Here is a 72,089-nt window from a genome sequence, read left to right on the forward strand (position 1 = left end):
TGTAGTGCACACATGTAATGGCGTCCCCGCACTCACAAAGTCCCAGGAATTGGCCCTGAACTATGTGGGGGCACCTTTGCTAGTGCATGTGTGCCCTCACACTTAGTAACTTTGCACCTAGCCTTCATTAAATGGAGGTTAGACATATAGGTGACTAATAAGTTACTTAAGTGCAGGGAAAATGGCTGTGAAATAATGTTTGCACTATTTCACGCAGGCTGCAGTGGCAGTCCTGTGAAAGGGTTTTTCTGAGCTCCTTATGGGGGCAAAAGAAATGCTGCAGCCAATAAGGATCTCCTGGAACCCCAATGCCCTGGGTACCTAGGTACCATATACTAGGGACTTATAAGGGGAGTCAAGTGTGCCAATTGAATTGGTAAATGAAGTCACTAGCCTATAGTGACACATTTAAATGCAGAGAGAACATAAGCACTGTGGTTTTGGTTAGCAGAGCCTCAGTGACACAGTTAAGAACTACTGACAACACACACAGGCCACAAACTATGAGCACAGGGTCCTGACCAGCAGGATCCCAGTGAGACAGGCTAAATACACTTTGATATATGGTTTTCACTATGATCACTGGGGTCCTGGCTAGCAGGATCCTAGTGACACAGTAAAAACACACTGACACACACCACAAACAGGCCATAAGTGGGGGTAACCATGCTAGAAAGAGGCTATCTTCTCACAGAGGGCCCCAAATGTGCCCTTCAAAGCATACCAGTGGATTGGGGAGGCTACCCCTCCCATGTTATATAACACCTAGTTCCAAGGAGAGAGGGTGTTGCCACCCTCTCCCAAAGGAAATCTTTTGTTCTGCCTTCCTGGGCCTAAGCTGTTCAAGCAGCAGGAGGGCAGAAACCTGTCTTTAGGATGGCAGCAGCGCGGACTGCCCGGGCAAACCGTACAAACTGGTAGGAGATAGCTGGGGGTTCTCTAAGGAGCTACCAGAGTGCATGGAATCATACAACCAATACTGGCAACAGTTTTGGGGTATGATTCTGACATGTTTGATACCAAACATGTCTAGATTCGGAGTTACCATTATGTAGCTGGACATAGGTAGTGACCTATGTCCAGTACATGGGTAAAATGGCTTTCCAGCACTCACAAAGTCCAACAAAATGCAGCTGGAGTCGCACACAGGCACTTGCACCCTGCCATCTGAACTAGGAGGGCCTGCCATAGGGGTGACCTGTAGTGAAAAGGAGCATGCACCTTTTCATGCAGGCTGCAATGGCAGGCCTGCAGACACATTTTGCATGGGCTCCCATGGGTGGCATAATACATGCTGCAGTCCATGGGGAAACCCTGGTGCCCCAAAGCCCTGGGTACATAGGTACTATATACTAGTGACTTACATGGGGGCACCAGTATGCCAATTATAGGGTGCAGAAAGTCAGGGACAACCAAATTTAGAGGGAGAGAGCAGTCATTGGGATCCTGGTTAGCAGGATCCCAGTGAACACAGTCAAAAACATACTGATAGCAGGCAAAAAGTGGGGGTAACTGTGCCAAAAAGAGGGTACTTTCCTACACCCCCTTAATTACTTAAGCGACCGATTTTGACATTCTGTTGTACATGCTATTGATGACTATCTAATCAATTTTAGTGTTCTTGGTAAGTCAGTGACACTTCCAAGTCACGATAAGCCTGATATTGTGTTGGGTCCTGGATGTGTGCATCAATCAATCTATAATCAGTCCTTGTAAAGCGCAACTACTCACCCGTTAGGGTCTCAAGATATTGGGTGGGGGAGGAGTAGCATATACCAGTGAGGTGGTTATTAGAAAAGCCATGACTTCAGTTCCTTCGTGAAGCTGAGGAGGGAGGTGGTTTGTCTGATGTGGAGAGGAAGGGTGTTCCCGGTGGTGGCTGCGATGTAGGAAAAGGATCGTCCTCCTGTTCTGGTTCTCCTGATGCAGTACTTCTGCAAGAGAGAGCTGGGCTGAGCGTAGGGCCCTGTGGGGTACGTGGAGGTTGAGTCGCTGGTTCGGGTATGCTGGTCCGGTGTTGTGGAGGCCTTTGTGAGCGTGGGTGAGGATCTTGAAGGTGATTCTTTTTTCTATGGGAAGCCAGTGCATTGTATGCAGGTGTTGCGAGATGTGGCAGTGTTGAGGTAGGTCGAGGATCAGTTTGGCAGGGGCATTCTGGATGTTTTGTAGCTTGCTGAGTTTCTTGTTGATTCCGGAGTAGAGTGTGTTACCGTAGTTCAGTCTGCTAGTGATCAGGGCATGTGTGACCATCTTTCTATGTTTGAGGGGGATCCACTTAAACCACTTGCGTAGGAGGTGGAGGGTGCGGAAGCAGGTGGAGGTGACTGAGTTGATTTGCGGGTTCATGCTGAGGTTGGAGTCCAGTATGATTCCGAGGTTGCAGGCTTGGCTGCTGGGGGTGGGTGGGTTTCTGAGCGTGGGTGGCCACCAGGACTCATTCCGCGCGTTGGGTTGAGGGCCCATGATGAGTACTTCTGTCTTGTAAGTGTTGAGTTGAAGGCAGTTGTTTCTCATCCAGTTGGCGACTGCTTCCATGCCTTCGTGAAAGTTGTGTCCAGCTTTGTTGGGTTCATTGGAGAGGGAGAGGATGAGTTGGGTGTCGTCAGCGTAGGAGATGATGTTGATTCCGTAGCTTGTGATGGGGGTGGCTAGCGGGGCCAGTGTGTGTATGTATGAAAATGCTTTCTGTTTGCATGTGCATGATCAAACTCCATTCATAAGTAAAAAATGTCAAAGGCACATGCATCATGCTTTTCCCTCCACTAGAGACTTATTCAGCAGCATTGTAGGAGGAGAGGGTCGTGCCCCTGTAGTCACAGATTTGTCAAGGCTGCAACGCTGGCAGTTTACCTAATTCAGCCTCGCCCCTGCCAGATCCACCAAGCAAGGGTTTTTTCTTTAACAGCAGGACAATATATCTGTTTTTCGCATAATTTATGTATTGAATGTTTTGTCTGTTGTCTGTCCAGAAAAGTTGACATAGGGGTATGGAAGATCTGGGGCACGTTTTTGCACTGATGAAAGCCAAAGGAACCTTAGTAGCCACAATTCAAGAGCTGAAAAATGTAAACACTTGAATAGGGTAAAAGGGCCATTATTCCCCATTCTTACCCACCTAATAGTTTTTTAACCATACCTGAGCAACCACCAGTAAAAGGGGGTACCTGGGTTGCTTAAGGTATTGGGTTGCTGATTATTATTTAGAGAGCCCCCTGGAATATAGTTGAACCCATCCTGGCTTTTAGTGACCAGGATGAGACCAGATGATGAAGCATGCCACTCCTATTTCTGGAGGAGACGGTGACCAGTCCAATAGGCCTAACATAAGATAGTGGATAAGCATACCCTTTTTTATAGATATTTGACATTGTTGGGAGAATGTATCCTTTCCACTTAAAAAATTATCTTACCCTTCCTGTGGGAAACCCAGGATTTGGTCTCCCTTTGTTTGTGTGGGGCTCTGTAAATTATAACTTTCTCAATCGGCTACACCATTTGTAATGAACAGATTCAATAAATATGGGATCCAAAACTTACATATCACAGAATGAGGAATAACCCTTTATGACTCAATCTTGAGAAACCTACAGAAAACAGCTGCTCTCTATTCAATCTGACGGCGGTAACCTATATTACAGAGACCTAGGAAGACTGTGAGCAGCATTTCGGGCACCTCTAAAACAACTTGTTACCCTCTACTGAAGAAGGACAACAATCCTGAAACATGTTTCTACAGATACACAGCACTGGCTGCCGCAACAACAGATAAAACTAAAGATTTCTTATTGGAATGTTACTGTGCACTGCATCAACCATAACAAATCTGAACGAACTGAGTGCTGTGGTGGGAAGCAGTGTGCCCTCTTCCTCCTTTGTTTGATAAGGCTTCCTTGAGCTGTTAATGCACCTGCGTTCAGTGAGTGATACAAAGACTTGAGAAGACCGTGAGCAGCATTTTCAACATCTCTAAAACAATTTGTTATTCGCTACTTAAGAACAACAATCCTGCACCAACAATGTTGAAAACTAAAGACCTTTACTGAAGTAAGCGTTACAACGCACTGCATTTACCATAATGCATACGAGCGAACTAAGTGCTGGGGTATGAGGCAGTGTGCTCCCTTCCTCCGAAGTCATTATAGCACATCTTTCCAATAATGGGTAGTGTTTCAGGCTACATGACTGTCCAAGCATTGAGGACCAAAAACATTTTTAAATGTTGGATGATGAAATACCACAGAAAACAAGTCGAACAGGAGAGCTGGGAAATGAGCCAGTCTTCCCCTGACAGCAAGAGCCTTCTTTATTCTACTTATGTCTTGTTCTGCAAATAATATGACAGTATTGGACGCTGGTAAACAGGATACAAACAGAAGAATAACTAAGGAAATATGCTTAAACCATATTATTTGCAACCAGTTTTCCAAGATGTCTTTTGAAGGCTTGAGGAAAGGCTGCTCAAATATCTTATAACTTCATTTGCTATGCTTACATCCTATTCTGAAAACAGCATGAACGTGTTGTGTGCTGCTAAATATAGTATGAAAAGAAAAAAGACAAATAACTGAAGAAATGTGCATCTAGTGCATGATTTGCTACCAAGTTTCCTAAACTTCCTTTAAGGGATGTGCTCAAATATCTTGTCAAAGTTACCTTTTCCCCTCATTTTAGGTTGTTGTAAGTAGTCCAGCTTGTATAGAATGTACAGGTTTCCACAGATTTTCCTGTAAATTGAAACACAGCTTTCCACATTGTACTACGTTTTGTGGCTCAATGTGTATAAAAACCGAGCATTTTCCATTTAATGTGCTAAAATTCCTTAAGGGAGAACTTCAAAACCCATGTAACTGATATTAAGTCATGTCATTCTGAGATCTGTTTTACAGTTTGCTTTTAAGTCCACTGTTCTCCACATATGGGCCATAAGAATGGCTTCCCAGGTTATGCATTGCACCAAAAATGTGAAGGTAGCCCATACGCTAGTTATCGTTCATTTACCCATGATGACGTCTTCTCACCTACTGTCATGAGTGTTAGCCACCATCCCTCAGAAGTTTGGGTTTATTTGCACCCCTGGTCCTACTAATGATAGAGACTATTCAAATGTCAGCAGGAGACCCTTTCCCAGGTGGAGTGGGAAAAGGCAGGTGCCCCTGCAATCTATTACCAACTGCTGCCAAACATCTGTCTCACTATAGACTGGTGAAAAATGCAGTGGCCAGCCTTGACTGAGTGGTGAATTTCCAGTTGAGTATAGTCTACAACTGTGCAAGTGGCAACATTCACAGGCTACATATGGACTAGAGCAGTGGTTATTATCCTGTGGTCTGAGGACCCTTGGGATTCTGTGAGGCCCACTCAGTGGGCCTATGGCAGTTTTACAAAATTAAATAATATTAAAAGAAGTATGTTAAAATTAATAAGCTAAATACAAATAAAGAGGCAAAATTGAAAATGTGAAAACTTTTTCTATATCTGATTGTGATTTAAACAAAATATTTCAATATTTGAGCATTTGTTTAGTGTGTATTTGTTTCTGTATTTTTGTGCATTGCTTTGAGGTTCAAGCGATGGAAAGTGCTTAGTCCGCTGTCCACGGCTTCAATAATGACTCAGTGGGGGTCTCCGGTTTCCAGTAATGATTCAGTGGGGTTCTACTCAAGTAGACTAGAGAACCAAGCCTACTATTTATTAATGATGGTAGGTCAGAAAGAAGGAACAAAAAGGTATCAGAGACAGCACAGTTCACAGGGTCATGTGGCACTTTTGGTTCAATATCCCTCACGGTGTCAGCACAAAACACTATAAGATGCAGAGTGTAAGTATATAGGAACGAACTCTGATCCTATAGCACAGGCACTAGGGAATGCTAATTATTGGTCTTCAAGAGAAGGCCCCAAAGGTATTAGATCATTGGGCACTAGAGGGCAAAGTATGGATGTGCTGTAGAATGCTGTCTGTGTGAGTTCAGGCTTCTAGACGGTGCACTGAAAGGGTCTACATGAGAGGCCCCTCTGGAACTTTTAGCACAGGGCAAAGGATGTTTACAGGATTATAGTTATGGTGGAGAGGATCGCCTGAGAGTGTAAACTCAGGATACCAGAGGATGCAGAGTATGAGGTTGCAAGAGGGGATTCCTTGGGGTGTGTAAGGTTGACACAAGAATGTGCAGCTGGTGAGTGTTCAGTAGTGGACAGTGCACTAGAATGTGGGACAATATGAGAGGGCATTGTGATATCAAGCGCCCAACCAGTAACCCTTCTGCCTTCTCTTCCCAGTGTTTAGCTCCTGTCACAATTACACATGCCTCGGAAAAATACAGCAACAGTTTGGACCACCTGCTGCAGGAGAAGATGAACGGGTGAGAGAGCCTTGATCGGCTGTCTGACAGCTTTTCAGTTAAGGCAGTATTTTATTCAGAACACCGGGCCTCTTGATAGCTTGAAAGCCAGGCAATACATTGGATGTGCTCTGAACTCCTCCCTCTGTTCTTTTTCTTTACTTAACCACTGAAGAAAATGAGTACTTGCTCCGGAAACAACGTAAGAATCATGTCTTTAAGCAGCATGTGATGCACCTGTAAGTCTTTATTTCTACATCCCGTCCCCATATGTTCCTCCATGGAATTCAAAGTGAAGCCTGTTTGTAGCTCTGAGACTCTTTCCTGGAGCATGTAAAATTAAGTCTTTGGGCATGGTTACATTTACATTTCAGTTGTGTACTTTTCATTGCCTAGCATGAAACAGTATCTCCTGTAAAAGAAAAACAATATTCAGCCCATGCGCCTCTTGTGGATTTAGTAAAATTTAATATACAAGCGAACAAGAAGTGCATTTATTGCTTTTATCATTATTGTACCTAAATAAAGTAAGCCCGTTTTGTATATCCTTTGGTATAAAGATGGGCCCTGTGTTTTGTACTAAGGACCCTGTCAGAGTTGCAATGACAAAAGAGAACAAATGGTCAAATTACACACAGGAAGAAACAGATTCGGACGTCTACAGCATTAGAGTCAACATCTCAGATTGTATTAACTCAAACAACGGTAGACATTCTGACTACTCAGGTTCAAGTGTTAACTTCTGAAAATGATGCTCAAAAATCCTTTTTGGAGCTCCTGCTGCAAGGCTGTTTGGATCCTGCATTTGATAGTGCTCCTAAAAGATGTAAATAATTGTTTTGCTCTTGTACTCCTTTGGTGACTGAAGTAGGTACTTTATTGGATAATTTTTCACCTTTCCTTATGACTTTTCTGGCAACGTTTGATTGTCATGATCAGAAATATAGGGCCTCGTGGCCGCACTCCCGCGGTGCCTATTTGGACATCCCCGCTGGGCCGCAACATGGGAGCCGGCTCCAAATGGAGCCGGCGGTGTTGCGGCCGTGCGACGGGTGCAGTTGCACCCGTCGCGCTTTTCACTGTCTGCACAGAAGACAGTGAAAAGCCGCATGGGGCCCTGTCAGGGGGCCACATTACTCCCCGTAGGGCCAGCCTTTTCCTGGCGGTTCAGACCGCCAGAAAAAGGCTGGTGGTCGGGGACTCGTAATCCCCTGGGCAGCGCTGACCTGGCGGATTACAACCGCCGCGGCCATTGTGGCAGAAAACCGCCGGCCCCGGCGGTGCGACCGCGGCTCAAAATACGCCGGGAGGCACCGCCAGCCTGTTGGCAGTGCTCCCGTTGTTTTGGCCCTGGCGTTGTAATACACCATAGTGTTCAAGATGAACTTTGGAAATCTAACAAGGCTCTATCGATTTGTTGTCTTACATAAATATGTCATGCCACGGTTCGCAGAACTACTCATGGCTCACTCCACTGCCTCTCTGGTGTCCTGCATTATATAGTGGGATGCCCTAAATACTTACTTGGCCCTGGGGAGTCCTGTAAGGAGCTAAGGAGGACCATTCCTATGCCTTGCTTGTCTGGTGGGCTGGAAGAATTCCTCTCTTTGGGGCCATATTCTTCCTCTCTGTAGTATATTCTTCCCAGAAATCCTGAGGGAGAGTTTTTACTTAACCTAGCCATTATGGAGGCTCTATCATGTATTTCTGCTATCATTGTCCAATTCATCATGGTGGACTCACTTCTTCCTCAATGCCACTTCCTGTTTTTGGGTATATAACGAGAAGAATTGTCTTCTCCTTTGCCTTGCAACACCCATTGCTCCTGCTGGTAGTTCCTCGCTCCTGCTGGTGTTTCCTCACTCCTGCTGGTGTATCATCGCTCCTTCTGGTGATTTTTCCTCCTGTTGCTTCACTTCTGAACCTTTCTATTCTAAGGGTACTGGCAATTCCACAAACGTATCTGCGCCTTTTGAGCCTTGCTGTAGCCATGGTCTTCTACCAGCAGTACGGGTCCTCATCAGCCTTCTAGGAGTCTCAGATCACCATCAGAGATTTTTTTTCCATCTGTGGTTTTTCCTTTTGGGGGCTTTTTCTGGAGGGCACTATCTGGTTAGACGTTCCATTTTATGCAGCATTGTGGCTACAAGAAGGGGTCAGCCTACCTTTAGCAGACAAGGACTTGCTGATTTTCCCATCACTCCAAGGCTGCAAATAGAAGACCTTCCGCTGAGGAACCTGACAGATTGCAATGCCCAATTTCCATTAAGGACAGTGAAAGCTTCACAAGAATTACCTCAGGCTGAGCTGGTGGATCCTGCAAAAGCTTTGGTTCAGACAAACAAGCTCAAGAAGTGCAACAACTGTGAAATGAAAACTTGGCCCAACATCAAGCGCTTATTGCCAGAGCATGCAACATGCCATTCATTTCTCCAGCGAATCTTCCTTTTTCTGGAGACCCAAACTAATCAAAATAATTTCTATACTCCCTGACAGTATTGTTTGCCTTTCGTCCAGGCCAGTTTACTCTCGATAGAGCCTAAGTAGGGTATATGGTCAACACCATATCAGGCCTGGCATTAGCATGGGCGGCCCCTTTGGTAGCCACAGAAGACCCAAGCCTTTCTGACTATGCAACCTTTTTCGCAGCCTCTAACCAGATGTTAACCAGACATTTGAAAGATCTGGTTTAGAGACTTCAGTTGAAAAAGGTGTTTGTGACAATCATCAGGGTAATCAAGATATTTTGCAATACATCACTGGCTACAGCCAGTTATCAGCTGCTACCAAATGGGTGGAATGGACTCTGGTTACTCTCTTCTACCAGGGCCTTTGTGATGAAATAAAAGATGAACTGGTACATTCGCCCAATTCAGAAACAATGGCAGCGTTAATGGATCAGGCCCTGTCCATTGAACATCATCTCAATGAACGCAGATATGAAAGGTGCAGGGCCCGAGTTCTGCAAACCTCTGGAACAACATTTCTCAGTGTTCAAAAGATTGACACTCCTGTTCCTGAGAATCCTTCATCTTCAGGATAGAAATCTATGTAGATCAGGCTAGCTCACAGAGCCTTGTCTGAAGCAGAAAGGGAATATCGAAGAAAGCAAGGATTTTGTATGTACGTCAGCTTTTCCTGTCATGTAGTCCACAACTGTCCCACATGTCCATAGATCACATCCTCTGCAAGAGGACAAGAAAGTTAGGAAACCCTTCTTTTTGTTCCTCCAGAGAGTTGATTACTCCCCTATTCCTCTTGCCCATGCTTCTGAAACTTCCTAATGGACAGAATGAAAAGGTGTTGGCCTTATTGGACAATGGGCAAGCGGGTTGTACCTGGATGAAAACTGGGCAGAAGAAAAGCAAATAACCCCAGTCCCTAAGAAATCCCCTGAACAGATCCATACAGTAGACAGCACATCATTGCTCTCTTGACTGGTTCCAATGATGATTCAGTGAGGGTCCCTGGGTTCCTGTAATGATAAAGTGGGGGTCTACAGAAGTCAAAAGTTTGGGAACCACCAGGCCAGAACAATACCTTCATTGTACCTTCATTGTCCTTGTAACGCAACTCAAAGTGACTGGACTACTTTTGTGCCTTTGGCTGAATTTTCTTATAAAAATGCAGTTCATAGCACCTTAAAAACCCTTCTTTTGTTTATCAAGACTTTACCTGAGTTTCGGCAGCTGCTTCTTTTAGCCAAAACCTTCGAAAGGTAAGGCAAAAATCTTCCTTAATCTAAGGGAGTCATAGCAGAGAATCAGGGCCTCTGACGCTCTCCAGAGACAATCTCAGTCCTATCAAGTGGGTATCAAGGTTTGGTTATATTCTAAATACTTGCTTCACCAGCTCTCACTAAACAAATTGACACCATAATTTTATGGGCCCTTGAAGATAGTGCACATCAGTGACCTTCCGACTTCAGTTGCCACGTTCATGGAAGGTACATCCTGTCTTTCATACCTCTCAATTGAAGCCCTACATTACTGATTCCTACCACTGTGTTTTCTCTCAGCCTTCACCAGTCTTGGTGGCCGATGTTTCTGAATATGAGGTACAGGACATTTGTGACTCTTGGTTCTTTCAAAACCATTTACATTTTTTGATTCATTGGAAAGGGCATCCTCCTAGTGAGAGATCTTAGGAAGTGCTGGCTTTGTTCATGCTCCTATCCTGGTTTGCCATTTTTTTTGGCAATTCCTGATAAGACCTGGGCCTCAGTAGTGGGGCACACTGATATGCCATGGGTCGTAGCACGACCTGTGGCTCACTTCCCTGCCTTCCTGGCGTCCTACCTTATATAGCGGGATGCCCTAAGCACTTACCTACACCCTGTGGAAGACTAAGAGGCCAAGGAGGGCCATTCTTTGCCTCACTTGTTAGGTGGGCTGGAGGCATTACTCTCATTGGGGGCCATATTTGTGCACACTGTAGTTTCTTCTTCCCAAAATTCCTGTGGGAGGTTTGTTTTCTTAACCTATCCATCATGGAGGCTCTATCTCATATTCCTGCCACCATTTCTCAATCCATCATTGCGGCCCTACTTCTACTATGACAGTTCCTGCTTTGGGTTATATAATGAGCAGAACTGTCTTCTTTTCGTTGCAACACTCCTCACTCCTGCTGGTGTATCGTTGCTCTTTCTGGTATATCCTCACTCCTGCTGGTGTATTCTCACTCCTGCTGGTGTCTCCTTGCTCCTACTGGTGTTTGTTGCTCCTATTGCTGCCCTTTTGAAGCTTTCTATTCTACAGGTTCTCACAATTCTACTAGCCTTATCTGCGCCTTCCGAGCCTTGCTGTAGTTTTAGTCTCCTACCATCAGTACTCATCTTCATCAGCCTTCCAGGAGTCTCTCATCGCTATCAGAGATTTTTTCCCTTCTGGATTTTTCCTCTTGGGGACTCCTTCTGGAAGCAACTATCTGCTTAAATGTTCCATTGTCAGTGACATTGTGGCTACCAGAAGGGGTCAGCCCTACCTTTGGCAGACAGGGGCAGTTGAAACCTGGACCCACTCATTTTTCTAATGCTCCAAGGCTGGAAATAGAAGTCAGTCTGGTGAGGAATCTATTAAATCTGTTTGCGCTGGATTTGCGCCATTTTTTTTGGCACAAATCCGGTGCAAACTTAACTCCATATTTATACTTTGGCGCTAGACCTGTCTAGCGCCAAAAATATGGGGGTAGAGTCATTTTTTGGATGCGGGAAACTACCTTGCGCTAATGAGATGCAAGGTAGGCGTTCCCGTCCCAAAAAATGACTCAATCACCCGTGCGCCATATTTATCCATCTGGGTGAAAATGGCGCGAGGGAGGGGGAAACCTGTTTAGAGTCATTTTTTAACGCCTGGGTCAGGGCAGGCATTAAGGCACCTGTGGGCTCACTTCCATGGTTGGAGACCATGGAAGAGGCGACAGGTGCCCTCCCCTGACCCCAGGGATACCCCCTGCCACCCTCACCCGTCCCTTGAGGACACCCAAGGATGGAGGGACCCAGCGACAGCAAGCAGAGGTAAGTATTTTTTTCTAAATATTTTAAAGTGGCATAGGGAGCCTAACTTGGGCCCCCCTACATGCCACTGTGCCCAATGGCCATGCCCAGGAGACATCTGTCCCCTGGGCATGGCCATTGGGCACGGGAGCATGACTCCTGTCTTTGCTAAGACAGGAGTCATGTCCAAGTGCTTGTGCACCAAAAAGATGGCGCATGTTGGGTTAGAGTCATATTTTTTACTCTAATCTGACTTGCTCCATTCTTTGGCGCACAACCCATATTCTTCCCTACACCTCCGCTGCCTGGTTAGCGTCATTTATTTTGACGCTAACCAGGCCGCTGGCCGGCTACCGCCATTCCTTAAATAAGGCGCCCGGCCGGCGCGTAGGAATGGCGGTAGCCAGCATTATACTTTTTACCGCAATAAATATGGGCCTATATTTTCAGATCTGATACTTCACACTATGGTGTTTTAACTATATTATATCTTAGTTTTCTCCAAGACTCCTGTTCAACATGAAATTGGCATAAAAGAAGTGTTAAAGAGGTTAAAAGAGAATCATCTTCAAGGCAAACCTGAAATATGTTTGTTTGATTAAGTCTCAGTTAAATAACTGGACTTTCAAATCTCAGCAGATGACATTGCTATGGATGCAAAGAAAGTCAAGATAATCCTAGACTGGGAAGAGCCTAAGTCAATCAAGGAAACTCAAAGCCTTGCAAATTATTAAAGAAAAATTATCAACAAAGTTTTTTAAAATAATAAATCCAATCACAGATTTTTGTTTTTGTTTAAAGAAACCTTTTTTATGGAACCAGAAAGCTTCAAAGCTTGTTTTGAACTAAAGAAAAGGTTAACAGAAGCTCTTCCCATCCAGACATACACAAAATATTTATTTATGAAAGTTGATTCCTCAAACAGTGCTAAAAGAGCTGACTAACAGAACTTAAGAACCAGGCAGAACATCCTATTTCCCAAAATTCAGAGACAAATGAATTGCTTTTAGAAAAGGAAATATTAGCAACGTAATCTGCTTTCAAAGAAGGGAGACAGTTTCTTCTTGGTGCAGTTCTTCCAGTAATAGTCAGAACAGACCATTACTTGTTTTACAACAAGCTGAGTGTCCACACAGTTGACAAGCTGTGCGGTCCTATTTGTTTCAACAATGTGGCTTTATAATGATCTATATTCCAGGTTGCTGACTGTATATCTAGGAAGTTCCTAGAAATTGAAGAAACATCTTCCCAGATTTGTATTCTTCTGCTTTGAGAAATAATTTGTGTTACTACTGTGATCAGTACTTTTCTTGGAACAAGTGAGGAAGCAAATTAGGAAAAGTCACCTTTATTCCTGGACAGGCATTAAGAAACATTTTTGTAAGCATGGTCTCTTGTTTGTAAATGTCATGCTACTTGTGTCTGCTTAAGAGCTACATAAAATTATCGCCCTGATTTATCTGGATTCCAAATATGCTTGACGTAGAGGTTGATGAAACACTACTGAACTCATCTCAGAAGGTTTTGGTGGCCAACTTTAGGAAAATATGTCAAGGACTTCTCAAGTTTGTGCCTAAGCTAAAGATTTGGCTTTAGCCAAATCTGTTTTTCTTCAAGACCTTAAAATACCCACTCAACTTCAGGAATTTGTTTGAACACATGCCATTATTGACTTTCTTAAATCCAATGGGAATATAGTTAATGTGGTTACTATTGATTACTTTACAGCAATTTTTTGATACTGTTAGACTTCATGTTCTACCTAAGAAAAGAATATCTGATGGAGCTGTAGGAAAGTACCCTCTTTTTGTCATTGTTACCCCCACTTTATGCCTGCTAGCAGTATGCTTAGTTTTTACTGTGATCCTGCTAACCAGGACCTCAGTGACTGTGCTCTCTCCCCATAACATTTGGTTGTCTAGGACTTTGCACACCCCACAATTGGCATACTGGGTCCCCCTTATAAGTCTTTAATATATGGTACTTAGGTACCCTGGGCACTGGAGCACCAAGGGTTCCCCATGGGCTGCAGGTGTATTGTGCCACCCACGGGAGCCCATGCAAAATGTGTCTGTAGGCCTGCCATTGCAGCCTGCCTGAAAAGGTGCATGCACCCTTTCTCCACAGGTCACGGCACCAGGTCACTGTAAGTCACCCTTGTGGTAGGCCCTCCTAGCCCAGAGGGCAGGGTGCAGGTCACTGTGTGTGAGGGCACTTCTGCATGAACAGAGGGGCCCCTAAGAACTCCAGTTCCATTTCACTGGACTTCGTAAGAGCCGGGAAGCCATTTTACCCATGTACAGGCCATCACCACTCGAAGAGTGGCACCCAGAGCTCCTCCAGGTGGCCACTTGATTCTGCCATCTTGAAACCAAGATGTGTAGAGGCACTTGGGAGCATCTGAGTGGCCAGGTCAGGCAGATTATGTCACAGACCCCTCCTAATAGGTAGTCACCTTACTGGGTGACCAAACCCCCTTTTATGACTATTTAGGGACTCCCTTGAGGGTGGGTCCCCAAATTCGACGTGCAAGATTCCACCAGATCTCCTCTGCTCCGACACAGCTGCACCTCCGATGACGACTTCGCTTTGCAACATTGTTCCTCTGGCTCCTTCCAGCAACTGCAACATTTCCCCAGCTGTGCATCCCCTGAGGTCGGCGAGACTTCAGTCTGCACCAAGAAGCAAGAAGGAATCTCCCTTGGAGTGAAGGAGTTACCCCCCTACATCTCCAGGCACCACCTGCAACAATGTCTGGTTGCGTGGATCTGCTCTCCTCTGGAACTGCGTGGATCCTGCATCACAGGTGATGGTCTGGAATAGTCCCCTTGGTCCTCTCCGTCCGCTGTCCAACCTGGGAGACAGTAAGCCCTTGCCTCGCAGGACAGTACCTCTACGCACAGCGACCCTTGCAGCTACCAATGCTTGTTTGCCCCTGCTCCATGGGATCTTCAGCTCTGAGTAGCCCCTGTCCCCAGCACTTTTTCCTGCAAAGCACAGTCTCTTCTCTTCTGCTCCAGTGACGTGGAACTCCTCTTCAAGTGTGCTGACTGGGCCTCACTGCAACTTATTGTACCTCCTGCCAGTGGGTTGCTGTGGGGGCTGCAACTGCTTCTGTTGACTCTCCTGACTGCTGAGGATCACCTCGGACTCCCTTCCAATGGTCAAGTCCCATGGGCTTTGCTGGTCCTCTTCAGCCTTGCAACTCTTCTTTTGCTCCTCTTTCATTTGCCAAGGGTTGTTGGTGGTTCTCCTGCACCACTGACCATTTGCGACCTGACAACCAACATGGGACATCATCTGCACCTCTCCAAGGATTACTCTTCAGCTCATGTGCTGCACTGCTGGTCTTCTTCCTATCCTGTCGACCTGGTTCTGCATCCACAGAAGGGTGGGTAGTGGCTCCTGTCACGAATGGATACTTCATCACGAACTGGAGACTGTCCCCTTCTCTTGCAGGTCCTCTTTTGCCAGAATCCACTTTTGGTTTCTTCCAGTCTGGTCTGGGTTTTGCAGATTCCCTTTTCTAACTCCTCCGGCTAGTCCTTGGGGAAATTAGGAACTCACCTCTGCTCTCCTGTTCGATGGGGGTCACCCAGATACTCACCTCTTGGGGTCACTAGTTCTTCCAGCTCCCCTCTAATAACTCCACATCCTTGGTGGGGAACTGTATCTCGCATTCTACTTTCTTAGTAAATGGTTTGACCCTCTCCTAGGGCTCTCACTATTTTCACTGACTATTGCCAATGCTTGTTGTTTCTATGCTAATTTCTGATTGCTATTGTGTATATAATTAATGTGTACTTACCTCCAGTTAAGGGGAACTACCTATAGGTATTCTTGTGTTGTGTTACTATAATAAAGTACCTTTATTTTTGTAACGCTGTGTGATTCTTTCATGTGTGATAAGTTGATTGTGTGACTATAGTGGTATTGCATAAGCTTTGCAAGTCACCTAGATAGGATTGTGGCTGCTCATGCACAACTACCTCTAGAGAGCCCTGGCGTCCTAGACAATGCCTACACTTCACTAATAGGGGATACCTGGCATAAGGTGATAACACCATAGGTGTCCACCACACACCAGGTCAGCTTCCTACAAGAGGTATATAATTTGTGTCCACATTTTGGACACATCCTTGCAAATCGTTGGGTATCCAAGGAGTCCATAGAGCTCTCTCTCTGGTTTTCATCCAGTTAATGGACACATGGAAAGATCAAACAAAATATTAGAAAATCAACTACAATGTTTTGTGAATGCTCCCCAATCTAATTGGACGACTTATGTGCCATGCCATGAATGGAATTTGCATTCAATAATGCTGAACATTTGTCAACTGGATTTGGTCTATTTTTTGCCTACTGTGGATACCATCCTAGAAGTATTCGAGCAGAATTAGAATCACCTGTTCCTGCAGTCCAAGTATGAACCAAAAAAGTGAAGAGAATACATATTGTTCCTTCAAAGAATTTGAAGAGTGGCAAGTCAATAAGGCAAACAAATATTGAACAACATCACAATATAAAATTGGAGATGGGGTTTGGTTGTCCTCAGCAAACTTAGCCACTAGACTTGAAATATCTATGTAGTCTCAACCATATTTCGGAGCCTTTAGAATAACTCGTCTCTTAGGTACTGTTACTGTCCATTTAAAGTTACCACGTTCTTGGCGAGGTTATCTTTCCTTTCATGTCTCTTTGTTAAAGCCTACCTTCTTTCCCAACTACGTAAAGTTTGTTCTCCTTATCCTATTTTTGTAAAGGGACATGAGAATTATATAGTTAAAGGAATTTGTGATTCTAGATTTTATAGAGGCCATTTTCAGTATGTGATAGATTGCAAAGCATATCTTCCTTCTGAAAGGGTTTGGAAACTAGCAGACTCGGTGTGTGATTCTAGATTAATAACAGTGTTCCATTGGCTTTTTCCTGGCATATAAGGACATTCAGAGGGGTCTAAAGTATTGTGCCGCTAACCAGCTTTTTGTCCCCAACTGCCTCTTCTTTATCTTGGTGGGAGTTTTTTTCCTCTGCTCTGTGCAATGCGGCCATGCTTAATATGGGCAGGACTTGGTCGGGTCACGTTGAAGTTTGCCATGTTGCTGTTGTGTGTTTGTAGATGGTGTGTTACAGATTCTTACCATTTAAATGTATGTTAATCCAGGCCTGGTTTTCTTTTATGGGGAAGTAACTTTACTTCTCTTTTTAGGGGTCTAGTTTACTAGTCCATCATGGGGGAAGTACTTCTGCAGCACCTTGTGATCATTGGCTATAAATGACTGCCTGAATCTTGGATCATAGCTTTGCAACATTACCTTGTGTTGTTTGCATTGTTCCAGTTTGGCTGCTATTTTTCCCTGCATATTGGAAGGGCCTTCTGTATCTTGTTACCTTGACTTGCGTGCAGTGGAATTTTTTTTTTCTGCCACTGCATTGTTTTCCTCTGTTTTTTTTTGCTGCTTTCTTCTAAGCTGTCTGAGTTCCAGTTAATTTAATCCTGGACCCAAAGCAACAAAGCACATGTTGTTGGCCATTTTCGAGAGAAAAGAAAGAGAAGGTACTACCAGTACTACAGAGACCTGCTCATGACATGAGACAGTAAAATGTAGAAATTCCTTTTACTGAATTGGGCTTTCTCCTTGGATTGTATGCCCTCTCGGTCTTGTGGCAGTGAAGACTCCTAACTCTTTAACAATTCTACTAAACCACTTTTCCATCCTATTAAAGCGTCAATGCCATGTTAATCAGCAAAATCTCCCTCACTTACCTCCTCTGTATCATCCATCTCTTGCTGTGTCCCCAAAGACCCACATATTCCTCACACCTTAACATCTTAGTCATGCCCATGCCCTGCGTTTTCTGCTCCCATGGTCATCTTTTTTCATTACATAACAAAGTACAACTTTGCTTCCAACTAAACAGTTGCAAAGTCAGCAGCACAACATTTCAGCAATGTTGAGCATAAAAGACAGGGCGGGAAGACGTTGGCATAATGCTGAAAATTACTTAGGGGGTAGTGGGAGTGCCTATATCTAGCGTCCCATCTCACAACCCTCTGAATTGAGTACCTGATCCTAGCCTTCTTACACTGTCTAAAGCCCGAGAACTAGGACAGATTCTGAACGTTAGATGCCCTCTCATATTTTAGCCAAAGTTTCTTCAAGCGGATACAATATGATGAAGTTACATAAACCTTTATGTATCTTACATTTGAAGAACGTTGCTGCAATATTTTGGTAGTAATTAGATGTCACCTATGTCATACAGTTTTTGTAGGCTTTCATAATTCGCCACTATACTACAACAAATTTGATTATATGAGTCAATGTATTCACTACAACAATCTGAACACGAACAAGAAAACAATTTATTTTGGATGAGGAAGGTTTCATCCACACTTTAGTGTCCAACTACATCCTCTGCAACCTAGCCGCAACCTGATAAGATGATACTTTCAGGGTGGACTCAACCTTTGAGTGAGGGAGTTCTTGATAAGAGTTGCTGGGTAATTATGGATCCAGATCGTTTCATAAAAATACCTCTGTGTAAACCCAAAGAGAATTGCTCCATTAGAGAGTAAAATTAAAAAGTTAAAATAGCGGTGGAATATTGAGTGCTATGTCTCAATCATCCTGAATTCTCTGTCTACTATAGTTCTTACAAAATTAGGCCACTAGATTAGTTACCTATGTTGCTCAGTTTAGTAAAGCTTCTCTTTTTCTAAATGGGTTACAGTGGCTACTTGTGAAAGGCATGAATATCATTCAGGGTGCTTTACTAGTTGAATCAAGCTATCTACAGTACTAGGACCGCAATGACTTAGAAGTACATGCATGTGGGTGGAATAAAAAAAATCCTAAAATCCTGGCCATGCTTTACGATTGTCTCATGCTATTCGCAAAGCATGAGAGCATAATGAAGACAGCTTTGCTGAACAGATACACTCTGAACAGAACGCTTCACTCCTCAAATTTGATTAGTGTAGGTGCTTTCTACTTTCGAAAAACAGGTTTCAGGACAGTTGTTTTTGGTTGTGGGCCCACACTCTGGAGGCATAATCATTCTTCTATTTTGGCAACATCCTTACCACCCTCTCTAGCGGCAAGAGACTCCTCAGTGAAATAAAAAGATCTTTTTGAAGTCAGTTTTCTGAAGTTGAGAACACTACTCTTGATGCTCCATGCTTGCCAACTCATATTAAATTCATACTGAATGACTCCCATGTGTTGCACAAAGAGCCAAATGTTTTCAGATGTTGCAGCTTTGAAGTATTAAACAAGGTTTTATTGATTTGGAGACCACCAACCTGATGGATACCTCATGAGGAGCTAGCAATTTTTCCATAAATGGAAGCCAATTAACTTTCACTTGCGAATAGTATTCTCCAAATGGGGTCTGTCAACTGTGGCACTGTTTGTGATGCTCTCGGCCAAATAATGACAATACTTCACTGGTAACAGCAGCAAGGTGATAGATGGAATGCTTGAATTAATCCCAGCCACTGACAGACACTCAGGCTGCATTACAGTTAATTCAAGCATTCCATCAAACACGTTTTTATATACTTCACTGTGATGCCCCAAGTAGTCAAGGTAAGATTAAAAAGTAAAACTAGCCATGGAATATTTGAGTACTATGGGCCAGATGTAGGTAAGTTTGGGATTGCGACTCTCAAATTGCGAGTCACAATCCCACATGCAGAATGGTGTCCAAGACACCATCTGCGAATCGCAAGGGGGTCGCAAAGACCCACCTCATTAATATTAATGAGGTGGGTCGCAATTTGCGACCCCCTTGCGATTCCCTGCACTCACAGGGATAGTGGCATGCTGGAGACAGTAGACCACCATGTCTGTGACTGTTTTTTTAATAAAGCAGTGGTTTTTTTTTTTGTATTGCAGCCCGTTTTCCTTAAAGGAAAACAAGTTGCAATACCCTCGAGAAAATGAAACCATTTGGTTTCATTTTTTCAGAGTAGGCAGTGGTCCATTGAACCACTGCCTGCTCTGAAAAAATATTTTTGGCGACATTCACAAAGGGGAAGAGGTCCCCTGGGGACCCCTTCCCTTTTGCGAAAGAGTTAGCACCCACTTCACATGGGTGCTAACTGCGAATTGCTTTGCGACCACGTTCGCGGTCACAAAACAATTCTGCATCGCGGTGCGACTCGCAAATAGGAAGGGGAACACCCCTTCCTATTTGCGAGTTGCATTTCCATGTTGTGAGTCGGTACCGACTCGCAATATGGGAATGTGCATCGCGATGCCCGTTTTGCATGCAAAACGGTTCCTACATCTGGCCCCAGGTCTCAATCAATCTGAAAAATACTGACATGTTTCAGCCCACAAAAGAGACTAAATGGTGCCAATGGCTTACAATCAATCAATTAATCAGGAATTTGTAAAGCGCACTACTCACCCATGAGGGTCTCAAGGTGCTGAGGAGTGGAGGAAGGTGGAGGAGGGGGGGGTGATGGTGACTGCTACAGTCAGTGTGGATATCTAATATAGGAACTGTGTATTCACTCATAAATGATGTAAGATAGTGTCTTACCTTGGGGATAGAACACATTTATGACACTTTGAGTTGAAAGACCACGTGGTCTCAGTAGAGGAGGACACACTGTGTAGTCAAACATCCATCAAGAGGTTATGTCCTGCAGATAAACCTGATCATCCTTTCAATGGCTCAGCTAGTAGAAGTCATGTAAGGCCATCATACGCTTGCCAGTTACTAACGCCTATATCTCCAAGATTCAATTGAGCCCCTTCCCACATTTCATATCAATGATGTACTCTTGGTAGTCTTGACTGGGGCATGTAAAACTCTGCCTGGGAAGAAAAGGTTAGTCCCTTCCACCACAGTTTTTCAGTAGCTGTATCTTTTGTAAATTCTCCCTCCCTCATCCCCATTTTGAGAAGTTCATACAGTTAGTTCAATACTTCCTAATAAATGGCACCCTCTGGGCACCTGGAGTTCAGAGCACATCATATAGTTGCCTGGTGTTTAGGCTATCATAATTTGTAGAATGTGCCACTTTCACTCTGCATTTACTACTTTGCAAAAATGCAAGTTAATATTACTGCTATTTAATGTGTGTCCTGGGAAGCCAAGCAAAAAAATGGGTAATGGATCATGCATGTGATTCTGTGAACGATACCAACACTGAAGAACTGTACTTACAGATAAGTAATGTTTTAATATAGCACAGACCTGAAGTGGAATTGTCTTCTGTAGGGTGACTAATTATTAAATACCCAATTAAATACTTCTTGTGGTATTGACTTCCTAAGGATGAAAGCTTGATTCTAAAATCTTGACAATTGAAGTGGATGGTATGTAGGAAGGCGCCATACTTTGGTGTACAGAAGGGTAACCCGTGTACTCTTGCAATGGTGGAACTCCCCTAAAAAACACTCGTTTTTAATAAATTGATGATCATTTCTATCACCAAACTTTGTCCCATTGCTCAGGTATTCCAACTAAACATAGATTCGATCTCCTCCAACTGTTTTCCAGATTCTAATTTTTCCTCAGCAAACTATGAGTTGTACTTGTATTCTCTACCTGTCTAGACAAACGTGTTCTCCATGTTCTCACCTCTTTGCCAGAAATGTCCTCTGTAATATCTTATATTTAAATGCAGTATCTTACAGTGTGGACTAAATTTCCTTCCGCTCCTTGAAAGCTTTCTCTTGAAGATAATTGGTTTCCTGAACAGAACTTAATATTTGCTGTAGTGTTGTGATCATACCCAAACTGGAGACCAATTCTGACATTTGTTTACTAGCCTTTAGCTTCTGCTTTCTTTTAGCCTCCATTGACAAGTATAGATTTGAACAAATTGGTTAGAGGAAATTTGTTTTTCTGTCCTCTTTTCTAATTGGCTGTGTGATTTCAGCGATATCTATGGATGATGTGCTGCTTGCAGTATTATTTATTCCCTCATCATTCCTACAATCTCTGTCACTGATATTTAGGTCTCAGGTGTTGCTGTACTTTCTACATCAGAAAATCCATCATTTAAAGTATGTGTGCTATCTTTGTTTTTATTGATCAGTGAGCAGTTAGTAGTTTCATTGTCTCCAAGACGCTTATCTTCCTCGTCGTGAACTTATAAAGGTTCTTATATATCCCTCAGTTCAAAGCCATTCATAAGGCACCAATCCAAAGTGTTTATTTGTTGTTAGTAATTGGAGCTTCACAAGCGCTCCTTATGGTAGATGCTTTTCTAGTAATGATGCCCCCGGATAAGCTCTGGGGTACTCTGGTCTCTATACAGCTGTAGCCTCAAGCAGTGTTGGTAGAAGGCTTTTTCTTCTTCTTGTAGGAGGTAATGTCTAGCTTCAAGATGTTTGTGGGTTCCGTGTATAACTGTATTTCTGAAACTCGTTCTTTTTTTTCTCTAAACTTTTTCTTTCTAGTGGAAGGTCCATATAAGCCCCATTTGATATTTCATTATTTTTCTAATGCTTTCTCCCCCTCTGTTATTTCTGTTTTCTCCTTATGTGCAATCCTTGCAGATGTACCATTTTCATCTGCTCTCAAGATTTGAAACTTAAGGAGAGAATCCAGAGTAATGCTAAATAAGTCAAGTCATTTACATCTACATGGGGCTTAAAATTCTGCATATGTTTAGATGTATCATTTGAATCGCCCAGAAATACAAGAACATGAAACATATGATCTGAAAAATATGGGATATAGTTAAACATTGTCTTAAAGTCTCAACTTATTGTTCTATGGCATGGCCAATTTAGAATTTTGTATTAAGTTGAAGAAGTTAGGAATTTACTAACAGAAATACAAATGAGAAAAACATGTCAAACAGTCTAAAATATTGACATATTTGTATGTAGTTCAAGGGAAGTATTTAGAAATTGGAGGAACTAACATACACTGTGCTGCCTTTTCCTTATTTTTTACCCTCTTGCAGTGACACCACTTCTTGTCAGGATGGAATCCACACATCCACTTTATGGGAGGTGGGTGGGTTTGAGTTATTGGTGGTCTGGGGGGAAACCTTCTGGGTGAAGAAGGAGGATAGTCACAAAAAAGGAAATTTGTCAACAGAAAGAAGATAACGATCATTATGTACTGACTGCATTTGTTGAACTGAAATGTCTGAATAATTTTAGGAAGAGGTGCAGTATTTTTCCACAAGCTACAGCAGAGCAACTAAACACTTGTTACTCTATAAGAAACCTATATAGCTTATCTAAATCAAGGTTCCCTACAACAATTTGGGTACAGCCTGATTCAGCCTTCCTCACAGTCTGTTGTAGCTAGAGGTGTGGCTACTCACACTTATGGGGATGGCACTGTAGGCCACACTACCAGTGATCAAGCAGTTTGATAGGCAATGCCACAAATTACTACGGATAATACATTGGCCCTCATTATGACATTGGCAGTAAATCCTGCTTACCGCCGCGGTGACGGCCGCCAACATACTGTTGCGGAGGCGAACATCCGTTCGCCATATCATGACACACACACATTAAACCGACAGAATACTGCTACAAACACATATCCGCCAGACCAAAGGTTAGTGTTAAACTGTTGGTACGAACACCCATATTGTTACGCCAACAAAACGACGCCCTCCACATTATGACCCACGAATCACCACATCGGGCTTTCGACGGCAGTATACACCAGCACGGTCAGACTGGGCACCCAAATACAAAACAACACAACATTGGGCAATACCAAAAACACACACCTGACACTGACACACACCCTCACACAGCACTAAAAAACACCCACCCACATTACCGACAACCCTTTCCTAATGAGAAAAATAACCAAGAGATAGCCACGCAAATCATAGACACAACTACACACAAACACCCATTCATCCGTCACACACCCCACACCCCACCACTTTACTCAACACCCTCTGCACAACACACACCACACAACACCCATGTCCCCACTAAGGGACCCCCATTTTACTGATGGAGAGTTGCGGGTCATGGTGGAGGAAATAGAGTAGAGCTACAGCTGTTTGGAGCACAGGTACAGCAAATCTCCAGTGCAAGGAAGATGGAGCTATGGTGGAGAATCGTGGACTGGGTGAAGACCGGGGGACAGCATCCACGAACAAGGGACAACATCAGGAAGAGGTGGAACGACTCATGGGGAAAGGTACGTTCCATAGCAGCAAGGCACCAGCCCGCTATTCAGAGGACTGGAGGTGGACCCACCTCCACCCCCCAGCTGACAGCATGGGAGAAGCAAGTCTTGGCAATACTGCATCCTGAGGGCCTCACTGGAGTTGCCGGAGGACTGGACACTGGTGAGTCAATATTTACTAGCTATCACCTCCCATACCTGCATGCCGTCCCCACCACTCACCCTGACACACACCACTCTACTCCATCCCACACAGTGCACCACCACAATTAACTAACCTGAATGCCAAGCCCTGCTTGCCATACCCACTGCATGCACATCCCTCCCAGCCTTGCATGTCCACCCACCACCAATGCATGCACAGCATGGAGAACTAACAATCCCACAATACATCACCATACACAAACAAAGGTGGCAGGGCAACAGCAACAATATAGGGGACGCTAGGGATGCAGAATATGTCACAGAAATGTGGCATAATACACCACTTACATCCCCACAGGTGCCCCAGCCAATCTCAATGGTGAGGAGGTGCCACAGCCACCCAGTCCCCCACCAGAATATGCCCCCAGTGATGACAGCAACTCTGGACTTCTGGATCTGGATGAACTCCCTGGCCCATCAGAGACCACTTGTCAGTCAGATACCCCAGCCCACACCAAGTCCACCACAGAGCCTCCCCCATCAGTATCCAACACCACAGCAGCCACCCAATGTCCCCACACCTCTGTCCCCAGGACACGTCAATCAGCAGTGTGCCCACCTGTTACAAGGACCCCAGTCCACACCTCACAGACAAGACAATCAGGGTTCTGGGGTCAGTGGCAGTGGGCACAACGTTCAGAATACACAGGCACAGGGGGCCAGGGACACACAGAGGACAGCTGTGCACCATGGGAGGGCAGGCCCAGGGAACGGACTGTCCAGGAGTCACTCACTAATGACCTGGGGGCTTACGAACAATCACAGGACAAGATGGGTCAGGTGATATACAATATGCAGGAGAACCAGCGGCTGAAGGAAGAACACCACCAGAAGATCAGGAAAGAATTGCAGGTCCTCAACACCATCATGGTCTCCATAGCAGGGGTGCTGGGTGATATGGCCAACATCATGAGGGACTACACAGCACACCAGCAGGGTCATTCCACTAGCCAGCCAACTGAACAGCCCTCAACATCTGCTGCAGCTAGTGGACAGTCAGCCCTGCTGCAAGACCCACAAGCCACCAGCACCCCTTCCCCTGTAGAAGGTGAACCACCCCGCAAACGTTCCCTGCGACCCAGACAGACACCAGAGACACTTGCCAAGACCAATACCACTGCCAGGAAATGAGACCCTCCTGAATGTCCCCCTTGTGTTCCACTCTGTCACCTTGTCCACTTTGAACTGACATTGCTCCCCTTCCTATGGCCCCTTGGACACCGGACCTGTGCTACAAACAGACTAGACCAATATCCTAGACTTTCTTCTACCATCACCCAATTCCAGTGCACTATTCCTTCATAATTTCCAGTTCAATAAACACTCTTGAATACAACTTGAGTAACAGTGCTTTATCTGACAGAAATGTGCAATGTTGTGAACTGTATCATCCTGTAAAATTGTCCTGAACTTAGTGATTCCATTAAAAAAAATGGCATGTATAAGTTTGTAGTCATCACATCAGTACACAGTTGTAACCCCTCCAACATCTGCAAAATGGGAAGGCATAGGTGACAGTCTGTTGGGATGCTAAGGCTACAGCCACACAAAAAAATAATTTATCAGATAAATGGTCAGTTCTACTGTCTCACCTTTGTGTCATTGGAAGTACTGCTGTACAACTGATGTCCTGTTGTCCACATCCTCATCTTCTTCCTCCTCATCCTCATTGTCCTCAGGGTCCACTGCTGCCACAGGAGCATTTTCACCTTCCTCCTCCTGCAGATAGGGTACATGTCGTTTGATGGCAAGGTTGTGCAACATGCAGCATACAACAACTATCTGGCAGACCTTCTCAGGGGAGTAGCAGAGGGATCTACCTGTCAGATGGAGGCATCTGAACCTGCCTTTGGAGGAGACCGAAGGTCCTTTCAATAATTCTGGTTCCCCCTTGATACCTATTCTCAGTCCCTGTCATGGGATTCTTACAGGGGTCAAGAGCCAGGACAGGTTTGGGCAGCCAGAGTTGCCTGCAAGAAGTGAGGGACAAACATTAGCCTTGCACAATGGAATGGGAGTAACTCCTGAAGGCATACACTGACATGCATTTGGGGAGGACTCAGTCTCACCTATAAGCCACACCCTGTGCCTCTGTAGTTGTGTCATCACATGTGGGATGCTGCTATTCCTCAAGATGAAGGTGTCATGCACCGGCCTAGGATACTTGGCAGTGACGTGGGAGATGTACTGGTCAGCCAGGCACACCATTTGGACATTGAGTGAGTGGAAACTCTTCCAATTCCTGAACACCTGTTCATTGGCTTGGGTGAGGGTTGGGTGAAAAGGGGGGGGGGGGGGAATGCTATATCTGTTCCATAAGTGGCTCTAATAACATTTGGAATATGCCCCATTGCATAGACACCAGCCTTCACAGTGGCCAAATCTTCCACTTGTGGGTAGCTGCACATGTGTTTGAGCAAGGCAGACAAATCCCTTGCCAGCACTATTGAGAACATTGGCTGTGACATTCCTGCAGCCAAGCCCACTGTCACTTAGAAAGAGCCAGTTGCCAGGAAATGGAGCACTGATAGGACCTGAACAAAAGGGGGAATCCAAGTGGGTTGACGGATAGCACATATCAGATCAGGTTCCAATTGTGCACACAGCTCTGTGATTGTGGCCCTGTGAAGCCCATAGGTTAGTATAATGTGCCTGTCCTCCAGTGTAGCCAAGTCCAAAAGGGCCTCTGCCTTCACTTCGGAGGAGTTTTAGCACCTGGTGGATGAGGTCCTACCACTGTATGAACAGCTGTATGAGCCTCCAGACCACCAGGTGATTACACCATGGGGACGATGCATGGAACAAGGCTGCATGGAGATGTGTGTGTGTGCTGGCGGTGTGTAATTTTGGTGGGGGGTATGGCTGGTGGTAGTGTATATGCAGGACTCAGGGTGATGTGTGCACCTGATGAGGGGAAATGCTTTTTGTGGGCCATATGTGTGACAGACTGGATTGTATAGTTAATGGTGTCCTCCTGTGTGTTTCCTCTGCAAGTCAGCACCCATCAGAAAAAGGGATTGTAGCATGCCATCACCAAGGATGTGCGGACCCTGGGGGTCTATAGCAGGCGGAGCACCCACTACAGGAAACGGTGGGAGGACCTGAGATGCTGGGCCTGGAAAACCGTGGAGGCCCAGCTAGGGATGGCCTCCCAATGAAGGAAGGGTGCCCATCAGAACCTGACCCCCCTGACGGCCCGCATACTGGCAGTGGCCTACCCAGAGCTGGATGGGCACTTGAGGGCATCACAGCAGCCACAAGGGGGTGAGTACAGTGTGTGTTACAACCATCTTTGTTGCCTGACATAGGATCCTGGTGGTGGGTTTAGGTCAGTGGGGCACCTGCCAGCTCAGGGTAAATGGCTGAATAGCAAAATTGGGACTGCTAGGTGGGTGACATTCCATGTCAGGCAGGGCTTAGTAGGTCCCAGGAGGGGTGCAGGTGCAGGGGTTGGTTCTCATCCTGCTTTGGTACCTAGCCAATGGAATGCCAGTGCGGTGTATACTGCTCAATCTTGGTCCCTGTGTGTGATGGTGATGTGTATGCCATCTGTGCTGTTGGTGCTGTCATTGACCCAGTGCTCCCCCCCCCTATTTTCTTCTGTCATCCTGTCCATGTGTGCATTAGCATCATTTGGTGGAGGAGCAGGGGCACCGGCGAGTGTGGGAGCTTCAGCCCACGGGACCCAGGAGGCAGAGTTCACCAACACTGAGGGGACCAGTGGGACGGAAGGCGAAGGGAGCACCACAGCGGGGACAGGAGGTGACAACACTGACTCTGAATCCTCCTCCGATGGTAGCTCCCTGGTGGTGGCGGACACCTCTAAAACAACACCAGCTACAGGTACAGCCGCCATCCACTGTACCAGCACCGCTCTCCCAGTAGCCCCCCACTGAATTGGCTGTGCCCGCTCACCCAGGAGGGTGGGCATCACCTTTGCCCCAGGCATCTCAGACCCTACCCCAGTCAGCCGTGCTGCCCTCACTGAGGAGGCTATTTTCCTCCTGAGATCCATCTCTGTAGGGCAGTCAACCATAGTGAATGCCATCCAGGGGCTGGCATTCCAAATGCAGCAATGCCTACCTGGAATGCATTCACGGTGGCTTGGCGGCCCTAGAGAGATCACTTTAGGCTCTGACCTTCTCTCTGATGGCAGCCAGTGTCCCAAGTCCTACCGTCCCCCCTCCAACTACCACTTCCCAATCCCAGTCTCCTCAACCCCAACCCATCCCATGCACACATACAGACAAGCATGCACACAAAACGTCACACACGAGTGGCACAGACAAACACAGGTAGCTAACTTCAAGCCACAAGCACTCACACAAACAACAGACAGTTGCACACTCAACAACATCCACTGCCTCCACTGTCTCCCCCTCCTCCCTTACAGTCACATCCGCACTCACACCCGCATGCACTGCCTCCACAGCCACCATCACCACATCATGCAGCATACCCACGTCATTTGCAGACACCTTCACAACATACATCCACATGTCCTCTTTGTCCTCTCCCAGCCTGTCTGCCCCCTACCTAAGAAACACAAATGCTCGCACTCAGACACCCAAAAGCCATCCACCTCACACATGCACACTGTCCATGCACCTGCACCCAAGCCCAGCAAACGTACACCCCCTACAACCACTACCTCTATCTCCACTCCCATTCCTCCTCCCACATCCCACCCCAACGTCCCTAAGAAGCTTTGCCTTACCCATCGCCCATCTTGACCTCTTCCCTTCCCCTCCCCCGTCCTGCCCGTAAGTGCAGGCTCCCAATGTCCCAGCCCAGCACCTCTGCCAAACAGTCTGCCACTGCTCCCACTAAAAAATCTGCTGCCGGCACTAAGGGGCCCATGAGTGGGATGGCAGCCACTCCTAGTAAGTCCACACCTCTGCCTCAGAAACGGAAGCCTAGGGTGGCGAAACCTAAGGGACAGAGAACAGGGTCAGTGGAGGAACTGCCTAGACCTGGAGTCAAGGACACAAGTTACATGACAAAGGCCAACGGGGCCCTTCACAAGAAAGAACTCAAGGATCCCCCTCAACCACCTGCAAGCAAGGAGCCCCCTCCACCACCTGAGGGCAAGGAGCCGCCTCCAACAACTGAGGGCATGTAGCCCACCCTCCAGGGAGTGTGGCCTTTAACTCTCTTTCAGAGACTATTGGGCAAAGAACCATCTCCAGAACCAGTGGGCATGATACCCACTCCAGAGACTGTGGCTTTTAACTCCCCTCCAGAGGCTATTGGGCAAGGAGCCCCCTGAAGAACCAGTGGGCCTGATACCCACTGAAGCTGAGGTGCCCCCCCCAATCCTCTTCCCCCTGAGGTGCCTGCCCATTTCCAACACGATGCCCCTGAACAGTGGAGTCTGGATGATGTCAGGAGTCAAGTTGGGGTTTGGACTATGCCCTCTGGCCATGTGGCGCTTTGGTACTTTGGACTGGCCCTTGGCCCAATCTGTACATTGACATCTGCATTTTGATTTCATAATCCATTATGGTGGCTGTTGGCAACATATTACAGTGTTGGTACTTCAGATTTTTGTCCTTGCATTATTTGCATGTGGGTCCTGTTACAGTTGATTTACTCTGCAGCAGTATGTTGTGCGTGTTTGTGACACTCTCCTTTTCCTCCCTCCCTCCCTTGTGTGCTAGGCAGCTGTACTCACTACCATGGTCTTCATCTGCGTTGGTGCTCCAGGACGGCCATGGTGTGGTAGAGCATCAGGAAGACTTGGAGTTCCAGTTCCATGGCGATTGCTGAGTCCTCTGTGTCCCTGATGGTAAGTCTTTCGTTTTCTGTGATGTGATTCCTCCAGGCTTTTGATGGAGTTGCTACCGCCCTGGAAATCCTGGCGGTTTACTATCATAATATGGTGGGCGATACCTTGACTTCCGCCTGGCTGTAGGTGGCTACTGCCATGGTCGGTGGTGTCAATGCCCTGGCGGTTGGTGTGGTACATTGGCTGTCTATGGGAGGTCTCACCACCATGGTCATAATTTGGCAGTAAATACCGACAGGCTGTTGGTGGTATTACTGCCACTTTGACAGTGACTGTCAGTACACCACCAATTTCATAATGACGGCCATTGTTGTCAATTTACAATGTCTACGGTCCTAACAACTATGACCCATTGAGTTGTGATAAAATTAGCAATGGTATTAGTCACATGGAAATGAATTATTACAATATGTGGAGACTTTAATTATACAGTAGTGACAAAAATTCTACTTCTCAAGGTTCTCTTATATTACCATTTGCCCTACGATATTGTCTGATCGTAGTCTGTCAAATATTGCTATTTATTTAACACATTTTGAACATTCCATCCCTAGACAATCTTTTGAAAGAAAGGTTATAGAAGACCCAGATTACATTAAATATATGATGGCACGGATGAATACATTCATAGAGTATATTTTTGGAACAGCTACAACTACCATGTATACAGTAGAGTTAATATATTTCAAAGAGAAAAAGGGAAGAGGAGCGTAAGTAGGGGATTGTCAGATACTTAGAAATTGAGCATGTGTCCGCATTAATAAAGTGATCAGAAAAGAAAGAGGAAATATATATTAACTTGATGCAAGTCAAAGCTCAGTTAGCAAAAGGCATCTCTCTCTGCTAAAACTGCTGTTTACTCTATGCCAGAACAAAGCTATATATATATATATATAGATATATAGATATATATATATATAGATATATATATATATACATACATATAAACAAAAAATAATTCCTCCAAATTTTAGCGAGAGAAGAGAAGTAATCTGAGTCATGAATTAGTTGCTGAAGTGAATATTTGAATGGCACAAAAAACGTTTTTTGTTTAATTAATGGGGATCGCTACCCGTCTATGTCTGCCGCGTTGTGGCATAAGGACTCAGCGGCTCTTTGTCTTTTATATATATATATATATAAATATGTCGAATCCATAGTACAAAATCTATCAAATGAGACACTGGAAACAGAAATAATTCATAAGTTCTTGGCTTTTCATGGCGGTCAAAAGATGTCATCAATAAACAGAGTGAAATGTTTTGCCAATTAAAACAGGACTATGAAACGTTGCACACTGAAACCTGCATTATAAATTTAGGTGAGAGGACGCTATATTGTTGGTAAGATGGCCTGAGAAAACTCTCTGAAAAGCTCCTTTTAGAATAACCTATTCTTTTGGAGAAGGTTGTCATAGCCACTAATAGCTTGCCTAACAGCAAAGAAGCAGAGGAGGAATTGTTATCCATAGATCCATATGAAATTTTACTTGACATCCTCGCTCCCATCAATCCCACATTGGTTTAACATATTTTGGGCCTGATTTATATGTTGGCAGTAAGAATTCTCTGTTGCAACGGGGATGGAGTCTCCTTACCACCAACATAATTATTCCCCGTCCTATTTAAATGTGGGTGGACCATAGGTTTGGCAATGGCAGTTACTACTCCACCACTGCCATAGCCAAACCTTTCTCTATCAGGCCATCAGAAAAAAAGGCTGTATGACCACCCAGTCATAAGACAGTATCCCTAGACCTACTCAATGGGCACAGTTTCGACCACTCAATACAATGTGAATGCCTTTCTCGTAGAAAAATATATATATTTTTTTTATTTACCCTCATTCCCTCTAGTACTGGCATGCTTCATCATCGGGTCGACCTTGGCTCCTAGAAGCCAAGGTGGGCTCAACCGAGTGACAGGAGCATTAAATATAGATCACACCAGGGTCTAAATAAAAGTACCTTACTGGTCACCAAGGTATCCCTTTATTAGTGGTGCCAGTAGGTATGATTAAAATATAGCAATAGAAGGGGGATCTCTATGTATTTTATGGTACTGGGACCATTGTCTAAGTAGATATATTATTCAGTTAATATAGTCTAGGTAGATATATTACTCACTTAATCCAGTGTTGACATTTTTCAGCCCTTGTGAAGGCCTGTGAGGCACCAGACCTTCTTGAGGACAGATATGTGGTAATATGTCCCCAGATAGTGGTCAAAACAGGCTACATGCGCATACTCTTGTTTAAACGCATACAGATTAGAAGTCCCTTAGCTCTGCTGTTTGGGGTCAGTGAAGCATCTATGTGGTCCTAGAAAGGAAAAGGCAAACACACATGGACATCCACACACAAAACACATAAAACATTTGACATTAACAATAACATCTTTATGACTTGCTCATACACAGTGGTGCACACAAACACAGAGTGACTAATGGACTTAACCACTAATTTGATATGTATTCGCAAATCCAATATGTGGGCTCAGATGATATGTAGTCTCCACCTTTTGCTCATAGAAGGCGGCACAAATAAACCACACTCTTTTGATGTCACAAACGATACACACAGAATGAATCATTAAACAAACCAGGTTGCAATCCCCTGCCACACATATCGATATCTCCCCAATGTGATAAGTTGTGCATGCATAAAGCTGGGCCATCTCCTGACTACTGTAAGGATTTTTTGAGCCACCTGGACTGTTACAACCACTCTTCTTTCTCACAAAAAGGCCCACACCTTCAGTGTAACATGCAGTGCTGAAAACGTGACATGAAAAGATGTTGTACTACATCAGCTGTCCTCCGCTGAAGTGTACTCTGCAAGGGATATTGCTACTTATGATATCCCCGATATCCACATACCAGTATCCCCATCATATATAAACAGCGCGCTCACCCATTTTTGGGAGCCACCGAGTTTCTCATGAGGGAGAGGAAAGCACACCCCTGTAGTCACACACTGAAAAACAATTGTGTCAGTTAGAGACAGGGCTATTAAGGAAACCCTCTTGGCTTAAAAACGGGCTTCTTATTGCCCAACATCAAGCATTTCCCAATTGTAGAACTTACTTCGTCAAGGAGACTGTGCCACAACTCGTACCTACTCTCCCTCTGGGCTTTCGACAGCCATTTGCGGTGAAAAGTAGGACGCCTAGCCCTTCTTTTAAAATAGCCTGTGTTTATGCAGGAGCCCGAGTTTGTATAATTAGTGACCCCACATGACACTGAGCAGCCAACGGGACCACGTGTTACCATGCTCAAGCAAGAGCCGGCTCTCAGTCTTTCGGCATGTGTCCATACATCTGGGCCACCTCCATCTGATGTGACCAATCAGATGTGGGGAAGTGAAAACTCCCAATATGACTCCAATAGATCAACTAGACCAGTACGAGAGGTAACCTCCTCCAGGGAACATGTGATCAATCTGACTTTTATGCTCAAGACTCCTCTTCTTATCAAAAGTAATAATACACTTGTATTAGCAGAATGGAAGCACGCCTTCAGGGGATTACATCCATCAATGAAAAGCACTATATTGTGGATAGTGATGTTTAGAAAACCTATCCTAGTCTCTAGTACTTTCACCAAAGTATGGAGAGACATATATAGAACTGAATGGCACCTGAATTTATGTCAGTCATGAACCTTAGAATGACCAGGGCAAGGTCCTAAGCTGACGATTAGTATAATACAGAAGCCCGACAATCATCCTTGACTATACTATCACATTTAGCAAAGGTCAATGGAAAACAGGGATACTCTTAGACCCACAGACAGATCTGTTACAGGGAAACCCACTAACATCCTTGTTTGACGTGTTCCACATTGTGGGGGTTATTACAACTTTGGAGGAGGTGTTAATCCGTGCCAAAAGTGACGGTAAAGTGACGGATATACCACCAGCCGTATTACGAGTTCCATAGGATATAATGGACTCGTAATACGGCTGGTGGTAAATCCGTCACTTTTCCGTCACTTTTGGGACGGATTAACACCTCCTCCAAAGTTAGAATAACCCCCTTAATCCATAAGAATTGATGGATGTGTTGTTTTAGCACAAAGTACCTGGTATGTGTCAAAAATAAAGCCATAGGGGCATGCATGCGTCAAGAAAGCAATTGATGCATTGATTCCTCACTCGCGAGTGAGGCCGTGTGTCGATTCTTTCTTCGCCAGGTAAGCAATGCATCAGTTCTTACCTTGCAGGGAGGGAATGCATCGATTTCCAGACAAGCAGCCTTGAGTCCGTGCGGTGATGTTAAAGATTTCGACACCCAGGTATGATGCAGGGAAAATCTGAATGTACAGCAGTGATGAATCCGCGCAGAGCTGGCGATGTGTCAATTTCACCAGCACTGCGTCGATTTTTCAGCCACGATGCAGGCGCTGCATCGATTGTTCTGCCGCTTGGCTCCGCTGCATGGATTTTCACCTTGGGTTCACCAGCTTTTCCTTTCAAGAGCCCAGGGACTGGATGTGGAATCACTTGGCACTGTAAGGGTCTGAGCAAGAGAGCTCAGGTTCTGGCAGATTAAGGGGGTCATTATGGACATGGCGGTAAACACCGTCGCCTGCCGTGGCGACGGTGAACAGAAGACCGCCATTGGCGGTGAACAGAAAGCCGCCATATAAAGATGCCAAAAACAGAATCCGACAAAATTTCTGCTGCCACCAGCCACCGCCAGGGCCTTGTCGGTGGAAAGGCTGCACATCCCACCTGTCACCGCCAAGCAGACAAATCCCCCACCCTCCAAATAATGATGCAAAAATCACTGCAGCGGTTAGTGGATGTCGAACAACCATTGGTGGTACAGACCACCACTGCCAGCAATGGGACCCAAAAGCAAGAAATGCACACATTGGCAAGTTTGAAATCCACACACTTGACACACATCCACAATACTATAAAACACTCACAGACACACCCCACAATCCTTTGCATCGCCAATAGGACAACTGAGATTGACAACACAACATGCAGACACTGAACACAACATCACACAACTCACACACCCAACCACACAACAGCACCCTCACCAATATCCACATAACACACCACCCACAACACACACCATGGCATCCCCTAAGCACCCACGCTTCACAGAAAGGTATCTAAGAACAATGGTGGATAAGATGCTCAAGGTCGAGCCACAAATCTTCAGGGCACAGGTCCAGCACACACCCATCACCAGGAAGATGGAGTTATGGCAGACTATAGTGAACAAGGTCAACGCAGTGGGAAACCATCCACGCACGAGGGCCGACGTAAGCAGGAGATGGAACGACCTGCGCGGGAAGGTGAGGTACATGGCATCCAGGCACAACATTGTGGTACAGAAGACTGGGGGAGACCCCAACCTACAACCCCCGAATACACCGACTATGAGGAAATGGTACTGGCCATCCTGAACCCAATTACTTCATATCCACCACATCTGTAATGCATGTACCACCTCACCCCTCCAACTACCACCAGGACCACTACCCCACCCAGGCCACAATCACTACATCCAGTCAATCTGCATGCATTCAAACCCACTAACTGGTCCACATCTCTCCCCCTGTGCACAGCCCCCTACCCATGCAAAGAATCACAATGACACTACACCACCTACAATGCACCTCCACAACCCATGCAAAATGCAATGGCAACCCCACTATAGGTCCCAAAATAAACAGCACAAAATAGGGCAGAGCTGTGCATCCTTATTCAAATTAGTACATGTAACATACATGTCCATTCCCCCCAACAGGCACCACCACCCATGCCACCCTGACAGAAAGGCCAAGGAGTGCCAGCTCCCCACATGGAGACAGAGGCACCACTCAGGACACTGGAGAGGGAAGTGTGGACAGTGAAGAATACCCTGGCCCGTCACACAGTCCTTGACTGTCACCCTCCAGCAGAACCACCCAGGACACCACTGACACCCCTATCAGCCAGCCACCAACATCAGCACATGGCAGATGACCCCACACCAGTGTATCCAGGCCACAGACTAGTGGAACAAAAGTACAGAGGCCAGAGTCTCCACCTACCAACAGGCAGGATGACGATGGCCCCAGTACACGTGGTACCACCAGACCTGTGCAGGGGACACAGGGGTCTAGGCCCAGTGGGAGGGTATCAAAGGCCCAGGGGGAGGCAAAAGGATGGATGCTGCAGCCCATGAGGTGATCTCTGAGATCCTGGGAGCATACCACCATACACAAGACAGGATGGGCCAGATCCGGGCCACCCTGGAACAGAGTCAAAGGCTGCAGATAGCCCAACATCAAGAGACCATGGAGCAGTGGAAACAACTCAATGCTACCATGGCCACTATTGCATGGGTGCTTCAGCACCACCACCCAACCCAGCCGGAGACCCGCACAAACCAGGAAGCCCCTACCACTGCCCAGGACACAGACCAGCCATCAACCTCAGCAGCAGCAACTGGACTGGTGTCACTGATAAAGGACACACAGGAGACCAGCAACCCTGCCTGTGCAGCCCAGCACCAGACACTCAAACGGTCCCTCAGACCCCATATGGCACAGGAACACCTGCCAGGACCAAGGCGCCCTCAAAGAAATGACTTTGGCATGAACTGTCTCCCAAGTGTGCCACTGTGCTACCATCCTCACCGGCCAATAGCAACTCAACAACTTACAAGGTACAGATGGACCTATACCCACTGCCACCAATCGCTGAGCCCATGTACCCAGTATGGACATCCACCATTAGCCCACCCCCTATCACTGTAATGTGCACCAATGCATTCCTGACACCAAATACACCAATTCCTATGTCCCCTGTCATTATGTTGAATCAATTGTAAGTGTGAATGCATTTGCCAGTAAATTCCATTATCAGACCTTTATTGAAGGAATGGCACCCCACGCACAACATTGTGTGGAGTAAACAGAAATGTACACCATGTTGGTTATCATGGCACATGGCACATTAAATTCATGTAACAGTGTCAAAGACTACAGACCCTACATCCCCATAGTGAATAAGTCAGACTGACATTATGCAAGTGCAGACAACATCATCAGTGAACAGTACCTTATAGTCACTGGAAGTATAGTTGGATCAGTTGATTCCTGGAGTGGATATCTTTCCCCTCTTCATCCTCACCATCACTCTCATCCCCTCTTAGAGGAAGCAGGCCTGGATATACAGCACCATCCTCCTCCAGTAGGGGAATAGATTTCCTTACAGCCACGTTGTGCAGCATGCAGCAGGCCACCACTATTCTACACACCTTCTCAGGGCCATAGCACAGGGATCCCCCAGAGAGATGGAGGCAATGGAATCTAGCCTACAGGAGACCTATAGTGCGCTCTGTCACCCTTCTAGTACGTCCATGGGCCTCATTGTAATTCCTCTCTGCATCTGTCCTAGGATTCCTCACTGGTGTCGGGAGCCATTGCATGTTGTGGTAGCCAGAATCACCTGCAAAAGTGGGCGAAACAGGAATGTAACAAACTGCCATCACTTGCAGTGTTTGCACATGTGTGGAACACTGCTGTTCCTCAGGACCTGGTTCAGGTCCTGAACTCGCCCCTCACGACCGCAGCACCAACCTGCTGCCTTCTGCCTCTGCCCCACGACCACGCTGCCGTCTGCGTGTTCGAGGCCCTCCTCCACCCGCAGGCATCCTCCTGCGCCTCATCCCTGGTGGCTAGTGGGCTCACTTGACCCGAGTGCCGCTTCCGCCGTCCCGTAAGTTTGTTTTTCAGCTTTTTTCCGCTTTTCTGCGCCTCGCCGCCGGCGCTTTTTGCCCCATTGTGCCCCCCTGATTGCTGTCTCCCCGATCGTATTTAATCCCAGTATTGTGTCCATATTGTGTTTTTTCCTGCATTTGTGACTGTTTTTGCCCGATTTCTGTGCCTTTCGCCCCTCGTGCGCTCCTCGACCCCAGCCGCTGCTTCCCTGCGGCCCCGCCCCCCTCGCGCCCCCATTTGCCGCTCCCTCCCGCCTCCCGCCTCCCAGCTGCTCCTCCCTCCCCCCTCCCTTCTTAATGGCTGGCGCTGCGCGTCGCCAGTGAGCGAGTTCAGACCTGGTTCAGGTCCTGAACTCGCCCCTCACGACCGCAGCACCAACCTGCTGCCTTCTGCCTCTGCCCCACGACCACGCTGCCGTCTGCGTGTTCGAGGCCCTCCTCCACCCGCAGGCATCCTCCTGCGCCTCATCCCTGGTGGCTAGTGGGCTCACTTGACCCGAGTGCCGCTTCCGCCGTCCCGTAAGTTTGTTTTTCAGCTTTTTTCCGCTTTTCTGCGCCTCGCCGCCGGCGCTTTTTGCCCCATTGTGCCCCCCTGATTGCTGTCTCCCCGATCGTATTTAATCCCAGTATTGTGTCCATATTGTGTTTTTTTCCTGCATTTGTGACTGTTTTTGCCCGATTTCTGTGCCTTTCGCCCCTCGTGCGCTCCTCGACCCCAGCCGCTGCTTCCCTGCGGCCCCGCCCCCCTCGCGCCCCCATTTGCCGCTCCCTCCCGTCTCCCGCCTCCCAGCTGCTCCTCCCTCCCCCCTCCCTTCTTAATGGCTGGCGCTGCGCGTCGCCAGTGAGCGAGTTCGGACCTGGTTCAGGTCCTGAACTCGCCCCTCACGACCGCAGCACCAACCTGCTGCCTTCTGCCTCTGCCCCACGACCACGCTGCCGTCTGCGTGTTCGAGGCCCTCCTCCACCCGCAGGCATCCTCCTGCGCCTCATCCCTGGTGGCTAGTGGGCTCACTTGACCCGAGTGCCGCTTCCGCCGTCCCGTAAGTTTGTTTTTCAGCTTTTTTCCGCTTTTCTGCGCCTCGCCGCCGGCGCTTTTTGCCCCATTGTGCCCCCCTGATTGCTGTCTCCCCGATCGTATTTAATCCCAGTATTGTGTCCATATTGTGTTTTTTCCTGCATTTGTGACTGTTTTTGCCCGATTTCTGTGCCTTTCGCCCCTCGTGCGCTCCTCGACCCCAGCCGCTGCTTCCCTGCGGCCCCGCCCCCCTCGCGCCCCCATTTGCCGCTCCCTCCCACCTCCCGCCTCCTAGCTGCTCCTCCCTCCCCCCTCCCTTCTTAATGGCTGGCGCTGCGCATCCGCGCAGCGGGCGCGCCGATGGCGCGCCAGAGGCGCGCCAGAGGCAAGCCCGTCTGCGCCCGTCCGCGCCTGTACCGCGCCCAGCGCCACCCCCCCTGGTCCTCGCGCCTCCCGCGCCCACTTCTCGGCCGAAGAGCTCCGCGCCCTCAACCCCGGGCCCTCCACTGAATGCTTCCGGGCATCCCCGAAGCTCCTCAAGACCTGGCTCTTCGACCGCTAAACAGCCTCTCCACCCCCCCCCCACCTCAGCGCCTCGAAACCCTAACGGGTACATAGCGCGCTTTATAAATACTATGATTGATTGATTGATTGATTGACAAATGTAAAATGTACTGGTCTGCAGTACACACCAATTGTATGTTCATTGAGTGGAAGTTCTTCCTGTTTCTGTACACCTGTTCATTTATTCTTGGGGGAATGAGAGCTATGTGGGTGCCATCGATGGCACCTATCAAATGGGGAATGTTAGCAAAGGCATAAAAGTCTAACTTGATGGCAGGGAGTTCAGGCCTTTGGGGAAACTTCACATATGTCTGCAGGTGTAGTGCAAAGGCATCCAGGAATTAGGACAGGATAAGGCTAAACACTGGCTGTGAGCACCCTGCACCTATGCCCACTGTCACCTGAAATGAGCCCGTGGCCAAGACATGGAGTACAGAGAGCACTTGCACTTCAGTGGGGATGGCATGCTGATTCCGATTTGCCGGTCTTAGTACAGGATCCAGTAATCCACAAAGCCCATGTAGCACAAATGGGCATTGTCTGACCTCTGTGTTAATTTTCTGTGTGTCCCCTACAGGTCAGTGCCCATCAGAAGAGGGGACTCGCCAGGGAGGTGCTGACCCTGGGGATCTACAACCAGTGGAGCACCCACTGCAGGAAGCAGTTGGAGGACCTGCTGCGCTGGGCCTGGAAAACCTGCAAGGCCCAGCTAGGGAAGTCCTCCTAATGAGGAAGGGGTGCCCATCGGGCCCTGACCCCCCCAAATGCGCACATTCTGGCAGTGGCATATCCAGACTTGGATGGGCGCTTGAAGGCTGCACAGCAGACACAAGGGGTGAATACCAAGACCATTTCATGCCTCCTTGATGGATGTCTGAGGGTGCTGTAGTATGTATGCTGTCTAGTGGCAGGGACTCTGACTGGTTTCTTACAGCAATACAGCCCCCATGGGCACTGAGATGATTAGTGGCAGGTCTGCAGTTCCTCAGGTCCTTCTGTCATGTGGGAGATGGCTGTATGCTAGGATTGTGGCCACTAATCAGGGGCATAGGCATGACTATAGCTGTAGGTGCTGCATGTTGGTGTATTAGCTGGGTAGGAGTATGAGTAACCAAATATGTACATCCATTCAGGTGTTAACATATATCTCTCCTGTTTTGTCTCCCCACCCCTGTCTGTGTATATCAGCATCCTCTGGTGAGGGAGCAGTTGCACAGGCGAGTGGGGATGCAGCGGCCCATGGTTCCAAGGAGGCAGAGTCAACCGACGCCAAGGGGACCAGTGGGTTGGTGGGCGAGTGGAGTACCATGGGGAGGCTACTACCACTGGCGGTAGTGACTCTGATACCTCCTCCAATGGGAGTTCCCTGGTGGTGGCGGCCCTGGTGGGCCCACCCGTTCTTTGACAACTTCTGCCACTCCCCATATCATCACCACTCTCCCAGTTGCTCCCCACCCAGTTGCTTATGCCCGCTCACCAAGAAGGGTGGGCAGCTCCTTCGTCCCAGGCACCTCATCCCCTGCCCCAGTCAGCCCTGTTGCCCTCACTGAGGAGGCTATTGACCGCCTGAGGACCATCTCTGTAGGGCAGACAACCATTATGAATGCCATCCAGGGGCTAGCATCCCACATGCAGCAATGCATACCTGGAAGGCATTTACGGTGCCATGTCTGACCAACAGAGATCTTTTCAGGCTCTGGCCTCCACTTCGACGGCAGCCAGTGTCCCTGGCCTTTCTGCCCCCCCTCCCAGCACCTCTACTCCTTCCAGCACCCCACTTCCTTCACCCATCCCAAGCACACGTTCAGACAGCCATGCACACCTCAACGACAAAAAGCACACACAGAAACACAAGCACCACACTTCCCACCACAGGCATACACACAGCCAACATACAAAGGCACACACGACAACATCCACTTCCCCCAGTGTGTCCACATCTACCGACTCCCTGTCTGTCACCTCTACATGCACACTCACAGGCACTGCACCTTCAGTCACTGTTGCTGGCCCCATTCTTGCAGTCACCACAACATCAGAAATCCAGTCCTGCACCCAAGACACCACACCTGCACTCACCACAATGACTTTGAGTGACACTTGCAGCATACTCACCAGAATTGCAGACACGCAGCCAACAACCATTTACAATAGCAGCCTGTCTTGTCCCACTGTGTCCATCCCTCCTCCTCCCAAGACACTCAAACGTTCCCAAACACCCACCCAACACCCACCCACCGTCCCTAAACGTGCCCACCTCCTTGCCCTGTCCACTCTTTCCACGTCCAAGTCCGCCCCTGTCTGCTCTTCCCATTCCTGTGTCCCTTCCCCAGTGAGCAAGAAGCCACGTGCTGGCCCAGGCCCATCTGCCACCCCCCTAGTCCAAGCCTGGTTCCCCACCTTCCAAGGCTAAACCCAAACCCCTTCACCTTCCAAATGTAAGCCCAAGCCCTCCCCCTCCCAGTTGTAAATCCCCACCCCTGCCCCATGAGGTGCCTGGCTGCCCCATTGATGTCCCTTTACGGTGGAGTACCATGTGCACATGTGGGAGTCAAGTTCGGGCCATTTGGGCCCTTCAGCCTTTTTGTGTTGGACTGGCCACTGGCCTTATTTGGACATTCAGATATTACATTTGTAATAGAGTTTGTGTGCCCAGCGTTGGTGTTGGCACTCTCTGGATATGTGGTTCATCATTTCATTGTGGCGGGGTGTTGTGCACATGTGTGTACTTTGGGCAGGTTGTCTTGGCCTTGTGTCGGGTAAGTACCTCTTGCTCAGGTGCGTATGGCTTGTGAGGTTGTGAGGGGTTGGGGGTGCGTTGCGGGGTGGGTATGTAACTGTGCCCTTTCTTTCCCTTGTTTAGTAGGTTGCGGTACCTACCATCATCGTCTTGGACGGCGGTCATGGTCATGGAGGTATATGGCAAGGAGAAGGACTGGCATGATTTCCACTCTCTCCCCATGTCTGCTTCGGCATGTTGTGTGTGCCTCTGGTGAGTGTTTCCTTTTATTTTATTTGTTTCTGCCAGGCTTTGCGTGCCAGTGGTTCCCGCCCCGGAACTGACAGCGGTCTTGTGCTTCATTATTTGTTGGGCGGTGAGGCCTTTCCATTGGCCTGTGGGCGGCCTCTTCCGTTGATGTCGGCACTCCTCTGCTGGCTGTGAGTGGTCTGCAGGCTGCCTATTTTTTATGTGCTTCATTATTTGGCGGTCCAGACCACCAGCCTGTTGGCGGTAGTTACCGTCACAGCTGGCGGTGCAGTCTTTCCCACCATGTTCATAATGAGGGCCTAAGTCTTTGATGGCCCTGAGACTTCAGAACAGGGGGCTAGCTCAGTCCAAGCCCTAGGAGATTCTTCACAAGCAGGATTTCCCTCTTAAAGCAGAAGCAGCAGTAGAAGGCCAGCACAGCAAAGCAACTTCAGAGTGGCAGGTCCTCCTCAACCATCAAGATCTTCTCCTTGGCATGGGTTCCTCTTGATCCAGAATTAATCTAAACTTGTGGGGTCCACAGTCCAATACTTATGTTCAGTTCTGCATTTGAAGTAGACAGATTTCAAAAGAAAGTCTTTGAAGTGCACACGACCCTGCCTCTTCCTTGCCCTGCCCCAGTCACACTCTAGAGGGTTGGAGACTGTATTGTGTGAAGACAGACACTGACCTTTCAAGTGCAGGTGTCAGCTCCTCCCTCCCAGTCTAGCTTAGGACGACTCGTCGGGATATGCAGGACACACCTCAGCTTCCTTTGTGTCACAGTCTAGAGTGAATTCACAAACAGTCTACCTGTCAGCCTGACCCAGACATGGATTCAGCAACCAAGCAGAGGCACAAACGTGTTAAGAAAGAAAATACCCACTTTCTAAAAGTGGCGTCTTCAAACTTACAATTGAAAAACCAACTCTACTAAACTATGTATTTTTAAATTGTGAGTTCAGAGACCCCAAACTCCAGATCTCTATCTGCTCCCAATGGGAAATTACACTTAAAAGGTATTTAAAGGCAATCCCAGTGTTCACCAATGGGAGAGATAGGCCTTGCAACAGTGAAAGCAGAGTTTGGCAGTATTTCCCTATCAGGACATGTAAAACACTCTAGTAAATGTCCTACCTTTTAAATAACCGCACCCTGGCCATGGGGCTGCCTTGTGCCTACCTTGAGGGTGACGTATATTTAGGAATAGGGGTGGTTGTTGAACTGGCAATTAAAACTGCACACACACACACACACACACACATTGTAGTGGCAGGTCTCAGACATGTTTACAGGGCTACTCATATTGGTGGCACAATCAGTGCTGCAGTCCCACTAGTAGCAGTCAATATGAAGGTGCCAATCATGGAGCAACCAATCACCAATACAGTTTAGAAAGAGAGCGCTTGCATTTTGGCACTTGTCAGCAGTGGTAAAGTGCTCAGAGTCCTAAAGCCAGCAAAAACGAAGTTCACCACAGGATCATAACAGGAGGTCAGAAGCTAAAAAGACAGGGGAAACCATGCCAAGAGCTGACAGGTTTAACATGGCTCACTTTCTCAATCAGTGTCCATCTTATATCTTTGTCATTATGTCCCATTTCCAAGAAATGGGCAGTCAGTTTAGTAGATATATGTCTTCTTGCACTGTATCGTGCTCCTATGTTCCCTAATCCACAGTTTAATCTTTTGTTTGGTCATACCGACATATTGACATATTTCAGGCAAGGGCATGTTATGAGGTATACAACCTTCTCTGTATTACAGTTTGTGTGTGTTCTCTGTTCCCAGGGTTTTCTAAGACCAATCTCCACTGTTTTTGAAGCCTTTTTCTAAGGTCGGAGCTAAGGCACCAGAGGCAATTCTCATGGGGATCGGTAACCGACATCCGACCCCCGCACAGGTTACATGGCTTAAAGCCGGATTTCCTTGGCTGTGACATTGTAACCGTCGACTCGAAACTGTAGCTCCCTGTGAGCCTCGAAGAAAAAACGTTACTCAGAGGCACGGAAAAAAGGGAACTGGCGTCTGCACGTCGACGAGGGCTTCTTATTGCCTGGATGACGTCATACGGCGTCACGTGGAGTCGGGCAATTGTGACGTCATCGTCGACGTGCAGAGCTGGAAGAAATTTCCGTCGAGGCTGGCGTGAGGGGAGAATTCTTTAGGTGGGGAATCCACAGGTAGTTACTGTATCCACCAGAAAAAGCATTACCGAAGGTAAGTAACTTATTCGTTAGGGAGCACACTGAACAATGACCACAAAGGTAGTGCCCCTGAACAGGGGGTAAATTCCATAATTCTGTCCGCTGGGAGATTCACACTTCTTTTGGCCTAGTGTGTACGAGTTGATCTCTGATGTTTCTATTTCTCTTGAAAGAGAACATTGGTTTGCTGAGATTCAGTCTGCTGATATTCAGAATTCTCCAATGTTTATTTATAATTTCCTTAATCCTATTAGACTGGTCATTGTATGTGGTCACACATATGATGGCATTGTTACGTTTGAGGGTACCTGGTTCCAGCAACGCCTCCCTAGGGGTATTGCATGCTCGCATCTTCGCTTGTTCAATAATACGGGTCGGGCAATTCTTTTCCTGTAGTTTCTTTGTCAGTGAGCGGAGTGCAGCTGACATTTTACAACACCTTTGCATGTCATGTTTTCGGCACTGCATGTTAAATGGAGGTGAAGGACTTTTTGTGAGAAAGACGAGTGGTCGTAAAAGTCCAGGTGGCTCAAAAAAACGTATAATAGTCAGCAGATGGCCCACATTTATGCATGCACAACTTATCACACTGGGGATATATCTATATCTGTGGCATGGGGTTGTGACCCTGATTTTTTTCATAATTCATTCTTTGGGGATCGTTTGTGACACCGAAAGAGTGTGGTTTATTTGCGCCGCCTTCTATGACAAAAAGTGAGGCTACAACATATTGGGTTTACAAATACATATCAAATTTGTGGTGTAGTCAGTTGGTCACTTTGGTGGTCATTACAACCCTGGTGGTTGGTGTTAAAGCGGCAGTAAAACCACCAACAGGCCGGCGGTAAAAAAAAATGGAATCACAACCGTGGATGAAACCGCCAACATAGACAGCCACTTTAACACTCCGACCGCCACAGCGGTACAAACAAACAGTGCAGCGGTAACCGCCAACAGACAGGCGGAAGACAATGTACCGCCCACAGTATTACAACAGTCCAATCTGCCACCTTTTCCAGGACAGATTCACCGCGAACAAAAACACGTCGGAAACAGGACTTGGAAGGGAAAACGCTCAACTCTACACACCCCACGAGGAACCAGGACGCCCTGGAACCGGAACTCCACATACTCCCTGCCTTTGTCTTCCTGCTCCTCTACCAGGAGCACGAACACTGGCGGTGAAGACCACGGTGAATACTGCACCTACGACGCAGGGGAGGGGGGAGGGAAAAAAGAGTGACACACACACGCAACACCCCAACCCCAACCCTCACCTACAACAACACACACACTAATACATCATGATACATTACAGTTACACCCCCCAACACCCCCGGAAGAATGCAAAGACAAAAGGAAATTATTTGAACGTATGTAATCTATTAAAATCCAGTACTCAAAAATATATAAATACACTGTAAACAAATATATACACCAAGAATACAAGTCCAAGGTATTCCACCATTAAAGTCCGTGGACCACTGGGCCCAAAATGCATGGACGAGGCCCACACAAGATATCCGATCAAAATGGAGAGAACACTGCTGGGGCGTCAGTTCGAAATACAACAGGCACCTCAGGGGGAACGGAAGGGGGGGCACCTCAGCCGGATGAGTGCATGACGCCAGATCCACGAGGGGGCTCCATGCCCATTGATGTATCCTGGGGAGTGCAAAGCCACAGTCTCTCAAGTCTCTCAAGGGGGTGGTTTGCCCACTGCTTTATCCTGGGGAGTGCAAAGCCACAGTCTCTCAAGTCTCTCCAGTGGGTGGTTTGCCCACCGCTTTATCCTGGGGAGTGCAAAGCCACAGTCTCACAAGTGGATAACAGTCTCCACTGGTTCTGGAGGGGGCTTGGTGCCCAGAGTGCTTCATCCTGCCAAGGACTGAGGTAGTGGATGTCTTTCTCCACTAGTTCTGGAGGGGGCTTGGTGCCCAGAGTGCTTCATCCTGCCAAGGTCTGCGGTAGTGAATGTATCTCTTCACTGGTTCTGGAGGGGGCTTGGTGCCCAGAGTGCTTCATCCTGCTCGTGGCGAGCCTAGTAGCGTCAGAGCTTTTGGCGCTCATTGGCCTGTGGTGCTGGTGGCGGCGGTGTCCTGTGAAGTGATGCTTGTGGCGGCAGTGTCCTGTGAAGTGGTGCTTGTAGCGGCGGTGTCCTTGGCAGCGGTGCTTGTGGCGGCGGTGTCCTTGGCAGCGGTGTTTGGGGTGGCGGTGGTGTCCTTGGCAGCGGTGCTTGTGGTGGCGGTGTCCTTGGCAGCGGTGCTTGTGGCGGCGGTGTCCTTGGCATCCTTGGCAGCGGTGCTTGTGGCGGCGGTGTCCTTGACAGCGGTGCTTGTGGCGGCGGTGTCCTTGGCAGCGGTGCTGGTGTCGGCGGTGTCCTTGCCAGCGGTGCTTGTGGCGGCGGTGTCCTTGGCAGCGGTGCTGGTGGTGGTCTTGTCCGCCATGGAGGTTTTCGGTGACTTGCCTGTCTTTCTGTGCCCCTTCTCCACCTTGGATGGTGGCGCAGCTATCTTCCCACTCCCAACTGTACTCCTGGGAGAGGCTTTGGTGGTAGATGTTTTGCCTTTCTCCCGCCGGGCACTGGCCAACTTGTTTTGCTTTTGAGGTGGGGGACTGTCCGTGGTCTGGCTCCTTGGCACACTGGCTGCCCTGCTGCTTGGCGCACTGCAGAAGCCGGTTACTGCTGGCACCACTGTTCCCGCTAATGTTGTGGCTGAGGTGCTGGGTTGGGACCTGGAAAGGCGGGCCCTAGGGGAATTAAGGGGTAGGGGAGGTGAGGGGAAGAGGTCAAGGTTGGACAGGAAAGGTTTTTGGGACACACTGGGATGGGTAGATGGAGGGGGTTTGGGAGTGGAGTAAGAGGTAGTGGTTGTAGGAGGTGTACGTTTGCTGACTTTGGGTGAAGGTGCATGGGCTGGAGGCTGTCGTGAGGTGGATGGCTGTTGGGCGGGTGTGTGGCTGCGTTTGAGTACCTTGGGAGCTGGGCTCAGAGACACACTGGGAGAAGACACAGGGGATGAGGGGGTGGTGAGTGCACGTGAGCGGGGTGTGGCAATGGGTGTGCTGGTGATGGACGTAGTGGCTGAAGATGTAGTGCATGCAGGTGTGAGTGGAGATGAGACAGGGAGGGAGGAGGGAGACGTGGAGGAGGGGGACACAGTGGAGGCAGTGGATGTTGGTATGTGTGCATGGGTATGATGCTTGTGTGAGTGCCTGTGGGATGTGTTGTGCTTATGTTTGCCAGAGCTTCCCTTGTGTGTTGAGGTGTATGCATGCTGGTCTGATGGTGTGCTTGTGATAGGCTGAGGTACCGGGCTTTGGGTCTGGGTAGAAGAAGTTGGAGGGGGGAGGCTGGACACAGGGACAATGGCTGCCATCAGTGCTGAGGCCAGAGTCTGAAAAGCTCGCTGTTGGGCTGCCTGACCAGAATGAATGCCCTCCAGGTATGCATTTGTCTGTTGTAACTGCCTCTCTACACCCTCGATGGCATTCAAAATGGTAGACTGCCCAACAGTGAGGGACCTGAGGAGGTCAATGGCCTCCTCACTGAGGGCAGCAGGGCTGACTGGGGCAGGGGCTGAGGTGCCTGGGGCAAAGGAGTTGCCCACCCTCCTGGGTGAGCGGCCACAGGGCACACGCTGAGGGGCTGCTGGGAGGGCGGTGCTGGTAGGGGGGGTGGCGGCTGTACCTGTAGATGCGGGGGGCACAGAGGGGCCCGCCACCGCAAGGGAGCTCCCATCAGAGGAGGAGTCGCTGTCGCTGGTCTCAGCTCCTGTCCCCGCCGTGGAGCTCCCCTCGCCCTCCATCACACTGGTGGCTTCAGACTGCGTTGTCTCACCCTCCAGGGCCATGTGGGATGTAGCTCCCTCCTGCTCCGGTGCCACTGCTCCTCCGCCTGATGATGCTAAGGCACACAAGAACTGGGAGACCACAAAATGGGGCGGAAGACAGGAGAAAGACATGTTGAGTACATGCAATACCACTACCGTTGGCGGACACTACAGACACAGACGCCCCCTGCACTACTCCGTGCACTTTGAGTTCCCTAATTAATCACAGGGACAAGGGTTACAAGGCCTATGCCCGATTGCTGCACACATGGAAGTCACAGGAGCCTGACTAGGTGAGGTTGCCTCTGGACACAGGTGGGGTGGGGTGCCACATGGTCTGCCTTACGACAGGACCTTGCCTACTAAACTCGCCCTGGCCTAGGGGAACTCACAGCCCACCTCCCCCACCCAGACACCTCCACTGCGTGCAGAATCAGCTGAATGAGAGTGTACTCACCCCCCTGTGGCTGCTGTGATGCCCTCAAGTGCCCATCCAACCCCAGATACGCCACCGCTCGGATCCAGACCATCAGGGGGGTCATGGTGCGACGGGCACTCCTCCCACATTGGGAGGCCATCCCCAGCTGGGCCTCCACCGTCTTCTTGCTCCAGCGGCGAATGTCCTCCCATCTTTTCCGGCAGTGGGTGCTCCGTCTGTCGTGGACCCCCAGGGTCCAGACTTCCTTGGCGATGGCACGCCAAATATCATTCTTCTGGTGGGCGCTGACCTACAGGAATATTACAGTGGAAAAGGAGAAGATATAACCGTCCGCACCGTCACAATCATTGGCCCGCATCCCTACCCTTGCCATGACGCACATGCACTCACCGTTGTTTCATGCACACCTCATTCTCCCCCCCTATCTTCCATCCACACCACTCTACACAGGCATTGCCCATTCGGCATGCTCACAGTGTACTAACCTGTTTGTCTGGAGGACCGTAGAGTAGTGTGTACTGGGGGAGAATCCCATCCACTAACTTCTCCAACTCCTCCGAAGTGAAGGCAGGGGCCCTTTCCCCAGACACATGAGCCATCGTCGCTTCCAGATTGAGGGCACAGCAGCACTTGCAGTGTTGGTCCTCTCCTGTCGAAGGTCAGGTATCAAGTGAGTAACAGACAGAAAATGGTGGTCACGTCTGCGGCGGTGCGTACCGTCACCGCCGGCGTACATCGTCATTGGCTCCTGGGACCCATAGGGTCCAATGTTAACCAATGCAGGATTGCGCTGTGGTCTTCAACCGCCTACCGCGACGGTGTAGAACGCCAATGCAGTTGCCTCATATCCCCTTGTGCCACCTTACAGGTCAGGCAGCCGACATTTCAGGGGGCCACATGGCATTAATATTAACTGCGCCACACCTATGTAGGCCTTGCATACACACAGTAACAGGCACATTGCAGATTTACAAATGTTTGCTAATGACATGTAGTAATACCTCAGTGTTGGCTGACTCTCTGCTCAGTGTTTTCCTTCATAGGGCACGTCCGCTGGGGCAGGTGGTGAGATGGCCGCATCCTCCGGTGTACAGAACGCTGGTGGACCTGTCGACAATGGAAGAGAGACACGTAATAGTCACCTATAGACTTGATCGTGCAACAATCCATGAACTGTGTGCCCAATTGGAGCCAGACCTGATGTCAGCAATCCGCCATCCCACAGGAATCCCCCCTCTAGTGCAGGTCCTATCAGTACTATAAGACAGATAGGTACACTGTTCCAAAAATTAAAGAGTGAAAAGAATGCAGGGTCGGGATCAGCCAGAGATATCAATGATATCAGGAAAGCCCTCAAGCACCCATTAGGGTGACAAGTTTCATCACTGGGCTATCTCCTCGTTAGACCGGTGCTGCAATGTCTGGCAGACCATCCCGACAACCGGGATGGTACTGAACTGAAGGCAATTTGCCAGGTTGGGGTCTGAAACGAATACTGACTGTGAAAACAAAAATATGTAAATAAGTGTAGGAGAGAATGAGAAGGTTAAAATTAGCTCTGAGCCTTAAACATCACTTTAATGAGTCAGGGGAAAGGTTCAGGCCAAGATTAAAAATCATACAGAGTGCATGCGGGAATAATGTCCTGCTACACTCTACAGAGGAAAAAAGATAGTATACCTAATCCTGTTGAATTATGGTCAACATGTTTCGCGTCTTGATGGTCAACACATGATCCCATGATGCTTCATCAGGACCCAGATTACTACTTCTCCTATTCAAAAGTGCAAAAAAGTGCTAAAATGTCACTTACAGAATGAATACAAGTTGTTAACGTCAGTTGGTCAATCAGTCGCCCTGCATAATAGTGAAAGGAAAAATTTATATTAGTGCAAATGTACAAAGGGACGCACAGTGTGGTGCAATCACAGCAAACAAATCCCCAGAGTGCCACAAACAAAAATTAAAGAAAGGCTTACCATCCCATAGTCGAATATGAGCTTCCTAGGAACACGCTAGCCTCAACCAAAGGAGAATTACTAGGCATGAAAACAACATGGTAACAAACAAATGCAAGGTGTGTTGATATATTCATAATTTGAAGACAATAGAGGAAGCGCCAAATACACAATTGTGAAACTAGTCATTTGACTTGTAAATAGAATTTATTTAAATTGTCAAAAGTTCAGCACAAGTAAATTAAGACTAAGACCTTAATGGAAGGACTAATTGCTGTCTGAAGCCAATGTCATAATCAAAGGTACTGGTCCAGAGTCCAAACATTGGACCCTATATACATGAGAGAACTCACTCTGATGTAATGAAAGTAACAGTAAAAGTAGTCATGAGATTAAGGCTCAATAAAGCCTAAGGATGTCAAGTTAAGAATTGGCAGAGCAATTGTCAAAGGAAACAACATGTACATTCTCAAAAACAGACCTCATAGGAAGAGGGGCAAATGTTGAAAGCCCTCTGTCTAATGTAGACTTACTTTTTCTTTCCCCTAGTCGAACTGGAGACCTGCCCTCTGCCGCGCGCCTGATGACACTGGTACAGCGCAGAAGTGCTGTTTATATGCAGGTATACAGACACGTCCGATCGCGTCTGAATCTGGAAGCAACCAACTCGTTGCGACCCGGAAAGGTCATAAAAATAAAAGAGGGACATGTCTCATGTCTGGCGGCCATCTTGAAACATCCAGCCCCATCTGCTCCGATGGGCGAGGAAGGACCGAAACGTTAAAAGCCCGGTACTGCATCTAATATAAGGGCTTAAATCAGCGTGTGGACGCTCTATTGTTAGAAAAGAAAGGCCAGAATGTACTGTCTTGTTTTTATAACCCTACAGGAGTGGACATAACTTCAGCTAGATGCGAGTTAGTAAAAATCAAAAAGGGGGCTATTTGTCGAGTTCTTGTTGTGATATAATGGCGGCCATCTTACTAGTGGTAGTATGCCCCAGTCAAATGCTGTGTAAAACAGAGCCATCTAAAATACAAAGAAAATGTTGAGAATGAGGTACAAATGGTAAAAATATAACAAAGCTGCCAAACTTATCAGCTTGTGACTGAGCTCAAATAGCTGAATATAAGGATGACCTATAGGAGAAAGGGTAAGGAAGTAAAGGTCCACAAATTCAATAATCTACATAGGCACTTCAGAGATAAGGTCCATGTTCAATAATTAAGATCGGGCTTCAGATCAATCCATGGATCATAAGGAAAGTGTAAGGAATTATGATCAAGATAAAGTGACAATTTAGGGTGTCAAAGTATTCCAAGGAATCTCGTCATTTAAACCTTCACTGTAAGTTTTGAGTCTAAACACCCATTGTTGTTCAATTTTAAATAAATGTTTAGGATTATTGCTGTTATATCTCAGCACCTGTAGTACAATCCACCACAAATCGTCAGGGCCATGGTTGGCTTCTAAAAAGTGCGAACTTAATTTTGTTGTAATGCGGGAGCATCTAATATTGCTCTGATATTCATTGATCCTCTGTTTTACCGGACGGGTTGTCATCCCAATGTACTTCAAATTGCAAGGACAGGAGATCAAATAGATGCACTGTTGTGTGTTGCAGTTAGTGTGTTTGTTCAAGTACCAAGTACCATAATTATTCAAGTCCAAACTGTCAATTCGTTTTGTGAGTGGGCAGACGTTACAGGAGCCACAGTGTACCTATCTATCTTATAATTAATCTTGGGAGAATGTACACTGGAGCATTAATCTCCCAGTCCCTCCTTTTGTATTTAATGGTCCTATCAGTACTCCATTTCCTGGCAAGTGGGTCTTTTCAAACAACAGTGGCCATTGCATCAGGGATGTCCCAGCCTATGTTCTCAAACATGTTGTCCAGAGTGTTGTCTGCCCTGCTTAAAGACATGCACAGCTACATCGTTTTCCCCCAGGTGGAGGATTTGCCTACAGTGAAAGGTGATTTCTATGCCCTGGGACATAACCCCAACATCATAGGTGCCACTGATGGGACACATGTGGCCTTGGTACCCCCGCAGGAGTGAACAGGTGTACAGAAACCGGAAGAGCTACCATTCAATGAATGTGCAGATGGTGTGTTTGGCCAACCAGTACATCTCCCATGTGAATGGCAAGTTTCCTGGCTCAGTGCATGACGCTTACATTCTGAGGAATAGCAGCATCCCTTATGTGATGGGGCAACTCCAGAGGCACCGTGTGTGGCTAATAGGTGAGGACAAGGACCCTATACCCTGTGAATAGTTGTCTGGGTCTGGGGTTGTCCCGTAGGGTTAGTGTGTGTCTAACAGTTGTCCCTCGACATTTGCAGGTGACTCTGGGTACCCCAACCTGTCATGGCTACTGACCCCAGTGAGAAATCCCAGGACAAGGGCAGAGGAATGCTACAATGAGGCACATGGGCGAACTAGGAGAGTGATTGAAAGGACCTTCGGCCTCCTGAAGGCCAGGTTCCGGTGCCTCCATATGACATGTGGTTCTCTCTACTACTCACCAAAGAAAGTGTGCCAGATCATCGTGGCCTGCTGTATGCTGTACAACCTGGCTTTGCGACGACAGGTGCCTTTTCTGCAGGAGAATGGTCCAGATGGGGGTCCTGTGACAGCTGTGGAGCCTGTGGACAGTGAAGAAGAGGAGGCAGAAGAAGAGGATATCAACAACAGAAACAACGTTATCCAGCAATACTTCCAGTGAGACACTGGTAAGAAGATGTCCCTGCCTCACACCTCTCATACAATTGTTAGACCCATCATATGTCTGTCACCTTCACCCAGTGTATGGACCTAGACTTGTCACTTTGCCTTTCCATTTCACAGATGTGGGTTCCACTGTGTGACCTCTGCTATATTACCTCATGGACTAGAGCTGTGTTACCTCGGTATGTTGACAATACAATCGACATTGCTATATTCCATAGTTCTTGCAAATACACATTTGTGAAAGCATAGACTGACTCCAGCTTGTTTTGTGATTCAAGGGTGTTTATTTGAGTCCAAAATAGTATAAGGGGTTGTAAAATGGGCAGAGGTGATGGTGGAGGATTGTCCATGGCAGAGTCCAATCTATTTGTTTCACAGGTGCATTGTCTAAAGGGGCATAGGAAGTAGCGCTAGGGCAGTTGATGGATGGACAGGGTGACGAAGTGGGACAGAAGGATGACATTCAGGGGGGTCTCATTTGCTGGTGGGGGTCTTGGCATTGTTCTCTGTCTTTGTCCTGGATCTCAGGGACCGTTTGCGGGGTGGTTCTCCATCTGCAGGGGGTGGGGTGCTGGTGTCGTGGTCCTGTGGCGGTGCCTCCTGTCCACTAGCGCCGGCGGAGGTGGTGGGGTGTACATCATCCAGGCTAGTGTCAGGGAGCCCCTTGTTGTGCCACAGTGTCCCTCCTGGTGTTCACAAGGTCCTCCAGCACCCCTACAATGGTGACCAGTGTGGTGTTGATGGCCTTAAGTTCCTCCCTGATTCTCGGATACTGTTCCTCCTGCAGCCGCTGGGTCTCCTGAAACTTGGCCAGTACCGTTGCCATCGTCTCCTGGGAATGATGGTACGCTCCTATGATGTTGGAGAGGGCCTCGTGGAGAGTGGGTTCCCTGGGCCTGTCCTCCCCCTGTCGCACAGCAGACCTCCCAGTTCCCCTGTTTTTCTGTGCCTCTGTCCCCTGAACCGTGTGCCCACTGCGACTGTCCCCAGGTCCCGTATTTTCTTGGGGTGGTGGGTTTGCCTTGGTTCCCTGTAGTGATGGACACATTGCTGCTTGATGTGTCCTGGGGACAGAGGGATGGGCCCGATGGGTGGGTGCTGTGCTGGTGTTTCCTGAGTGGGGAGGCTCTGTGGTGGCTTGTGCCAGTGTCAGGGTAACCGACTGTCCTGAGGTCCCAGATGGGCCGGGCTGGTCATCTTGATCCAGTTGGACAGAGCTGCTGTCATCACTGTGGGCCTCTTCTGTGGGGGAGTGGACATGTCTAGAACCTCCTGTCCGGTGAGGGTAGGGGTCCTACAGGGGTGTAAAGGCATGATTTTAGCATCTGTGTGTGCCATTGTGTGCAGTGGGTGGGTGATCATGTACTCCAGTGCTTGCATTCTTGTGTAGGACCTTGTGTGATAATTGGTTTGGGGATCTGTGTGGGTATCTGTAGTGGACATGCTTTGGTGATGGGTGTTCATGCTTTGGTGTTGTTTGCAGGGATTGATGTTGGGATGTGTGGGTTGTAATAGTGGGACATTTGTGAGGTGTTGGAGTGATGGGGGTGAGGGTGGGGTATGTGATAGCATGCAGGTAGGGTGGGGGATGTAATAGTTAAGATTTGACTTACCAGAGTCCATTCCTCCTGCTACTCCTGCGAGGCCCTCAGGATGCAGTATAGCCAAGACCTGCTCATCCCATGTCGTTAGTTGGGGGGAGGAGGTGGGGGTCCGCCGCCAGCCCCCTGAACTGCAATCTGGTGTCTTGAGACAACGGAACGCACCTTCCCCCGTAGGTTGTTCCGCCTCTTCCTGATGTCATCCTGTGTTCTTGGATGCTATCCCAATGCGTTGACCCTGTCTACGATTCTGCGCCATAGCTCCATCTTCCTAGCTATGGAGGTGTACTGCACCTGTGATCCGAATAGCTGTGGCTCTACCAGGACAATTTCCTCCACCATGACTCTGAGCTCCTCCTCAGAGAACCTGGGGTGTCTTTGCGGTGCCATGGTGTGGTGTGGGTGATGTGTAAGGTGGTGTCGGTTGTGATATGTGAGGGGATGTGTTTGTGTGTGTTGTCTGAGGTGCGTGGATGTTGTGTGAGTGATGGTGTTGTGTGTCTGTAGATGCTAGTGTTGTTGATGGTGGGCTTCTTTCTCAATTTTTGTCGTAGGGGTTTGTGGGTGATGTGGGTGTGTCTTTTATATTGTATTGAGTTTGTGGGAGTGGTGTGTGTATGAGTATCAGGTGTGTGTATTTCGATTTGTCCAATGTTGTGTTTTGTAAATGTGTGTGTATTTTGAGCACAGCGGTGTGTACCGCCAATGGAATACCGCGGTTGAAAGACCGCCGCATGGATTTGTGGGTCGTGATAGTGTGGGCGTATTCCTGTTGGCTTGACGGTGGTGATTTTGTTATCTACAGTTTATCACTGACCTTTGGTGTGGCGGACTTGTGTGGGTGTATGGATTTTGGGGGATTCCGGGCTGTGGGTCGTAATTGCTGTAGCGGAATTCCACCGCAGCGGTGTGTTGGCGGTCTTCTGCACGGCAGTAAGCGGGATTTACCGCCAATGTTGTAATGAGTGCCAGAGTAATTTACTTTGTCCACCCGGCAGAACGATGGGCCGTATGACAAATAATAACTCAAGCTCTATGGGAGGGATGCCTGTTCTTTCATTCCCGGAATAGATCTGTAAACAAAAGGAAAACGCAAATTGGAAAGCTGGTCTTAATGACCAACTTCAATAATAAGTGTTGATACCAAGATCTACTCCAAAATATTAGCAAATAGAATAGCTAAAGTTATCACATACATAATATTACTACAACAGCATGGCATCACATCTGGACGTGACACAACTAACCATAGCAAAATGGCCAACACACTAAAAGTGTCATTAAGTGGAGTTGTGTGTTGTGGACTATAATGGTGTAGAGTGCAGTAGAGTGGAATAGCGTAGCAAGCAGTCCAGTAGAGTGTCATAAATTGGAGTACCGTGTTGTATAGCAGAGTGTAGTAGGGTGTCATACATTATTGGAAAGTGATGTGCACTACAGTAGAGTAGAGTGGCATACAGTCTAGCTGATTTTTGTAGAGTGGAGTGGTGTACAGTACAGTGTTGTAGAGTATGGTACAGTGGATTAGCTTATAGTGTTATAGAGGTTATTGGCATTGTGTGGTGTAGAGTGGAGTACTGTGTCCACAGTGGGGTACAGTGGCATGCAAAGAATTGCAAACAGTGTTGTATAGTGGACTAAAGTATCATAGAGTAGAGTGGAGTGGAGTGTTTTATAGTGGCATACAGTACAGTACAAGGTTGTACAGTGGTGCGAAGGGTTAAAGGCAGGAGTAAAGTGTCAGAGAGTGGCATATAGCTATACAACATAGTAGAGTGTTGTAGAGTGGAGCTGCATAGAGTACAGTAGTCTTTGAAACAGTGGAGCTGCGTAGAGTGGATTGTAGTATAGTAGTGTAGAGTGAGGTAAAGCCTTGTATAGTAGAGTAGATTCAAGTTGATTGGTGTAGTGTGGAGTAAAGTACATTAGAGTGTATTGCTGTTTTGTAGAGTAGAGTGGCATGGAGTGGAGTGCACTGGCATAGTGTAGGTTGAAAACTTATACATTTAGGTGGGGTCTAGTGCAGTAGAGTGGAGTTCTGTGTCGTGTGGAAAAGTGTTGTATAGTGGAATAGAGTGTTGTACATTGTAGTGAATGGGCATAGAGTTGAGTATAGAGTTGTACAGTGGTGTGTACAGGTATAGAATGGAATAAAATGTCTTAGAATGCCATGAATGTGGTAGGTTTTTATAGAGTAGCATTATATAAAGTGGAGGAGAGTGTCATACAAAGGAGCAGTGGTGAGTGGGGTCGCTTACACTGTAGTGGCTTAGAGTGGATTAAAGTGGAGTAGCATACACTGGATTAGCGTACAGTGGAATACTATATAGTGGAGTGTAGAAGAGTGGAGTGGCTTAGAGTGGAATAGCGTACAGTGGAGTGGTGTCCAGTGGCGTGGTATACATTGAAGTGGCATCGCATGGAGTTGAGGAAACTGTTATAAATTGGAGTGCTGTATCATACAGGCACAAAGACTTTGTTTTATTTAATAGAACATTCTGCCCTCTAGTGGCGGAATGTTCTAATAGCTTTATAGCCCCTCTTAGATGGGCTATACTGGAAATTAAAGTCCCACTCCCTTGTTAAAGGCCCTCGTCAAATGCCCACTTTGGCAGGCTATAATAGTGTATAGTGTAGTAGCATACAGTGGAGCGACGTACAGTAAAGTGGTTTAGAGTTGAGTTCTGTATTGTGGGGTAGAGTGTAGTAGTGGAGTGGGGTAGAATGGGATACCATACAATAGAGGGGAAAATATTGAAGTTGCTTACAGTGTAATAGCATAGAATGGAGTGACATACAGACAAATAGCATAGAGTGGAGTTCAGAGGAGTGGGGTTCAATGGAACAGTGTAGAGCAGAATATCGTAGATTGTAGTGGCATACAGTGGAGTGGTAGACTGGAGTAGTGTACAGTGGAGTGGATTAGAGTGAAGTATCATATAATGGAGTGGTGTAGAGTGGTGCACACTAGAGTGCCACAGATTGGAGCAGCGCATAGTGGAGTGTTGTACAGTGGAATACGATAGAATGGAATGGTGTGTTGTAGAGTGGCATAGACTGTACTGGGGTATAGTGGAGTAGTGTACAGTGCAGGGGCGCACAGTGAAGTGGTGTAAACTGGGGTGGAACAGAACTAAATGGAGTAGATTGCAATAAGATACAGTTGAGTGGCGTACAGTGGAGTGGCGTCCAATTTAATAGCATAGAATGGAGTGGGGTAGAGTGGAGTGGCATGCACTAGAGTGGCATAGAATGGAGTAGCATGCAGTGGAGTGGCATACAGTGAAATAGCATACAGTGGAGTGGCATTCAGTGGAATTGGGTAGAGTGGAATAGTATATAATGAAGTAGCATATAGCAGAGTGGCATCCAGTTGAGTGACGTACGGTGAAGAAGCGTAGAGTGGAGTTGCATACAGTGTATTTGTGTAGAGTGGACTGGCATAGAGTGGAGTTGTGTACAGTGTAATAGATTAGAGTGGAGTGACGCAGAGCGGAGTGTTGTACAGTCGAGTGGTTTAGAGTGTAATAGTGTATAATGGAGTAGCGTACAGTGGAGTGGTGTATAATGAAGTGGTATGGACTAGAGTGGGGTACAGTGGCTTGGGTTAGAGTATAGTAGCATACAGTGAAGTAGTTTATAATAGAGTGGTATGGACTGGAGTGGCTTACAGTGACAGTGTGGCGCACAGTGGCTTGGGTTAGAGTGTATTAGCATACAGTGAAGTAGTGTATAATAGAGTGGTATAGACTGGAGTGGCTTACAGTGACGTGGGTTAGAGTGTAGTAGCATACAGTGGAGTGAGGTCTAATCGAATAGCGTAGACTGAAGTGGCGTAGAGTGGAGTGCCGTACACTGGAGTGGCATAGATTGGAGTAGTCTAGAGTGGAGTGGCATACAGTGGAATAGCAGACAGTGGATTAGCATGCAATGCTATGGCATACCGTGAAATAGTAAACGGGAGTAGCGTATAGCAGTGTAGCATACAGTGGAGTGCTGTATTGAGGAGTGGCATACAGTAGAATAGAGTAGAGTGAAATGGCATACAGTAGAATGGTGTAGAGAGCAATAGTATATAGTGTAGTAGCTTTCAGTGGTGTGGCGTACAGTGGAGTCTCATACAGTGGAGAGGCGCAGAGTGGAGTAGCGTAGAGTGGAATAGGGTATAGTGGAGTGGCTGAGTGACTACAATGACGTGGCATACAAATGTATGTGAAATTCAGCAGCAATGTAGAATATGGTGTGCAGAGCAACGCAAAACAGAAAATTGCACTGCCTTGCGTTTCTCCAAGTTTACCAGTGGGAGTAGGGCCATGCATGGTGGCCATGCTTTCCTTTGTAAACCAAACTCAAGTATTGTGTCCGTGCGATGATGTAAGGGCACCACAATCCAATAATACAGCTAGGCCTTAGTTGCATTTTGGGCCATGGTATACCAGGATACGTTTGCAGTATACCGTGGTACATGGTGATGACAAACCAGTATATAACTAGGTAATGGCTGTTTTTAGAGAACAAAATAGGCAGCCATATTGTTTTTACTACACTAGGGCTATGTTCAGTGTTAGGGTCTTATCTGTAGGTAAGTAGTAGGTCCCTACCTATTACCACTTCATTTAAATGGTAATAGCTAGGGAAATGTATTTATTTATTTTTATATATTTTTAGTTATGCTTATGGTCATGCACTGCGGTAGTTTCACAAACTTTTGTGAAATTCTGCGAAAGTACAGCAGTGACAGTTCTAACTAAGTTTAATTGCCTTATATCTTGAGAACTACTAACCCTTCTTAACGGCAGTACCCAAAAAGTATCATCTCTTGACCCTAATGTATAATCCTGCCAAACGTCATGTAAATCCATTCAGCCGTTGTCGTGCCACTTCAGATACAATAGTCTATGGAATATGGAATATGAATTGGTGGAAAAAAGGAAAAACGATTTTCCGGCCTAACCAGTCCAGGGTCCCTTGATTTGAATACGCTTACTCTGATATCACACGCTGGCGTCATGTTCCCGGCTGCCTCATCTCTGCTCCCGGTTACTCCCGGTCTGTTTGACCTGCAGGATGCTGCTGGCAGGATGCTGCTGGCAGGCTTCAGCTTCAGGCATTCACTGCCTGCCAAAGCCTCTCCTGCCATTGTCCTGCTTGGCTGTTGTCATCAGGGCCTGGGGATAAGCAGTGGACTGGCGGCAAGAGCACTTGAGCTCGCAGCCTTGGGGCTTAGTGGAGCAGGACCCTGTTGGAGCTTGCTGGAGTCTACTGGAGCACGCAGGAGGCGCATCTTCGCCTCTCCGCTGCCGACACCTGCAAAGGGAGCTCGAATTGAAGCAGAGAGAGTGGGGAGAGCAGAGAAGAACAGACTGGGCAATGTAAAGCAGGAGTAAAGGAAGGTGAGCTACTTGCCTGCATTTATGCATGAGGGAAACCTCTGCCATTTGGGGTATTTGGAGTATCTGGAGCAGTGGATAAAAAGGTGCTTAGAGCAACCTGCCTGCACTTTGAAAGAGGGAAACCTTTGGCATTTGTGGCTTTTGGCGTATTTGGAGGCCAAAAGGGGCTTAGAGCAACCTTTGCAGGGGGCAGGAAGGATGCTGATCCAAGGTTCGACCAAGAGGCTGATGTTAGGTAGCTGGCACTAGGCTGCAGTGATACCTGCTGCCTAGAAGCAGCCAACATTATGCTGGTGTGGCTTGTGCGTGGTTGGGGACTTGCTGCTCCTGCCCTACACCCTTCGCCCAGTGAGTCCACCTGGCCCCTCTTGAGTTCCACCCAAGCCAAAGACCACCAGATCTTGATAGATCTGGACAGAGCCCACTAGGTAGCCCCTTCAAAGAGCCAACTTCCCCCACATCCCGCAAAGGGAGTGTTTCAGGATAGTAATACCCTGAGGGGTGGAGAACCACAAAGGGATTACACACCACATGATACAGCGCTCGGTAGATATTCGCTTGTGCTCTCCTCCTTTTAACTCTCTACAACAGGAAGGGTCACAGCGGCAGCTCTTCAATCCCCCTTCTCTCCCTTCAGCAACCTGGCGCTGGCACCACAGCTTGTAAGCTTCCGGGCTCCTCAGCAGGCCTCAGTGGCCCCAGTTGTGGGGTATTTCTTCACTAAGTCCTAAGCGTGCTCATGCCTCCTCCATATAACAGGGACTCTACTTGGCAAGGAAAGTGGAGACACTCAAGGGCGGTTCTTAAATTCACAATAACATAAGGCATTGGTCTAAAATCTCATGAAGTCGGGGAAAGTCAGGAGGATGCGTCCCACACTGCCCCCAAGGAAGAGACGCAACTGACACAACAGCTCGTCTGGCTAGGAAAAGAAATGAGCCAAATCAAAACCTAATTTGGAGCCTACAGTGTAGCCTACAATCAAGCCTTTTATAATCCTACACGGGCACTATTCCCTCCAAGTCTTCTGTCTGTACCCATCAGCCTAAAATTTACACAAAGTTTAGCTTCTTGAAGGATGGGGCTCGACCCCGTTCTCGAGCAATGAAGGACTTGTGGGGTTGCAGACCCCCCTCACTACTGGTGGTGCCCAGCAGCCTTTCCTAAGGGACCCAGAACAGTCAATCTTACCATCTGAAGCACCCATCAGCCTTCATCCTAAAAAGGCTGATATGGACTCCTCTTGCGGGGCTGCTAGCAGGAACGAGGCCTACATGAGCAGGACCTCCCCGAGAATGAGCAGGTAGGGCCCACTGCTCAGGGAGAAGGGTCCATCAATTCAAACTGTTGACATGAGGGAGGATACAACTGCATGAGCCATCTCCCACCACACCCAGTAACGGCCGAATGTGCAGCTCATAGCACCCAAGATCCTAGAGGTGAGCTCCGGGGGTGGGTCACATGCGTACAAAGGTCCACTAAGGAGCAGGGCACTTCATGTTCTAAAGAGTCTCCAATTCTGCCCCAGAAAGACTCCCTGCGGCCTGCAGGCCTAGTTAACTCTCTTAGGGCCAGATGTAGGAAACAAAAATTTTGCGACTTGCAAATTGCGAGTCTGACAGACTCGCAATTTGCAACTCGCAAAATGGGATGCAGAAAGGTGTCTCAGACACCTTCTGCGACTCGCTATGGGGTCGCAAAGATCCACCTCATCAATATTCATGAGGTGGGTCGCAGTTTGCGACCCCATAGCGAGTCCCTGCACTCACAGGGATGGTGGCCTGCTGTAGTCAGCAGACCTCCATTTCTGTGACTGCTTTTTAAATAAAGCAGTTTTTTTTTTCATTTTGCAGCCCGTTTTCCTTAAAGGAAAACGAGTTGCAAAATAAAAAATAAACCAAAACCATTTGGTTTCTTTTTTTTCAGAGTAGGCAGTGGTCCATAGGACCATTGCCTGCTCCGAAAAAATATTTTTTAGGCATTCACAAAGGGGAAGGGGTCCCATGGGGACCCCTTCCCTTTTGTGAATGAGTTGCCACCAGTGTGACACTGGTGGTAACTGCGAGTTGGTTTGCGACCGCATTCGCGGTCACAAAGCAGCTCAGCATGGCGATGCGGTCGCAAATAGGAAGGGAACACCCCTTCCTATTTGCGAGTTCGCATCCCCAAATTGCGAGTCGGTACAGTCTCGCAATTTGGGGATGAGCATCGCGTTCGGCCTTTTGCATGCCGCAAACTGCGTTTTTCGCAGTTTGCGACATGCAAAAGGCTTCCCACATCTCGCCCTTAACTCTACCAATATTCTGAATACCTGCCACCTCTCCAGCGGCACAGGGAACCAGGGAGCGGAACAACATTAGGCCGAAGGGGGCCGAGGGGTACTTTCGTACCTTGGAATGCTGGAATAGGAGGAAATGCTAGCATCCTACCCACAGTTGCCCCGGGCATCCAGCCTTCCTAACCAGGACGGGGAGTCCGGCCAGGAAATACCACTGTCCTCAGACAGTTTCTGAGTGTCCCTGTTAAATACTGTACAACTGTCAGTAGAGGCACTGCAATAGCAATCAAATAAAATGGGCATCCAGCTCTTGCTCCTTAACCCCTTGGCCATTTGTGTTGCAGGTATCAAAACTTTGAGGAGCTGAACTCACTGATTAAGCAAGCACAGACGGACACTGCTCTGATGCAAACTGACTGCTCATGCACCTCCATCACTAACAAACTATCATGTCTTCCGACAATGCTTAGTGCCCTAATTACTGATTTCAAACAAAGCTTGAAGCCTCAACAGGCCTTGCCACCCAGAACTGAAACGCCCCGCTCAACTCAAAGTTCCCCAGAGCCTCCCTGACCTTCCTTCAGCCGAGGAGGAAAACAGTGGAATTCAAACCTTCAGTTGAATTCAAACCTCTAACACCACTGGAGTAGTATGCACTGCAACTCTTGCGGATAACAGCAGTCCAACCTTAACTTTGAACACCAGGGGCACCATAGGAACATCTTTAGAACCCCCTGAACCTCCAGAGCACTCGGCAGTCACCATCGAGGCTCTCTGCCCAACTATGGCTTCGAACACCAAAAAAAAACACCAAAAGCAGGCAGACTCAGAGGAGGAAAGGACGGAAGAAAAACACGCCTTCCATAACCAGATGGGAGTCTATCCCCTATTCAGCACAGCATCAAGACGGACTGAGATGGCCCACGAAGAACAGGTTCTTCATTCACCAGACACCTTAGTGGCTGATGGTCTGCCCACCGAAAATGGCAGTGTTGGGCCCTCAAGCCCCGGGTTCTTTACTATGAACTATCACTTAAATCCACTGGAGGGTGATTAATCTGGAGGCATGAGAGGAGTTCAAAAACAGGCTTCAGATGTCAAGACTAACCCAGTAACAAGACACACAGAGCTTGGGCCAGGACTAGGGACAGAGCAGGAATATGCAAGACCAGTTCCAACCAGCCAGTTAAATGCAGTTGCTGCTCACCACCGCCCAGAGGCAAATGAACAGACATAGGCAGAGAACATACCGTTACACAGTCATGACCCTTGGGGCCATGCAAATTCCACTAATGCTCAGCCAGACCCTTCACGCAGCACTAGCATGCTAACTTTCCCTCCAGAGTATACATCCAAATGCAACTGCGATGTCCTGAACAGGAGCAACATTCTTTGGCTATTATCATCAATCCCAAACGTAGCCGACTTGAGATCGATGGACCTCACAGCATTTGAATTTGTGCGAACTGATGGTATGCCTGGAGGTGAAGCAACCAAAGCTACTTGGAGAACGACTGCAACCGCCCAGAGAGTGCTGTCCGAATGGCAAACTTTTAAGAGGTGGGGTATGAAGCTCACCCTACACAGTGGCTCCCATGTGTCTTGGTGACGACCCCCTTAAGCAAGGAGAACATTGCCTTGTACGCTAGGGCTCCCCCTCTTGGTTGGCCGTGGGAGAGCAAGTGTGGGTACCCCCTCACACTTGCTCCCCCACGGCCAACCAAGAGGGGGAGCCCTAGCGTACAAGGCAATGTTCTCCGTGCTTAAGGGGGTCGTCACCCATACACATGGGAGCCACTGGTGAAAAACTGAGCCAGGAAAGGCACAAAACCAAACCATTGGACGGAGAATTGAGGTGGTTCTCGAGGATAATCAACCGCTTGCCTTATGGTGCATTACAAAGTTTGGACAAAGTGGTCCGGGCCAAGGACAAAAGTCACCCTTTTAATTTTTTGCTCCTGGATTAATGGTCTTGCACTAAATTACCCGATCCTAACTTCCACCAGTATGTGCAAGCATTTGACATCATCCTGCTGCAGGAGACTTAGCTTGCTCAACCAGCTCACATACAAGGGTTTATGAATTGCTTTATTCCAGCTGCGAAAAGGGATAAAAACAGCCATTTCTCAGGTGTTCTTGCAATATATGTCTCTATAACAAGTGCAGCCTCTGCCAATGCTCTGAACACTAAGGGCCAGATGTACCAAACAGTTTTGCCCATTCTCTGTCTATGGGAAAATGTGTTCGTACATATGGTCCTAAATCCCCTGTACTTAATGCAATCAAGATCCCCATCCAAAACAACAGGGCAGAAACTAACGTGGTCCTTATCCAAATTTATGACCATCCCAAAAGCAAGTCAAAGGCTTCAGGGCTACTGGTGGAGGAGCTCTTGAGGATCGTAAAGGAGGAAGAAACCTCACATTTTGTACTCTCTGCGGATTTCAACCTGCGCCGCCTTGGTTCTTCCTCAGATGACACTGCGTAGGCCAGATCATCACATTGGGAGTAGAAGAGCAAGGTAGGAACAGATATGGGGCTCTAAACAGAATTGTTAGGCAACTGGTAGACAACCTTGAATACCTCAGTTTTAGGGTTCTAAATGACAGATTAACAGGAGACAATTCAGTGGTAATCACATTTCACTCCACTAGAACCAGCTCAACACTAGATTACATCTTTGTGACTCTTCTGCAATTTCACCATGTTTAGTCCTACCATCTTGGTGATAGAACCAACAGTGGCCATCTCCAGCAAGAAGTTGCTTTCCAAGTAAACCTGACCACATTTTGTACGACGGAGGCTCCGGACTATGTAGCTACCATGAACTATAAGTGAATTAAGTCCTTACAGTCCACCCTAAGGGGCCTGTTTGCAGCAGCAGTTAACATGATACAATGCCTAAGGGCACCTTACCCAAACTCAAATGGTGATTTGTGGCAGCCTAGCGCATGGAACTCCGAAGACCCCTTAGTAAAATCGTGGTGAACAATCCTTGCCATTTTCTCTCCAAAATACAAGTCTCTTTCCCACACGCATGCAAGAAAGGAGATGCAGGATAGTTTTCAAAACATTTATTGAAAAGACTTCAAGCTACGATAAAATGCATGAGCTGCGATGATTAGTATAATGAGGAATAACAAAATCAGGATTGTACAGATCAGAGATGTAAAAATTAACAAACCCAACATATTGCAATAAACATGAATATATATTTCCTACCTAAGGAGTGTTCTCTAACCTCTAGTGAGAACATGGCGATGTAAGCCCAAACTGTCCATATAGTGTCCATTAGAAGCACACCCCACCCCTGTTACCTTAGCACGAAGTCGGGCCTCCAGTCTCCAGATCAGGCTCTGGAGAGACACAAAGGCTGAAGTCGGCTGCAAACTGACATGCAGTGTAGATGGAAAATCCTGGCTGGAATCCCCTCTAATGCCCTTTGTCCTACAAGATGTTTATATAATGAACATGTTGCGTTCTTGAAAAATACGCCTGACCATGTGTGAACCTAAGTGTTAGACTGTTTGTGCAGTCTTGTGGCAGCAATACCAAAATATTATCCTGTGTTCTTCGCATTCTGTTCTTGTCAAGCTGGGGCAAAAGAACACAATGAAAATATGTCATGCATAACACTGATAGTGACGCCCTCACAGAATTGCAACTGATTATGAAAATAAAACGTCACCACTAAAACAAGCAGTTCTAAATGAATAAAATCGAATAAATGAAAAACAGAGCATATTATGTGGGTGAAAGGGCACAGCACGCACGCTTAAGCTAAGCCAAGTACTGTATCCGGGCAAGGAGCTAACTAAAATGAACCCACAACAGCACTATCCAACAATGCTCTGACCTCGTGGGAGCGCTTTACAAAGGATCTAGTGGCTACAATCGCAGCCCCAGCCCCAGCCAAGCTAAGGCCTGCACAGGAGCACACAGGGCAATCAAGACTTAAAGTCAAGTAATACAACTTAAGCCACTTAAAGAGGCGGTGTAAAAGTCTCTTAGAAATCTATGCAACAGACAAGGGGACACCAGTGTTCATGCAATGCTGAGACAACATAAACCTCAGCTTAGGAATCAGAAATGGGTCATTAAAAGGGCACAGGAAGACAAACTCTGGGCAAAGCTGTTGTTGGATACAAAGCACAACGATAGTGCCAGGTTCTGGGCTACGGTCAATAAACTACTGCGTCCTGGACATGAGGAATTACCTCTTTCATTTTCGGACAAGTTTTCAGCAGACGATTTCAACTGGTATTAGACTGAAAGTACTCTGCAAGACACCTCAAAGTATGAATCTGACATCAGACAGCCCTGTGCCAGTGTTGTCTCATTTGCTCACAGTGCAACACTCTGCTCATATATAAAATGGCAGGTAGTGAAAGGGCGAAGGGAAGAAGCCCCAAGCCCAAATGGCATCTGCCTGACCTTCTCAAAGCACGGTGCAGCTTTTTGGGCAGAGACATTGGAACCAGTTTTTTCACAGATCAAGTGTCTGGGCGTATTGCCTGCCTCACGGAGGGGCTCCATAATCTTGCCTATCTTGAAGAGCAGGAACAAATCCATGTAAAAAAAACTACAAGTTAGTGGCTCTTATTGATAATGAGGCAAATATTTTGTTAGGACTTTCTTCGAAGAGCTGACAACCTAGGACACAGACAATTCTATCATTCTGTTTAACAAGACTGGCTTTTCAAAAAAATATCAGGTACAACAACCAACATCTTGGCAATCTTCCTCCTAATAGATGCAGCAAAAGGTAACAAAATGCTTATTTACTTCTGTTTTATTGATCACATGGAAGCCTTTGACCATGCCGACTAGGGTAAACTCCGGGGTACGTTGGCGAACTGGAACATACCTCACTCTCTGCCTCGATATGCTTATCTTGCTTCACATGAATACGTGGGTGCAGGTTAAGCTAGGCACGGGAACCCACCTCTCCAGGAACATCCCAACTCACAGGCTGAAGCAGGGGTGCGTCCTTGCCCAAACACTTTTTTTTACCTTGGGAAAACCAAGACAATGACGATCAATAACAACAAAAAGAAAGCTCCGACATGGCACTTGGGAGGCTCACGGATCGAAATAGCAGAGGAATATAAATATCTGGAAACTATTATTGATAAAAATGGTTTGTTTTCCGCTTAGAAAGAAACTATCAAGAGGAAGAGTTTGGTTTTGTCTGTAACCTTCAAAATTCTACAAAGGAAACTGGCTGGCTACCCATTGGCACCCTTTCTCCGTGTTGTACAAGCTAAGATTACACCAGCTGTATTGTACGGGAGCGAACTATTGAGAGGAAGGTTTGCTAACGTTTTGGACAGTACAATGATTCAGTCCTATGTAATACTTTTTTCTCTTCTGCGCTTCATCTCTTCAACACTGATCCGGCTGGAGTTTTGTATGATAAAACAAACCTTGGCCAGGTGGGGGCCTATATAAACTGTTGGAACAAAATCAGGAAGGCAGCTCCTAATATACAAAGGGGTCATTATGACCCCGGCGGTCGGTGATAATGTGGCCGTAGTACCGCCCACAGGCTGGCGGTACTTACCGCCACATTATGACATTGGCGGGTTGGTTAATGTACCACTCTGACCGCCATGGCAGTAACAGATGAAAACCATGACGGTACGATCTATCAGTTACAGGGAATTTGTTTCCTGAAACTGATAGGTGCCCCCCACCCTCCCTAAGTTTCCATAGACCCCCACCTCCCAAAAAAACCCCAACCCCTGCCTATATCCACGCCCCCTTCACACACACACACACGCAGACACACACTCATTCACACATACAAACATGCATGCATACATCCAATCACACACATCCGCACATACTTCCAAACATACATGCAGACACGCATTACGATTTCAAAAATACACGCACTCACACTTCAATACATGCACACACGCAACCAACACTCAACACCCCCCTGCATTCACGCACACATATACATGCACACACACACACACACAACACTCCCACCGCCCTCCCCTGTCGGAGGCCCGATTTACCTGGATCCAGGGGGTCTTCCGGAAGGAGACGGGACGGGGTGCTGCTACCGCCAACAGCGCCCGCCAGCAAAACCATGGCTATGATATGCATTTTCAGTAAATAGTCCAAAAACATTTTTGCTCACCAAACACCTGCGACTATGCAAACTGCAGGTCTACCACTGCCAAAACCAGAAGGAGTCACAGCAAAGGAATCAAAAGCCTTGAACTAGAAGGAAAAAAAAGCATTCTAATCACAAATGCAAATACTTCGCCAGTCGACAAACACCCCGCCACCAAACAATTTGAAATTTTCCTTGGTATTTTAGTGGTTTCTTCCCTCCCCTTGGGACAGATAGACCTAATATAAAGAAGCCGAAACAGCAAAAATGAATGCCCCCCAAAGGGGAGTGACCCTTGCCCGAGGGGGCGCCCCCAAACATAAGGAAAACAAGCAAAAAGTAATCCCTGGTGCCTAAGTGGTTTCTGCCCCACTTGGGGGCAGATAGGCCAAACATAAATAGGCTGATCAGCTCCCAAGGGGGCAGAAATGGCCAACAGCAATATGCCCCCGTGGGGGAGCGACCCTTGCCTAAGGGGCTTCTCATATTCGATAAAATAACAACAACAAAATCCCTGGTGTCTAGTGGTCATTCCTGCTGCCCGATCGAGAAGCAGGAATGCTCAAAGAGACAAAGGAGGAAAGGAAAACCCTTTCCTTTCTTCCGATGTCTCTTTGTGAAAACAAAAACCCTAGGAGAGAAACCTTCCTGTTTCCTCTATCGCTGAGCTGGAAGCAAATGGCTTCCAGCCCGGTCAGGGCAGTCTCTAATTATGTCAGCACGGATGCCCCTGGAAAGGTGGTAGCGGAAGCGTTTCTGCTGCCATCCCTGCCAGTGAGGTGTGGGTGGGCTTCCCTTGGGTCAGTCCCTGGACATTCGTCCACGGCATGGAAGGGGTAAAATACTCCCACTGCTGTGCTTTAGTGTCTCAGTGAAGCGCACAGGAGGAGAGGAAAGAGGAGTAAATGGGCTTTTCAGATGGTCCTCAGCTGACACCCAAGTTTACTCCTTAGCTTCATCACAACTTGTGGGACAGAAGGAAAGGGCTTATTTGCACTGTTTTAATTTAAAATGAAAAGTTAGCAAACTTTAATGCTATATCACGCTTCAAAAAAGGTAATTATATTTTCTAATAGATTCTAAATTGTATCAAAGACAAACATTTTTTGTAGAACCTTGTGCATCCCCATCCTTTCTCCAGTTGATGCAAAATTATAGTCCTACTTCTATTTTTGTGGAGTGCCCCGGTTTTTGGTTTACTGAATCTGGTCACTGTAGCCCAAGAGCATGCAAAGAAAACTTATGTAGAGCAAGATGTATTCTATTTGTTATGTATTTCTTTATACATTTCAATTAGCAGGGCTTTCAGTTGTTGATGTGGTAAATTTGAAACTTTATATATGCAGTCTAGTTTATTCTTTGTGCTTCTTTGCTACTTTTAGTAGGATTGTGCTACATACGAAGGCCAAAGTGAATGAAAGGCAATCATTGTTATTGTTATAAAAATTGAGATCATTAATTTGTCCTGGTGGCCAATTATCATGTCCTCCAAATAGTAGTTTGCGTGGCTCCACTGCTAGGCCAATGCTTCATTTTGTTGTACAGGAGTGCATAAGAAAGATGTTTTTTTTTACATGTTGTGCCAGTTTTATTTTGTGAGCCAGAGAGCAAACAAAGGAAATTTATGGATGCCTGTTTTTGTTAGCTTTAGGACTCTAGGCACTTTGCCACTGTTAACCAGTGCTAAAGTGCCTATGCTCTCTGTCTAAATTGTATTGGTAATTGGTTTTTCCGTGATTGACATGTTTAAATTACTAGTAAGTCCCTAATAGAGTGCACTGGAGGTGCCCAGGGCTTGAAAATCAAAAACTACTAGTGGGCCTGCAGGACTGATTGTGACACCCACATGAGTAGCCATATAAAAATGTTTCAGACCTGCCACTGCAGTGTCGGTGTGCGCAATTTTGAACTGACCATTAGACCTGCCAGGCCCAAACCTTCCCTTTTACTACATGTAAGTCAACCCTAAGGTTGGCCCAATGTAGCCCCATGGACAGGGTGCAGTGTATTTAAAATGTAGGACATGTACTGGTGTGTTTTACATGTCCTGATAGTGAAATACTGCCAAGTTCGTTTTTCACTATTGCAAGGCCTACCTTTCCCATAGGTTAACCTGAGGATTGCCTTAAAATATATTTTAAGTGTAATTTCTCTTTGGGAACAGATAGAGATGTGGAGTTTAGGGTCTCTGATGTCACAATTTAAAAATACATCTTTTGGTAAAAGTGGTTTTTACATTGTAAGTTTGAAAATGCCACTTTTACAAAGTGGACATTTTATTGATTAACAATTCTGTGGCTTTGCTTGGCTGCTGAATACACGTCTGGGTCAGACTGACAGTTGGGCTGTTAGTGAACTCACTCTAGACAGTAACATAAAGGGAGCTGAGATGTGTCCTACATATCTTGAGGAGTCTTCCTGGGCTAGAGTGGGATGGACGAGCTGACACCTGCACTTGAAATGACTGTGCCTGTCCTCTGACAATACTTTTTCCAACCCCTGAGGGTGTTTCTGGAGCAGGGCAAGGAAGAGACAGGGTCTTGAGCACTACAAATACTTTTGTTTGAAATTTTCCTTCTATGCAGAAATTAGCATAAGTATTGGACCCAAAACCCCAGACTTTTAGATTAGTTCTGAATCAAGAGGAACCTCTGCCAAGGAGAAGCGCTTGATGCTTGAGGAGGACCTGGCACTCTGCATTTTACTTTGCTGTGCTGGCCTCCTGCTGCTTCTGCCTTGGAAGTCAAAGGACTGGACATTGCTTTCTGAAATCCTGCTTGGGAAGTTTCTCTAAGGGTTTGGACTGAGCTTGCCCCCTGTTCGGAAGTCACAGGGCCATCAAAGACTTCATCTACAAGCACCTGGACTTTCTTGCTGGGACTCCTGACCTGCCAAGTTGTGCCACATCCAGTCCCTGGGCCCTTGAAAGGAGTTGGTGAAACCAAGGTGGAAATTTGTGCACCAGAGCCGAGCGGCAGAAAATTGATGCAGCACTTGCACTGCAGCTTTAAAATCGACACAGCAACTGCCTTGCAGCTGTAAAATCGAGACAGCACCTGCCTCATGGCTGCAGAAATCGATGCATTGCCTGCTCAGCGTGGAGTTATTATTGCTGTGCGTCCAGATTTTCCACGCATCAGCCCTGGGCATCAAATCTTTAACATCACAGCACAGACCTGAGGTTGTGGGCCTGGAAATTGATGCATCATTCTCCTGCGGGAAAAAGATCGACACTTCACATACTGGGCAGAGAAGGGATTGACACAGGCCTCACTTGCGAGT

This window comes from Pleurodeles waltl, chromosome 11 (genome assembly GCF_031143425.1).
Source record: "Pleurodeles waltl isolate 20211129_DDA chromosome 11, aPleWal1.hap1.20221129, whole genome shotgun sequence".
Lineage (NCBI taxonomy): Eukaryota > Metazoa > Chordata > Amphibia > Caudata > Salamandridae > Pleurodeles > Pleurodeles waltl.